General features: G+C 45.4%; 6 protein-coding genes across 6 annotated transcripts; 5 read left to right on the top strand and 1 right to left on the bottom strand.

Annotated features, from left to right (window-relative positions):
* Window positions 1–8734: 8734 nt before the first annotated feature.
* LOC102447656 (olfactory receptor 5T7-like) lies at window positions 8735–9709 on the top strand. Its single transcript, XM_006116945.3, has one exon. It carries the CDS (start codon window positions 8735–8737, stop codon window positions 9707–9709), a length of 975 nt encoding a protein of 324 aa, XP_006117007.3.
* An 11509-nt stretch (window positions 9710–21218) lies between these two features.
* Window positions 21219–22210, top strand: LOC142829325 (olfactory receptor 5T17-like). The gene has a single exon (XM_075928807.2). The coding sequence runs from the start codon at window positions 21257–21259 to the stop codon at window positions 22208–22210; it is 954 nt and encodes a 317-aa protein (XP_075784922.2). The 5' UTR covers window positions 21219–21256.
* A 6866-nt stretch (window positions 22211–29076) lies between these two features.
* LOC142829018 (olfactory receptor 5F1-like) lies at window positions 29077–30142 on the top strand. The gene has a single exon (XM_075926070.2). It carries the CDS (start codon window positions 29083–29085, stop codon window positions 30016–30018), a length of 936 nt encoding a protein of 311 aa, XP_075782185.2. The 5' UTR covers window positions 29077–29082; the 3' UTR covers window positions 30019–30142.
* Window positions 30143–30940: 798 nt separating this feature from the next.
* LOC102446911 (olfactory receptor 5F1-like) lies at window positions 30941–37614 on the bottom strand. The gene is made up of 3 exons (XM_089778842.1): window positions 36702–37614; window positions 34811–34922; window positions 30941–30947 (listed from the first exon to the last, which is right to left on the bottom strand). The coding sequence occupies exons 1-3, from the start codon at window positions 37612–37614 to the stop codon at window positions 30941–30943; spliced, it is 1032 nt and encodes a 343-aa protein (XP_089634968.1).
* A 12603-nt stretch (window positions 37615–50217) lies between these two features.
* Window positions 50218–51389, top strand: LOC102446670 (olfactory receptor 5F1-like). Its single transcript, XM_006116941.4, has one exon. It carries the CDS (start codon window positions 50331–50333, stop codon window positions 51348–51350), a length of 1020 nt encoding a protein of 339 aa, XP_006117003.2. The 5' UTR covers window positions 50218–50330; the 3' UTR covers window positions 51351–51389.
* An 8974-nt stretch (window positions 51390–60363) lies between these two features.
* On the top strand, window positions 60364–61302 carry LOC102446431 (olfactory receptor 5F1-like). Its single transcript, XM_025181610.3, has one exon. The coding sequence runs from the start codon at window positions 60364–60366 to the stop codon at window positions 61300–61302; it is 939 nt and encodes a 312-aa protein (XP_025037395.1).
* The last annotated feature ends 9426 nt before the right edge of the window (window positions 61303–70728 follow it).

The following is a 70728-nucleotide window of genomic DNA, read 5'->3' as shown; positions in this document are numbered from 1 at the left end:
TTAACATTCACTATGTTTTAACAAAAAGGGGGCTATACTCAATTTGGTTTCAATAACATTGTCTGCTAGTTTTCATACCTTAAGCATTGATCTAGCGGTGCCAAAACAGAGCACTACTCCACATTTCTCCATTTCATCTCTTTTCTGTAAGCTTTACTGAGAAGCAATCCTGTTCCAGGTTCATCCTATTTTTCTGGCTCATCTTGGATCAGTTCCTTTCAACATTTGCTCAGTTATGTCAATTTTGAGATTCTGAGAACTGGCTTCGATTTGGCTCAGAGGGGTAGCCATGTTCGTCTGTAACGTTAAAAACGAGTAGCCCTGTGGCACCTTACAGCAGGGGTGGGGAGCCTTTTTTGGGTTGGGGGCCGCTGACCCACAGAAAAATCAGTCAGAGGACTCACCCAAGTGAGAAGCAACCCCCCCCCCCCACAAAAAAAACCCAAAACCAAAAATTCCTCTCTGACATGGCCCCCTCCCCACATTTCCCTCGCAGACCAGAGCTTTGGGGGACCCAGGCTAGTAGATTTTGTATGTGTGGAGGGATGGTGGGGAGGGGGACTAGAACAGGCTTCCCATTACTGGGGGGAGCCTCAAGCCTCACGGACTGGACCCAAGCAAGCTGGGGGCTGCATCTGTTCCTCCTCCCCCGGGCCTGGAACTTTCATGGGCAAAACCCACTTCTTCAGATGAGCTTGAGAGGAGGGAAACCTTCACAATTTATAACAGATGAAGAAGGGAGGGGGAAAAAAAGTACCTGTCAATTGTAGTGCCGGTGCTAATGAGGCTAACTGAGTTGGCTGGAAGTGTCCTATATTAGCTTTGGATGTCATTTGGGTGTTGAATGTAAGAAAAGTTGGTTTTATAATGGGCCATCCCGTTCAAGTCTTCGTTCAAGCCAGGGGAAATAGTGCCAAATTTGCATATGAAGATCAATTCCGCATTCTCTCCCTGTAGTTGGCTTGCGACATTCCTTTGTAGAAGAATGGCTACATTTAAATCCATTCATGAGTGCCTAGGCAGGCTAAAATGTTCCCAGACAGGTTCCTGTGTGTCATCCTTACCCTACACCTAACCCTTGGAGCGCGTACACGTCGCTCCTCCAGGAAGAGGATGAGGAAGAAGCCACCAGTCAGTCCTCTGGACACAGTGCAGTGGCAGTTCTGGCACCGTGAGACAAGCTCAGAGCGGTGGGACCGCAGTGTGCACAGAGATGAGATGGTCATCAGTGGCTGCAGAACTTCTGCATGCGGACAGCTGCATTCTTTAGAACTTTACAGATGGCTTTCCCCTCCCCTCCGGTGATAGACTACCTGAATGAGACCTGCTCTGACCATGGAGAAGTGCGTGGCAATTGCCCTATGGATGCTTGTTAGGCCAGACAATTACTGCTCAGTGGAAATCAATTCAGAGGGGGGACATCTACAATGGGGGCTGTTGTCATAGACATAGCCAAGGCGCTCAATACCGTTCTGCTAAGGAGGATTGTGACTCTGGGGAACATGGGCATCATAGTGGATGGCTTAGCTGTGATGGGGTTCCCTAACTGGGGGAACCTATCTTGGGCCCCAACTGCCTGGCCATGGAGTACATCAACCGCAAGGAGAACTTCTCCACAGAGCTGCAGGCACTGGTGGAGCATAAGGGCCGTTTCATTGAACGTGGGATGGACAGAAAAGGTGCATGACACACTCATCTTTAGGAATGCCTGCCTCTTCCAAAAGATGCACAGTGGCACTTTTTTCCCAGACAGGAAAATTACAGCCGGGGTAATGGACATACACACTGTGATCCTGGGTGACCCAGCCTACCCCTTGCCCATGAAGCCGTACACGGGCAGCCTGGACCCCAGCAAAGAGAGTTCAACAACAGGCTGAGCCAGTGCAGAATGGTGGTGGAATGTGGATTTGGACGTTTAAAGGGAAGGTTTGGACGTCTCCTGACTTGGTTGGACCTCAGGGAATGCAACATTCCCTTTGTAGTGGCAGCCTGTTGTGTGCTCCATAATCTGTGCGAGAACAAGGGGGAAATTTTCCTGGCAGGGGTGGGGGGCTGAGGCAGAGCTCCTGGACAGAGAGTTTGAGCAGTCGGACACCAGCTTGATAAGGAAAGCACAGCAAGGGGCAGCGCTCACCAGAGAAGCCTGGAAGGTCAGTTTTACGCAAGGCAGGTTTTGAGACTCTCCCCTCTGGATCTCAACAAGTTGCCCCTGCATTCGCTGTGTTTGCCTTTAATCCCAGTTGAAGCAATAAAGAGAACATTGTTCAAAGAATAGGAGTTTTTATTTAGGAAAAGAAAGCGGTGGGTACCCAAAGAGGGGAGGGGGACTCAGGAACATGGGTGGAACTGTCTGCTGGCTTCAAAGACCCTGGAGGTTCCAGCTGCCCTTCAGGTCTCTCCCTATGTCCTAGAGCCCAGCGGACCTTAGCGATCCTGGGAATGAATGCAACAGGGATGGGGGAGGAGGAACTGGGTGTGTCACTGGGGCAGGGAGGGTTCTGGGAGAAGGCTATTTCTAAGCATGAAGCCAGGTGCTCCATGTCAGCGGTCAGGGAGGCAAACATCATCTCGTGCTGTCTGGCCTGCTGCCCCCTGCAGCTCTTCTCTCCTGGAGCTCCGCGATCTGGTCCAGGTGCTCTGCTCACATCTCCTCCAAGAGGGTGTGCATGCAGTCCATCTGCTCCTGGAGCATCTCCTCCCTTGTGTGTTTTCACCTGCAGAGCTGAGCCAGGCAGGCAGATGCTGGAAGAGGGAGAGTTCACACCAAGCTGGCTGCTGTCCCAGCTGCAAAGAAAAGTTTCAAGGGCAGATATTACAGGAGATTCATTGCATTAAGACTAACCCTAATCTGTGAGCCTACACTGAAGGTCTCTCTGAAGACAATGAAGAAGTGTTCCATGCAAGGCCACATGTTTGCTTTAAAGCGGGCACTTCACAAGCAGGTGCCCAGACTTCTCAGAGGAGCATCAGGACACACTCTGTCCAGAGGAAGACAGGCATGGCAAGGGGCAGCCAGGGCAGGAGCCTGCAGGCAGGAGTGGGGAAGAAGGCAGCTTCCCACTATGTCCAGCACACGCCAGGTCTGGCATATGTGGCTTGCCAGGGACACTGTTTCTTTTCCTCCCTGCAGGGGGGGATGAGTGTCTGGAACATGCAGCTCCTGGGCAGAGTGCTACTTTGCCAGCCTGCAGGAGTGGGGGAGGAGATGTGTGTCCAGCACAAATGGCCTCCTGGGGAAAGAGCTAATAGGTTCCCCTTCCTCCTTCCTTTAGGTTGCCATGTGAGATATCAGTCTTCTCTGAATCACACTGGCTAGCTACTCTCCTCCTCTTCCTCCTCCTCCCCCTCTGCCACCATACTGTTCTGTCCTAACATTGGGCATGTCTTGGCCAGACTCCACGATCATACTGGGGAAACTGGCCGCCTCCTCCCTCCTCCCCCAAATTCCATCCAGCTGCTCGTAGAAGTGGCACGTGTGAGGCACTGCCCTGGAGCATCTGCTTGCCTCCTTCGCCTTGTGGTACAATTGCCTCAGCTCCTTGATCTTTACACCGCACTGCTGGGCATCCCTGGAATATTCTTTAGCCTCCAGGCAGCTTGCAATCTTTCCGTAAATTTCACCAATCCTCGGGCTGGTTCGGAGCTCAGATAGGATGGTCCAAGATCTCCTGAATGCTTCATGCTGGTGCTTTTCTCTGCCCCTGGGAACTGGCACCCATGGGAACAGAAGTACTCAAAGTCATCGCAGTGCTGGGGAGATCTCCACGTGTGGAGATCATCTCCACGTGTGGCACGGTGGGCTGCTCACTTGGAATGGGCTTGCAATGCTGGCCACACAGCAGATGCCATTCTGATTTACACGGGGCTTTTTGAGCTCACCAGGAGAGCAGTCGAGGTGCAAGTTGCGACCAGAGGGGTCAGAGCAGTGAAGTGTGGGAGGGCTCCTGACAGCCAATAGCCTCGACTTTCACCCAACGCTGCGTCTATACTGCCGGGAATTCGACCATGCAAGGTCAGGAATAGCGTTACTCCTCATGAAAAGCAGGAGTACTCAGATCGACTTCAGCGACCCTTACAGTCAACGCGACAGGCTTGGTAGAGTAGACGCATCACTTAGAAAATCAACCATCTGCAGCTAAATTCTATGTAAAGTCCTAGTGTAGACCAGGCCCAAATGAGGTGGCTCTGAGCATTCTCTCTCTTAGGAGCTTGGCTGATCGGTTCTTGCTGCCGTGCTCAGGGTCCGACTAACTGTTACGTGTGTGGATGGGAAGGAATTTTCTCCCAGATCCAGCTGGCAGGGATGCTGGAGGTCAGAAATCACCTTTTTCTGGAGGTGGCTTACTGGGATCTTCTAGATACCTCTCTCTGAATCAGTTCCCTGCAGTACCATGAGGTGAACTGAGGCGGCCACCTCAGGTGCCAGACTGTAGGGGAGCGCCACTAGGATCCAGAGTGTAAAAATTTTTTGGCCCAAGCGAGGAGGCATCATTTGAACTCCCCACCTCAGGTGCTAAAATGTTGTAGGCTGGCCCTGTCATTCCATGGTGCACCTCCTATGCTCTGCCTTCTGGCACATAATAACTAATGTGGCTGTAATACCTTTGTCTAAGTTGTGTTGTTGAGTTTCATATGTGGGTTCGGGGCACTGGTGCTCTGTGATATCTGGGAGGTCAGATTGGATTGTCCCTTCTGGCTTTAAACTCTGTGACTCAGTATCAATTAGAGTGGCTCCCTTGATTGCTATTTACACCAGCCAAGTATTTGTCCTTTAAAATAGAATTTTTTAACAACATTACTCCACATTGGGCTCTGAGAAGTTACCTTATTCTTGATCTGTGGCCATTCAAACCCTACAAAATGTGTTAGTTTCAGCTGACATAATGGGATTTACCTCAATTATATTTTGTGTTATATGGGAGCATGCATGTGTTGGCAATAGCTGGAGCTGGTCAGAAAATTGGCATTTTTCCACGGACAATTTCAATGGAAATAATTTTTTTTTTTTACATTTTCAATCAAAAAATGTTGCGCGTTTAGGGTTGAAAAGAAAACCTGCAATAGTTTTTGTGTTGAACAATGGATCCTTGACCGTTCTGTCTGCACACCTGGTGAAAACGAAACAAAAGAATGGTTGAAATGGGCCCCAAACTGAAAATACAAGTCCCACATTGAATAAAAAAATAATCTGAAAAAGTTTTGGCTTTAAAACTTAAAATATTCTCCCTTTTTAAAAAAAATCAAGGAACTACTTTTAGTGAACATTTTCACGGAGTCAAAAATACTTTTTCTTAACAATAAAATATGACGGGAAGAAATTGGCCTGCACTAGTTAAATCTTTTGTTCCTTGATGAGGAACACTTTTTCCAAAAAGAAAAAGAGACAATGAGATTGAATTATTTCAAATGTCACATCCTCTGAGCTAGGTGCTTATTGTTCTCCAGACACAGGGATCTCATGAGACCTTCTGACGAGTTTGGATAAAGCACAGAGCTCTGAGATATCTCAATTGCTTGGTCCAAAAAGGTTTCAGAACAAATTAAACCCTCCAGCAACACCATCCCCATCTTTTGTGCAGATTTATCCCTCCATTGCACAGGTAAGCTCTGGTTTTGTTAAAGAAACAGAATGTTGAAGTCTAGATTTTGGATTTGTTTTACCGTGTCTCGGGTTGCCGACTCTCAAGGATTGTCCTGGCATCTCCAGGAATTAAAGATTAAGCTTTATTAAAGAGTACGTCATGTGATGAAACCTCCAGGAATACATCCAACCAAAATCAACATGCTGAACTCTGGCCTAGTGGCTAGCATAAAGGATATGTCTCCAAAGATTTGGATTCTAAATGGAAATTATTAGGAAGTTTTCAGTGAAACACTTTTCCCATTGGAAAACGCCAATTTATCACAACCGATAATTTTCCTGGGAATGTATCTGTTTTGATACACTTTCTTTAGGGAAGGTTTCTAACACCAAGGTTAGCTTTTCTGATCAAAAGCAGATCAAGGAAGGAGGATCTCCCAAAGTTTATGGCACTCCCCTGGCAAATAAGACCTGAGCAGGGACTTGCCCTGGTTTCCCCATGTCTCTGAGGAGTGTCCTAATCACTGGGGTGGGCGTTTTCTCTGTTTTTGTGGGGGTAAGGGGAATGTTGAAACATGTTTGTCCCACGAAGCTGGGGGCAGAGGGGAACTGAAATCGCAGTATTTGTTCAGGATGTCTTTGCCACTAGCCGGCTTGCTGACCTTGCGTGATTCACTTTACCTCTCTGTGTCTTAGATTCCATCATCTGTAAAATGGAGACAAAGATGCTTATCTCCTGTGAAAAGCACTTTGAGACTTAGGAATGTAAATTACTTTCACCAGAACTGGGTCTTATTACCTGGGGAGGATGCAGGGGGAAGAGGGCACATACAGTCTGAAGAAAAGAATGATCTCCAGATCCTAGAAGAAAGGTGATAATAGTTGAGACCGTTCTAGTTAGATGAAAAAAAATCATCTCTCCATGCTCTGAAGTGATGGTAGAGCTTGGGTGTAAGCACTCACTCAGGCCATGTCTCCATTTACCTGAAGATTGACACTCTGGTGATCAATCTTCCAGGGTTCGATTCAGTGGGTCTAGTAAAGACCCACTAAATCAAATGCTGAGAGCACCCCCATTGACACAGGTAATCCTCGCAGTCGCAAGGAGTAAGGGAAGTCAATGGGAGTGTTTCTCCCATCAATCTCCCACTGTGGAGACAGCGCCTAGCTCAGCTTAAGATACACGGACTCCAGTTACGTTATTTACTTACATAGCTGGAGTTGCGTACCTTAAGCTGACCTTTCCCCCACAGGGTAGACCTGGCCTTACAGTCCTTATATCTTAATACCTAGAAGCTGAAGTTATAGAATTTATAGTGGAAGGCTCTTAACGGTGGAATTCACTCCTCCACTGACCTTAATAGGGATTAAATTTGTTGACCTTCTTCACCTTGTGAAAGGAAAGAGGGTGTTGGAAACCTTTCCTTAAACGTTAAGGCATATTTTATTATCTGAGGATGTGTCTACACGGTACTCTTACCTCAAAATAAGCTATGCAATTTGTGCTACGCAGATTGTGTATCTTATTTTGAGGTAATTTCAAAATAGCTTAATTTGAAATTTGGCACTGTCAAATAAAGTGCTATTCTGAAACATCCCTCGTGGAACGAGTCTTACAGGGATGTTGGAATAGCGATCCTGTTACATTTCAAAATAACAGGCATGCTCAAAAGACACAGAATAGCTATTTTGGGATACTTCCGGTACCCTAAAATAGTGCCACAGTGTAGACGTAGCTTGACTGAGCTCAGTCGTAGCTGAAATCTATCAAGTAATGTTGATATTTTTTCTAGCTAATTACATTCTTGTGGTCTGACAAAGACAGATTTTGATGGTCACAAAAATAAACAATGGACTAGATTCTGAATCCATCACTCAAACTGAGCATCAACCTATTTCAAGAGTGGCCACCAATATATTCAAGGAGAGTACTTTAGGAGGAAAGTTCTCCTCCACATGAGCAAAGGGGTAGGAATTTGTCCCAACATAAATAGTCTGTGAGATCATGTGTGGGACCGAAGTATCCTTCACCGGGAGATAATGCTTCTGGGTAAGGGAACTTTAAAGGCATAACAAGAACCAACCATTGGAACTTCAAGCCAAACACATTCAAATAAGGCTCATTTTTTAAACGATTAGGGCGATTAACCATTGGAACATAATACCCAGGAAAGTGGTGGACCCTCCATCCCCAAATCAAATCCATCATCTTCAAATCAAGACTGGACGCCTGCCCAGACAATACATTTTAGTCACAAAAAGGTCACTAGGTTCTACACAGGAGCAGCTGGACAGGGTTCTGGGGACTGTGTTATAAAGGATATCAAAAGAGATAATCTAATAGACCCTTCTGGTCATGAAAATGAATGTGTCTCTGTGTGTCTCTGGTTAATTAGGGTTTTCTTATGTATTTTTCTTCCTATCTGTGTCAGTGACTTAGCAACCAATTTGCAAACAGGGGGTCACATTTCCTGCTGAAGTGCACGGCAGGCAATGTTGTTTTGGCAGCAATGTTCAATCCAAGATGTCAAACTGCATAGTGAATGGTCAGATCAGTTAATAATAATACAAAAAGAGATGTCAACCTACCTGCCCTAAGTGACTTATGATAATGCTGGGGAGGTGCACCGCCACCCTGTGCTCCTGCCAAAATTTGAATTTCTGAATGGGGTGCCCCCACATGCCCTTCTCCATCCCTCTGGGTGGTCCTTCCTGCACCGCCAGCCCCCCCAGACACCCATCACCTATGCTACCTGCTGATTCAGAAATTAGATGTTCAGTTTAGGATCAGAGTTGATTTCATTTCAACAAGGGCTTACACATGACTATTCCATATCGGTTTCAATGATGTCTTTTAAGGGTCCACAAACCTTTTAACACCACTCTTATCCTTACTTACTAATACAAAGGAGACATGGGAAAAGCCAGCAATACCTGACTACATAAAATAGTACAAAAAGGCCATCCCTTACCAAGAGAATGCAGAAGAAACTCTAGTTACGGGCAAGAACATTCTGCGATACGAAGCTTCTTCGACATTCCCCAAAGCATGTGGTATTGGTCACTGTTAGAAACAAGTTATCAAACTAGATGAACCACTGTTCTGATCCAGTACGCTACTGTATTATGTCTCTCACTCCATGCAGGTACAACATGGCGGATGAAATGGACGAGGCAAACTCCACCACAGTGGTCTCTGAGTTCATTTTTGTAGGGTTCACGGATAACCCAACACTGCAGGTCATCATCTTTGTGCTGTTCTTAGCTATTTACATCAGCACCCTCGCAGGGAACTTTGGGATGATTGTGTTAATCGGAGTCAGTCCAAAACTGCACACCCCCATGTACTATTTCCTCAGTAATTTGTCCTTCCTGGACATCTGTTATTCCTCTGTGGTTGCGCCCAAGACACTGGCGAGCTTCTTAGAGGAGAAAAGAGCCATCTCTCTGGCTGGCTGTGCAGCACAGTTGTACTTTTTTATAGCCTTGGGGACCACAGAGTGTTTCCTGCTGGCCGTCATGGCCTATGACCGGTATCTGGCCATCTGTAACCCACTGCTGTATCCTGTTATCATGTCGCCTAGAGTCTGTGTCCCTCTGGTATTTGGGTCCTACATAACAGGACTACTGCATTCTATGGTACACACAGATTTCACCTTCCGTTTGTCCTTCTGTGGGTCTCACGAGATCAATCACTTCTACTGTGATATCACTCCTCTCTTAGCTCTCTCCTGCTCTGACACCCATCTCAATGAATTCCTGCTCTTTAGCCTCGTTGGACTGATTGAAGCCGTCACTCTTCTGACGGTCCTGATCTCTTATGTTTACGTCCTCAGCACCATCCTGGGCATCCACTCTGCAGAGGGGAAGCGCAAAGCTTTCAACACCTGCGCCTCTCACTTCACAGGGGTCACAATTTACCACGGGACGATTCTCTTCATGTATCTGCGGCCTACCTCTAGCTACTCCCTGGATACGGACAAGATCATTGCAGTGTTCTACACGGTGGTGATCCCCTTGCTAAACCCCCTCATCTACAGCTTGAGGAACAAGGACGTGAAGGATGCCTTGAGGGCTTCCTTTGGGAGGAAACTGTTAAGAAGTAGGACTGGGATTATGAATCAGTAGTTAGACAATGCCAAAGGCAATAACTTTCTCTTATTCTCAAATAAGATTTTCATGGAGAACAATGTGATCAGATATGATTGGTTTGGGCACCTAACTTCATAAGAATGTAAGAACAACTTAATGTTTGGTTCAATAAGGTCTAGGTTTTTTCTTTTTGAGAATATCATGTAATTGTTTCACCTTCACTGATGGGTTTTTTTATGTTAAAAGTGTTATTCTTTTTTATCTGAGCAGCTGGTCAGTTTGGGGCCATCCAGCTGGGAACAGAAATTTACAGTGGCTTATGCTATTTTCTTTGATGAAATTTTGTTTATTTACATGCAAGTTCAAAGTTGTGTGTCCCTGAACATAGTCAAAAAATGTTGTACAGTTCCTTTGCTATTCCAAAACTTCCTTTCCAGTCAGCACTCGGTACCAGAAGAGACTTTTATTCTCCTAGCTTTATCTCAGGGCTACAATATGTGTTTCTAGTCTGTGTTTACTTGGCTTTCCCTCTCTGCTTCTGTCCCTGTGTCTCTCTGCTTGTGCTGTGTCTATCCCCTGAGGGGGAAATCTCACTCCCCTGGGGTACAGAGCCCCCAGAAGGGTCCGAGGCCGGAGGTCAAATCAGTGAGGCAGGAGAGAAACCTAGAAGAGAAAACTTTATGATGCATGCATGCAGGCTGTCACTTCCAAGAGTGAAGCAGCAGCCATGAGAGACAGATTCAGGTATCCTATATACAGAATGCTTAGACAGTTCAGTTGCTGATTGTTCTTCTTTAATATATCAAAGTCTCAGCAGAAGTACTCTGAGACTTCTGTTCACCCCAGGAGTGCTAGAAGTAAGTTTTTACAGTACACAAAGCCACATGAGAACTTGAGTGGAGGAGTCTACAAGGCAAACTGTGACAAAGATAAGGGTTTACATGACAAATTGTGACAGACTAGGAGTATCCATGAACTTGAGATAGGAGGCATTGTAAGGGTCTTGATTAGAGTTAATTTGATTTCTCTCTGTTACAGGGAGAGAGGCCTGGAAAACTTTTTAACCCTTACAGCAGTTTTCTTTTAGAGAGTTTTGATTTCCTGCACAGTCCCCCCTTTAGACACAATTGGAGTTATTGGATTCCCCCCCCCCCCGCCCCACACACAGACTCACGTCTGATCTGTGTCATCACAGTACCCGAGTGTACCCGAGTTGTTAGAAGTCCTGAGGGCCCCTGGGTGTACCTTTGCATTGGAGATTATTATTGTTTCTTTCATTGAACCTGAATGAAGGATGTCTCGTAAATTCATTGCTTTAAGATGGGGTGGGGAACCCTTTTTGGGTCATGGGCCATTGACCCACAGAAAAATCAGTCAGGGGCCGCACACAAGTGAGAAGCAAAAAAACATCCCTCACTGACATGGCTCCCAACTGAGGAGAAAGAAACTCCCCATATTCCCCTTGCCCCCAGAGCCTAGAGGGGCCCAGCCTAGTAGATTTTTGTGTCCTCCAGGCCTGTGGTGGGGCAGCAAGGAGGCAGGAGCACCAGTGGGGAGGGCACTGACCTGAGGGGCCAGATCCAGGCAAGTCGGGGGCCACATCTGTCCCCCGGGCCTGAGGGTCTCCACCCCTGCTTTAGGAGGTTTTAATCTAATGAATTGAATGACCTAATATGTCAAAAGTTAACTATGTTATATTATATGAATTTGCAATTAGTATTTAGATTTGAAACTGGGATTCTAATTGTTCTCTGGTTTAATAATAAATTGGTAATTGTTCATTTCCTATTATCCATTGATAGCATATAACATTTTTAAAATAAAAAATAGAAAATAATAAAATTCAATAGAAAAATATTCTTTCATTTTGGCTCTGTATATACATTTTAGAAATGTCTGTCTGGGAGTCTGTTTTTTTCAAGGACTCCTCCTAATGGTAAGAGCTAGGACCACCAAATTTGGGATAAAGCTTCCTGTTCTCCTGACTTAAAGCAAGGTCATGGTTTGGTTGTGCCAGGAAAACTGGAAGTGCTTGGAATGGGATTGTTTTCCTTAACATGGAAAGGAATGGGGAAGAAAGAGGAGGGTTGCGATACTGAGAGTGGCCACTGGGGACATCAAGTCCAACCTGTGGCCCCTCCTCCCCCAGGACATGTCGAGGGGCTGGGAACCTTGCCCAGGAAGCCCCCCACCAATGCAACAAGATTCCAGGGGAGCCGGGAACTGCTGCACCCCCACTCTCCAGAGGAGATGCTGGGGCTGCCCAGGCATGCAGCCCACAGTGACCCCAGGAAGCTGCCCCCAGCACAGCAATTCAGCGTTGCCCCTCTGCACACACCCCGCTCCTGGTCTTGCCCCAGGGTGAAGCCAGTATCCAAGGTGCACCCCCCATTGCCCCAGGCCAGAACCAGGCAATGCTGGGTAAATCTGCTAGGCTTGTATATAAAATGAAAATAAAACACAGACTAGAAAAATAATGTAAAATCAATGTGACATTCAAATAAAAAATAACATGTAGGAAAGGACAGTTCAAGGAACCAGCCAACCAAAGAACTTGGCAGTTTGGGAGCTTCCAAGTCCCGCAGCCTGACTGGCCACTGGGGCAGTAGTCAACAAGCCAACAAGCCAGCTCTCTGTGTGGCGGTTTGGGGTGTCTAGCATACAGGCTGTCTGCTTCCAGACTAGCACTTGGTTTGCCACACCCATCCTTACATAAGAACATAAGAACGGCCACACTGGGTCAGACCAAAGGTCCATCTAGCCCAGTGTCCTGTTTGCCGACAGTGGCCAATGCCAGATGCCCCAGAGGGAGGGATCACAACAGGTAATCCACACGTGATCCCTCTCCTGTCACCCATTTCCAGAGGCTAGTCCTTCTCCTAATTGATTTGTCTAGGATGTCCGGTGTGCATTATATTTTCTAAATGTTCATTCCCCTGCCTGGCAATCTTTTCCATTTATAGGTGAAACAATACAAATGTTTTGAGAAAGTCCAGGCATGTGTATTTACCCTACTACACAATTCACTGTAGGGCATCATTGTCTCTTGTAGGCTCTCCTGCTTTTCCGAGGTCTGGACTCACAAGAATTGAGTGAATGTATTTCAGTTCCTTTTTTGACAGCACCTCCTGGCTGTGTCTACACTGGCATGAATTTCCGAAACTGCTTAAAACGGAATACTATTCCGTTTTCAGTTTTTCTGGAAAAGGAGCGTCTACATTGGCAGGCTGCTTTTCTGGAAAAGCCCTTTTTCCGGAAAAGTGTCTATGGCCAATGTAGACGCGCTTTTCCGGAAAAGAGCCCCGAGTGCCATTTTCACAAAGGGCTGTCTACACTGGCCCTTTTCCGGAATAGTGTTCCGGAATAAGGACTTATGCCCGAGCGGGAGCAGAATAGTTTTTCCGGAATAGCGGCTGATTTTGTACAGTAGAGCATCGTTGCTTTTCCGGAAATTCAAGGGCCAGTGTAGACAGCTCGCAGCTTATTCCGGAAAAGCGGCTGATTTTCCGGAATAAGTGGCCCAGTGTAGACACAGCCCCTGTGTTGTTTTGCATTATGCCAGCTGTTTTAATGGTGGGGATAAGGCAGGGTAGTACGAAACTGATCTGAATAAATTGGAGAAATGGTCCAAGGTAAATAGGATGAAATGCAGGAAGGACAAATGCAAAGTGCTCCACTTAGGAAGAAAAAAAAGTCCATTAGATACATACAGAATGGGAAATGACTGCCTAGGAAGGAGAATTGCGGAAAGAGATCAAGGGGTCATTGAAGACCATAAGCTAAATATGAGTCAACAGTATAACCCAGTGAGGCAAAAAAATAGCATCCTGGGATAGGGGAGTGTAGAAGCTGTAGAAACCATTTAATATTTAGCTAGAAGCCATTTTGTATAACAGAAACCATTTCAGCTTTTCTCTCAAGCACGTAGACCAGAGTGAACTTTCTGTCACCTCGTGAGAAGAGGCCTACAGGATGGGCTATTGGTATGTGTTAATTGGGTTGGTTGGGACAGGAGATGTACTTCCTCGCACCTGTCCGCCATCTTGTTGATAAGGCTTTGTTTTTCCAAGTTTAATTGAGGATTTCTGTAATTGGATGCCCTGACGTCAGACTGTTTGGCTAAGGGTATAAAGATACTAGGATTGATTGTATTAGCAGCCTCACTGGGCCCGGCTTTGCTGGGACCACGTTTGGCTCATGCTGAGCTTTATTAATTAATAAAGCTGTTTGTTAGCTGCCTAAACAGAAAGGAGCGGTTTTTTTGCTTCAACAGGGGGCAACAGGTTCTGCGGGCCCCTGGGCAAGGAGGTTGGTTTCATGCCCCTGGGAGGGGTAGGGCCTCAAGAGGAAGAGGCGGGACTGGGGCAGCGAGTCCTTAGCAGCACCTAGATCATGGTGCTGGTGGTGCATTCCCCAGGCCTGAGAGCCATGCGGAGTGGTGCGGTGGTAGTGATTTAAAGGGCTTAGAGCTCCAGCTGTTACCACTGTCACAGTAGCAGCGGCAGCAGCTCGGATCCCCAGACCACTTTGAATCACCAGGCCCCAGGGAAATTGTCCCTTCTGCCCTTGACTCCCCCGCTTGGTGGGCCTGTCTGGGATACAGGCGCATTACAAGCAAGACACGAGAAGTGATTCTTCCACTCCGTTCCGCATTGATTAGCCCTCAGCTGGAGTACTGTGGACACATTCCAGGAATATAATAATATATGGAGATATACCATCTCGTAGAACTGGAAGGGACCTTGAGAGGTCATCCAATCTAGTCCCCCGCCCTCATAGCAGGACCAAGTACCATAGAGCATAAAAAATTATTGAAGTGTAGAAAACATGAGGGAAGATTGAAATAAGCTGGTTTTGTTTTGTTTAGAAAAGAGAAGACTGAGAGGGGACACGGTAGCAGTTTTCAAGTATCTAAAAGGGTGTTATAAGGAGGAGGGAGAAAAATTATTTTCCTTAACCTCTGAGGAGAGGACAAGAAGCAATGAGTTTAAACTGCAGCAAGGGAAGCTTAGGTTGGACATTAGGAAAAACTTCCTACCTGTCAGGGTGGTTAAACACTGGAATAAATTACCTAGGGAGGTTGTGGAATCCCCATCACTTGAGATATTTAAGAGCAGGTTGGATAGACGTCTAGTAGAGATGATCTAGATGGTGCTTGGTCTTTCTATGAGAGCAGAAGACTGGACTTGATGATCTCTAGAGGTCCCTTTTAGTTCCATGACTCTGTGATAATATTTTGAAGCAAAATGCAGGACAATGTAGCACTTTAAAGACTAACAAGATGGTTTATTAGATGATGAGCTTTCGTGGGCCAGACCCACTTCCTCAGATCAAATAGTGGAAGAAAGTAGTCACAACCATATATACCAAAGGATACAATTAAAAAAAATGAACAAATATGAAAAGGACAAATCACATTGCAGAACAGGAGGGGAATGCAGGGGGGGGGGGAGGAAGGAAGGTAAGTATCTGTGAATTGATGATATTAGAGGTAGGGAGAGTGGGATGTTTGTGAGTTAATGGTATTAGAGGTGATAATTGGGGAAACTATCTTGGTAATGGGTGAGATAGTGCAAATGTTTGTTGAGTCCTTTTTGGAAAGTGTCGAATTTTAACATGAATGACAGTTCAGAGGATTCCCTTTCAAGTGCAGATGTAAAAGGTCTTTGTAGCAGAATGCAGGCGGTTAAGTCATTGAGAGAGTGTCCTTTCTGGTTAAAATGGCAAGAAACTGTTTTCTCTTTGGTTGTGACTACTTTCTTCCACTATTTGATCTGAGGAAGTGGGTCTGGCCCACGAAAGCTCATCATCTAATAAACCATCTTGTTAGTCTTTAAAGTGCTACATTGTCCTGCATTTTGCTTCAGCTACCCCAGACTAACACGGCTACATTTCTATCACTATTCTACATGATAATATTTTGTTACTCAAAAAGGGGGGAAGGTGTAGTAAGCAAGATTAAGACTGAATGAGTTAAAATGTACACAGTCACATCTGAGCTGCATTCTCATGCCTCATAAAGATACAGGGGGAGGTCTCACGATTGTGTTTGCACCACTGTTCTCAGATGCAAATGCTTGATCCCAGCACATTTCAGAGTCTGTGTTTCACAGCTGACTCTTCTGCCACTAATGCCCATTCCCTAACCTGCCCATAGGCATCTGAATAAGAATTTGATAAAACAGATGTAACTTCATAGCCAGCCATCTGTGACAAGACCTCCAGTAAACCAAAATTAACTAAGGCTGTTCTTAGCTAGCTTGTCCCTCTTCGGGGACTTGTGATGTCAGTCTAGAAGCCCCAAGATGCTCTCATAGTCTTACGTTACAACAGACGCATCTGAGTCATAACCTTTTCCAATTATATAAATACTTTATCCAAAGAACAACACAAACCAGTCAAAATATAAATGTATATAATCTAAGCCACATCCTCCTTCTCTTTCAAGTCCCAGGTGAATTGTGATTGCTTCTGAAGAGCTGTCTGAAATGCAGAGCTTGGTGATGTCTAAGTGGCTCATTCCCAGAAGGTTTTAGAACAAACAAAACCCATCAGCAGTACCTTATCTGCACATCAAATTTCCTTGGTCTCTGAAGAATTGCTTTCTGTGTCATGCAGGTAAGAATAGAACTTCAGCAGGACAGTGTGAGAGAAACCCATGCCAGAGCAGCCGACAGCCTGCTGGCATGGCAGCTCACAAAGAACTGAATTCAAGTCCCCATTCCAGAACCGGGATACCGAGCTAGGTCTTCTGCATCTCAGATAAGGATGAAACCATTCTGGTCCATAGATTCTAAAAGGGGAGTATGGGTACATTTATGTAGCCTTCCTCTGATTTGCCATCAGATTCTGGAATTTTCCTAAACCAATCTGATCGTTTGTTTTCCTCAGTTTTTTGGTTTGCTGGCTGAATGGAAAACTCAGTTACTTGTCCAGCTCTAGTTGAGAGAGCCTATCTATCCGGTATGGTTCAGGGTGCAGTGACAATGAATTTTCCATACTGTCTGGATCCACCAAAACTAGGCCTGGTCAGAGAACAAGAATTCTGTCTGGGAAAACATTTCAAGGTTTTGTAATATGCTTGCACTCTGATGCTGAATGACAAAGAGACTCTGTGTGTGTGTGTGTGTGTGCGTGCGTGCGTGTGTGTGTGTGTGTGAGAGAGAGAGAGAATATATATTTGAGAGAAAATATGATGCAGATCCGCTAATAGCTTGGGGGTTTGGGTGAGTTTTAGCCAATTTTTGAATACATTCTTTTCTGTGTTTTTTCCCCTTCCTTGGTGTCACTCCTGGCTTCATCTAGACTGCAAGCCTCTTTTGAAAGAGGCTTTTTCGAAAGATACTTTCAAAAAAACCTCTTTTGAAAAAGAGTGTCTAGACTACAACCAGTACTTTCGAAAAAGCAAGCCGCTTTTTCAAAAGAGAGCACTCAGGCAGTCTGGATGCTCTCTTTTGAAAAAGCACAATTTGCATTATATAGCGCCTTTTTTTCGAAAGAGCACTTTCGAAACAAGGCGTTCTTCCTCGTAAAACAAGGTTTTCCGCGGTCAAAAAAACTGCTGCGTTCTTTCGATTTACTTTTGAGAGAACATGGAAGCAGTCTAGATGCAGGGGAAGTATTTTCGAAAAAAGGCCACTTTTTTCGAAAAAATCCTGCAGTCTAGACACATCCTGAGAGAATATATATTTGAGAGAAAACATGATGCAGATCCGCTAATAGCTTGGGGTTTGGGTGAGTTTTAGCCAGTTTTTGAATACATTCTTTTTTTCTGTTTTTTCTCCTTCCTTGGTGTCACTCCTGTGTATAGGTAAGGCTTATTGGGTACTTACCTCTCTATATCCTGACATATTTGGATTTAAGTTTTCTTACATTTTTCTGGATTTCTTTTATTCTGGGATAATCACAACATCTCTGTAGTTTATTTTACTGATCCATATTCTGAAACATAACTCCATTTTATCATGTTTCCTTGGGAATTTCCTTGGTGGATGTTGGTTTATTTTTGTTTTGTTTTACTTTTAAATGTAAGTGCTATAACACAAAGATAATATTACAACGTAATATTACTAATGATTTAAAGAGGGGTTATTTTTAGAAAAAAAATCTTGTAGAGCCAGATTCACTGTTACTCTTTTGATTGCTCTGGAAGAACACTCAGCACCTAGACTATACACCCATTTCCTTCTTCCTAACCTCACCTTTTTATGCAGCATTTCCCCCCCCCCCCCCCAATTTCCCTTGCCTCTCTACTTTGTACTCTACACAGCTGCAACTTTTCCCCTCCATCCTGTAGCTTGCATTCTTTCCCTTGACTTCAATGGAGTTTTGAATCGGGCACTATATAGCTCCCAATAAGACATGTTGGTATGAGTAGAAATAATCTGAGTGATCTGTTAGGAAGGTGAAAATATCAGCCAGAGAGCATTTGAGATGCATGAAAGTGTTTGTGGAAGTTGTGATCTGACAGCTAGAGGATTTGAAGGCTTCAATATCTGAGATATAGGTGAGAGGATTATTCTAGGAGGGGTGGGTGAGATTTTGTGGCCTGCGCTGTGCAGGGGGTCAGACTAGATGATCATAATGGTCCCTTCTGACCTTGGAGTCTATGAGTCTGAGTTCTAATCCTGTCTCCTAAGAAATGCGTATTAATTTGTGGTGAGCTATTTTGCAGGATCTATCCGTGTCACTCTGCTAGTGTCTTGTGTTCCTGAAGTGTAAATGCACGTAAAAGCATTTCTTAGAGAAAAACTCCTTTTTAATAATCTGCTCATAATTTCAGATGTCGATTGCTTCATGTCAATCTGTTGCAATAACAGCAAGCATTCCATCATTTAACAGGGAGGATCATTAACCATTGGGGATTCTCCATTTATCAGTGTCTTCAACTCAAGTCTGGAACTCTTCATCAAACACAATTTATTAGGCTCTGAACTGGAGTAGCGGAGTGAATCTCTATGGCCTATGTGATACAGGATGTCAAATGAGAGGCTCTAATGGTCCTTTCTGGCCTTAAAATCTGTGAATCTCAATGCATACGGACTATATTTATTTATTTATTTGCCTCCCCCACCCCTCCCACAATGAAAGATGGTCCATCCAATGTTGCGGGTTCCCTTGACAATATTTCAAATGCACACTATTTTCAGGGTAAAGAACAGAGCAAACACGTACCTACAAGAACAATGAATTAAAATCCCACAAAAACCCTTCACAGAGATCCACACTGAGTCTGACTCAGACATATGGTTCATCTTGGAGCAAGGGAGACAAGACAGACATTCCAGCATGTCCTAAAGGTGATCTGAGACCAGGAAGGGAAAACGAAGAAAGAGCTTCTGTGTTTGTAAGGCAGAAGGACACGTGTGTGTGTGTGTGTGTGTGTGTGTGTGTGTGTGTGTGTGTGTGTAACTTTTAAACCGTAACTTTTTGTAAAGCCAAGTTTTGCCTTGGAGGGTGGGGGACTTGTCTCTAATGGACCCTCTGTTAGAAAACCAGATTCCTGACGTGGTTGTTTGTAAAGTCTGGTGCATGTCTTCTCTGCATGAGCAGGTGTCTTCTAGTCAGGGGATAGCTAACCTGCATTCACTAACTCAGGTCAATATAGAAGTGAGGATCTGATAACTAGACTTTTTACTCGGGTTAGCACCTTGACTTAACTCCAGGCTTCCTGATTGATTTAGCAGCTTGTGTTAATGTCTAACTAAAAGCTGAGTTGTCACATTTTCACTGCTATTTTAACCCTAGTTAAGACAACATGGTTTTGTGCAGTAGTGCCATCATACTCCGAGAATGTGTGTTCTCTGTGTTTTTCAGACTGTGTGGCGCAAGCAATGTTTATCCCTAGTCCTTGGATGCGTCTAGATTGGCATGATTTTCTGGAAATGCTTTTAATGGAAAAGTTTTCCGTTAAAAGCATTTGCGGAAAAGCGCGTCTAGATTGGCATGGACGCTTTTCCGCAAAAGCACTTTTTGCGGAAAATCTTCCGTGCCAATCTAGACACGCTTTTCTGCAAAAAAGCCCCAATCGCCATTTTCGCGATCGGGCTCTTTTGCGGAAAACAAATCTGAGCCGTCTACACTGGCCCTTTTGCGCAAAAGCGGGAGCAGAATAGTATTTCCGCAAGAAGCACTGATTTCTTACAGTAGGAAGGCAGTGATTTTGTGGAAATTCAAGCGGCCAGCGTAGACAGCTGGCAAGTTTTTCTGGAAAAGCGGCTGATTTTCCAGAAAAACTGGCCAGTCTAGACACAGCCCTTATGTTTAAAAAATGCAAAACAGCATGTGAAGGCAGGAAAAAGAGAATAAGGGATTTGTGTGCAGCCATCTTAGTCTTGCTAGCAAGAGAGCAAGAGTCAGGCTAATTCTGACTCTTGACCACGCCAGAGTTGTAATAAGATGCTGCCTTCGCCTCTCACCTCCATATGGAGATAAGGATGGAATGCTGACTCCAATGAGAACCTTGAAGATAAGGTAGCATTTGTCTAGCCATTGTTGCATTGTGTATAAGTTGCTTCATAACTGTTTGTATTCGAAGATCTGCTGGGGGGGGGGGTCTCTCCCCCTCCGTCTGAATCAGGCTTCCCTTGTAATATTGCTCGAATAAAACTGCCTCTGGCTACTTAAGAACCTCCATGAAATTATCTAGCTTCTCTTTAAACTTTATTATAGTCCTAGCCTTCACCGCCTCCTCTGGCAAGGAGTTCCACAGGTTGACTACACGCTGTGTGAAGAAGAACTTTCTTTTATTAGTTTTAAACCTGCTACCCATTAATTTCATTTGGTGTCCTCTAGTTCTTCTATTTAGGGAACTAATAAATAACTTTTCTTTATCGGCCCTCTTCACACCACTCATGATTTTATAGACCTCTATCATATCTCCCCTTAGTCTCCTCTTTTCTAAACTGAAACATTGTTGCTTCTTTACTTGTTGCTTACAAACGCAGAGTGAAGGCTTGCTTTCTTCCACAAGCTCTAGGATGTAGTGTAAACTGCTGTTACAGGCAGTCCCCAGGTTACGTACAAGATAGGGACTGTAGGTTTGTTCTTAAGTTGAATTTGTATTTAAGTCAGAACTGGTACATAGTGTAGGGGAAACTCTAGCCAAACATTTCTCCAGAGCTCAGTTTTATTCTCCCACACCTCACTTCCCTCAGTCCTTTATTCTCAAGCTGAGGTGTCTGCTGAGAAAAGCCGCTCCGCATCTCCCTGGTCTGCTGGGGAGGAGGCCAGCAGACCAGGAAGACGCGGAGCGGCTTTTCTCGCCGCGGAGGACGCGGGCGGCGGGACCGCAGCACGTCTCCCTGGTCTGCTGGGGGCGGGGCGCAGCTAGTGCTGGGTTGCCTCACCCCATTTGTAAGTAGGGATCCGATGTAAGTCGGATCCATGTAACCTGGGGACTGCCTGTACTGGGGTGTAGAAACATTTCCTAACTTGTCCGTTCATGCACATGGCTACCGGACATGGTAGAGATCAACACATCATTTATGTGGGTTGACTCTGCTCAGATAATTTTGCTGCCTATATAATCTCATCTAATGTCTGTCTCTTCTTGTCAAATCTAGGCAGCTCAATTTAGACAACATGGCTGGGGATAACCGCACCACAGAGGTCACCGAATTCATTTTTGTGGGATTAACAGAAAACCCAACACTTCAGAGCATCCTCTTCACGTTCTTTCTAGCTGTTTATAGCACCACGTTAGTGGGGAATCTCAGCATGATCGTGTTGATTAGCACCGAACCACGGCTTCGCACCCCCATGTACTATTTCCTCGGTAATTTGTCTTTCCTGGACATCTGTTATTCCTCTGTCACTGCACCTAAGACACTCGTGGGGTTCCTAGAGAAGAGAAAATCCATTTCTCTGGCTGGCTGTGCATCACAATTATATCTTTTTTTAGCCCTGGGCACTACAGAATGTTTCCTCCTGGCCGTGATGGCCTATGACCGGTATGTGGCCATCTGTAATCCACTGCTCTACATGATCATCATGTCCCCTCGAGTCTGTGTCTCACTAGTAGCCGGGTCGTACGTAATTGGCTTGTTGCATTCTATGGTCCACACGGGTTTCACATTCAATTTGTCCTTCTGTGGGTCTAAGGAGATAAATCATTTTTTCTGTAGTATTACATCGTTGTTATCGCTTTCATGCTCCGATACCCATCTAAATGAACTCCTGATATTTAACCTTGCCGGACTAATTGAAATCATAACTATTCTGTCCGTCTTGGTGTCTTATAGTTATATCCTCAGCACCATCTTCAGGATCCGCTCCACACACAGGAGGTGGAAAACCTTCAGCACCTGCACCTCCCACCTGACGGCTGTCACCATATTCCATGGGACAATTCTCTCCTTGCATTTCCGGCCCATATCCAGCTATTCCTTGGACCAAGAAAAAATGGTCTCCGTGTTCTATACGGTGGTGATCCCCATGCTAAACCCCCTCATCTATAGCCTCAGAAACCAAGATGTCAAGGATGCCCTGAAAGACTTAATGAAGAAAAAATTGTTTGCCAATAAATGTAATAATTAATGATGTTATCAAAACAATAAAGCATGCAAGACTTCAAATGAAGTACCGTATTTTAGAGAATACAACCCGCGGGTTATATTTGTTTTTACAAACCCCGCACTCCCCCTGTGGGATATACTCGGGTGCAGGGCATACAAGATTTTTTTTTTACTTACCTGGTGGGGAGCACTCCCCCGTCCCTTCTCCTGCTGCATAGCTGCCAGCCTCCAGCGTCCGAGCGGGGGAGCGCTCATCTCCCGATTCCTGCGGCTGCATAGGAACCGGGACTAATTCCCCCCCCCATCCCCCGCTCAGTTTGAAAAAAAGTCTTGTATACCCTGTGGGTTATACTCGTGCGTGGGGTATACAAGATTTTTTGTACTCAAACTGCAAAAACCGCGGAGTATATTCGGGGGCAGGGTATATACACTAAAAGATGGTAATGTGTCAAATTCTCACCTGTGTAATCTATTACATGGATTCTATGTATAACCTTTCTCTGAACAGTGTTGGTAGGATCCTTCTTCCTAGGGAAAGGAAGGCTGGATCCTTCTTCCTAGGAAATTCACTATGATTTGCTTAACTGAGGCACAATTCCAATCCAGTAATCTGACAATCTATATCCACTTTGACAGGCACCTTTGATAAGCAAGTCTGGCCCTATTTACAAGCAAATTTTATTGGGGGAAAGGAAAGAGACAGACCAGGTTGAACTTGAAAATTTACTTCAGAAATCACATATTCAGATAGTATCTAGTCCAGCGGTGGGCAACCAAAATGAGTAGGGGGCTGGAGCTTATGATTGTGAGAGCTGTGTGCTCCCTCTGCATCTCATCAAAGTGCTGCTACAGTTCAGTTAGCACATCCCACAAATTCTAGGTATGTAAGTGCAGTGAGCAAAACTATCCTATTCAGGGAGACCGTCTTGATTATGACAGTCTTGTGGCCCACTGAGATGAAGGAGGCCGCTCATGAGGCCCACTCACTAGCCTAGGTTGCCCTTCACTTACTTAGCAACTTTGATCTTTAATTCCACCCACAATGACAAGGCTATTTCAATGTGCAGGAATTAACACTCTCCCATTGAAGTTCTTCATTAGCATCACACATGGCTTATTTCTGTTTGATGACATAGTACATACAATATACACTATGGCTACGTCTACACTGGCATGATTTTCCGAAAATGCTTTTAACGGAAAAGTTTTCTGTTAAAAGCATTTTCGGAAAAGCATGTCTAGATTGGCAGGATGCTTTTCCGCAAAAGCACTTTTCGCGGAAAAGCGTCCGTGGCCAATCTAGACGTGGTTTTCCGCAAAAAAGCCCCAATGGCCATTTTTGCGATCGGGTCTTTTTTGCAGAAAACACTACTGTGCTGTTTACACTGGTCCTTTTGCGCAAAAGTCTTTCGGAAAAAGACTTTTGCCCGAACGGGAGCAGCATAGTATTTCCGCAAGAACACTGATGATCTTACATGAGATCGTCAGTGTTCTTGTGGAAATTCAAGCGGCCAGTGTAGACAGCTGGCAAGTTTTTCCGCAAAATCAGATGATTTTGCGGAAAAACTTGCCAGTCTAGACACAGCCTATATGCTAGTGATTACATTGTAACAAAATACAGATAAATTGAAAACAAACATGTGCAAAATCTCACCAGGTTTTTTCCCATGAAGCTTCAATATAAAACAGATTCTTAGACATGTAAGAGCTACTCTGAACTATGTTAAAACACAAGGAAGCTCGTCCGGTTTCCAGCCGTGAGTTTGTCTAATCTCAGCTGATGCGTAGACCTTGGCACTTGGTTTACAAAAATTAACCAACCTAAACTATTATAAATTATATTATTATACATATAATTTAAACTTATGTTTCTATTATTTTTAAACTTATGTTCCATATTTTCTTTTCAGATCATTTTCATATTATTGTTGTCCCTTTGTCTGAGTAATTAGTCAATATTAGGGGGTTTTCCAGATTGTGAAAAATACAACGTATTGCTCATTTTCCCCTTTCCATAGGCTCTTTGCCAGCCAATTTCAATTTTTTTATTCAATTTTTGTTCTAGATCAAAATAAAAACAAATGTCAAAATCTTGACATGGGCTGTGAAATGAAACGCCAGTCCCCTGCACATCTCTGTTCCTCTGCACCCCCCTCTCTCTGCCGCCATTGCAGAGCAGGTGGACAGGGAATGGGCAAACTTTCCTTCCCATGTGACCACTGGCTGCTTGGCACAGCTGAGCTGGAATGGAAGATGTTGTGTATTGCTCCTGGTGGACCTCCCAGAGCAGAGAATGTTTATGAGGAACATCCCCTCTGGGGTTACACTTGGTGGGCTGCAGCTTTCTTGCTCCCTCGCCCAAGGCTGTGGCTAAAGCCAATTCATCCCTTTGGGCCATGGGGACCCGCCTCTTCAAAATAATTACCTGTGTGTGAGAATTAGCACCCTAGGGTACTTCAGCAGTGGTGTGAGGACCAGAGCTTGGAGCTGTTTTAGGGAACTGGTCCTCAAAGGAGACAGAACTCCAAATAATTATCATGCTCTGGAAATCAAGGTCACCTTTCCCCAGTCAGGAGAGAGATATAAGCCCTGCTGCAGGTTTCACATGGTTGTGGACATAGGACAGGAAGAGGGTGGAGGCTGGTTTTGTGGTGTCTCTACAACATATCGGTCCCTGCTTATGACACAGAGGTACTTCAGTGTATGTGTATTTACAGAGCTGGATTTCCAAGTAGGCATAGTAGGCACATGCCTAGAGTCAGTGGTATTGGAGGAGTGCCTAAAAGTTAAATGTGGGTTCAAAGTTTCATTTTTTTATGGAAAACATGAAAGGAAGTGGTCGGCAGGGAGAGAGGGGCTGTGCTGTAAGTGCGAGTAAGGTGCAAATCTGGCCGTGTGGGTGTGTGCAGCGCAGGGATGGGGAACCCTTTTTGGATCAGGGGCCACTGACCCACAGAAAAATCAGTCGGGGGCTGCACACAAGTGAGAAGCCAAGTGAGAATTCTTTGACTGAGGAGAGTCTCCCCACATTCCCCTCACACACCAGAGCCTAAGGGGGCCCAGGTGAGTAGATTTTGTGTGCTCCAGCTTTGCAGGTGGGTGGCAGCAGGGACTGAAGCACCAATGCTGAGCCTCGGGAGATGGATCCAGGCAAGCCACGGGTCACACTTGGCCCTTGAAGTAGAGAAAGACAACAGAATCTGCCAAGGGCTTTGAGTAGAGGGGCCAAACATCCCAATTTTAGAGGGACACTCCCAGCTCTCCTGCAGGTGTCCCGGCTTTTTCTTAAAAATGGGTAAATTGTCCCTTATTTTCTGTCTCACTTGCCCCCCACCCCCATCAGTAGTGGCAGGATCTGCTGCTGGCTGGATCCCTGCTCACCAATGCCTGTCCCCTAGTGGTGAGTGAGGTGGTCCCAGTGGTTGAGGCTGTAGCGGGGGTGCAAGGCTGGTGGTGGGGTGAAGATGCAGCATGCAAGGCAGACTGCCCCCTGCTGGTCCATCAGCACAACTCCTGCTATGTGCTGCATCGCAATTCCAGCCGGCACTGGCTGTGAGCTGTGATGGCTGGTGAGTGCAAGCAGGCAACTGGTGGTGGCTGGTTATATGTCACCTCTGCTGCCCTCCCATTGTGCCTTTACATCCCCTCCTCTTGCTGTCTTCTGTCTGTTTTTCCCCTTTGGCGCCCCAGCCATGCTGCTCTGCCAGATCCCCCGGTGGCATGTGGCCCTCTCCCAGTGCTGTGTGGAGAACCAGCCCCTCATTGGAGCGCTCAGCTCACCAACAGCTCGGCCGGCCAGCTTCTTCCTTCCACCATTGCCTCTGGGGAAAGCCCCAGGAGAGCCCAAGACCCTTCAGACTGGGGGTCTGGCCAGGAGGACCTGAGCTCTGCATGTGCCCAAGCCTCACACACACCGGCACAGAGAAGCCACCCCTCAGTTAAGCTCTAGAGTGGCAGAAAGGGGGAGCAATTTCCTGTTCCCAACCCAAACCTGCAGGCTCCACAGCAGCCCCTGGGCATGGGCTTAGCAACCTAACGATGTGGAACCTAACGCCTGGGTGCCAGATGTGGCCCCTGGCGTGCCTGGATCTGGCCCCTGCAGCTGCATCATTGGGGAGCCTATACTGATGCTCTAGCCCCCGCTGTCTCCGCTGGAGGGCTGGAGTACACAAAATCTAGTAGTCTGGTTCCCCCCCCCCCCCCCACCGAGGCTCTGGTGTGTGAGGGGAATGTGGGAAGTGTTTCTTCTTCTCAGTCGGGATCACGTCAATGAGGCTATTGGTTTTTTTTTTGCTGCTCACTTGTGTGCAGCCCCCGACTGATGTTATCATGGGTCAGCAGCCCACAGTATCCTGAAAAGGTTCCCCACTCCTATTCTACGGGATCCTGTCCTAGTTAGCATCGAGTTACCTTGACTCAATTGAGGGACTTCCACATGATCGCGTAAGAAATTTGCCCAGTGAATTGAAGTGGAATCTTGCAGCCAAGCTAGAAGGAATGTAAGAGTCGGGATCTGGCATTTTACGATTCTCATTGGGCTGGCATTGGGATATGTATCATTCTGGAGGGTATGCTGAGGACATAGGAACACTCAGGTGGGGGAAATCAGCTTCTGTGGACCTACAGATCAGTTTTTACCAGCTGAGAATCTGTCCCTCCACCTCCAGAGCACTAGACCTCTTACCCCAGAAAATAAAGGGGAAAAAAGCTACTTTCACATCTTTTTTTCTGCTACTCAGGAAATCGCTGGAACAGGGCATAAGACAGTGTTTCTTAAACTGTGTTCTGTGGCACACGGGTGTGCCGTGAGGTGGTCTAAGGTGTGCCATGGAGAACAAAGTTCTCAACAACTTCTCCCTGACCTTTTTTTTTCCTCAACAAAAAATCCTTGTTGTTCCACATAAAAAAAAATTGTTTGGTGTTCCTTGGTCTTAAAAAGTTTAAGAAACACTGGCAAAAGTCCCTGTAGTGATCTGTGTAATAGCTTGGCAATGGATAGCCAAAGAGGGAGGTAGAGAGATCTGTTGAAGGGGTCTGTGTGTAACAGGTCTCCTGTGGTGCTACCTCTATAGAGACCACGAGTTTGTTACAGCTCTGAGCCAGAAATAGCAGATATTTATCTCAGGCTATAGGAGCTTGTGCTTGTAGCTTAGGAGATATCTAGTTCCACCCCCCAGCGTGTTGACCAAGAGAGTTGCTATTGGTCAAACCCCTGTGGATTGAACATAAGAATGGCCATACTGGGCCTGACCAAAGGAAGCCATTTAACAGGCATTTGCCAACCCCAGTTATATGCTGTCAGTTTCTGAATTTACTGACAAAATAACAAGTAGTCATGTGACACTTCAGAGACTAATAAATACATAGGATCATGAGCTTTTGTGGGTAAAGCCCACTTCATCAGATGAGTTAGAATGGAAATAACAGAATTCGAGGTACATATCACAGCAATAGCCGATACCTGTCAATTGTAAGACCCATGTTAATGAAGCTAATTAAGTAAGTCACATTCATAGCTTTTTGATGTGAAAATGTGAATATCAAATGCAAGGGAAATTGCCTTTTTGCTTACTGTGTTAGTCTACTGGACCTTAGTTTATATCAATGAAAAAATATTTCATTAGTGTGTTGCTGAAGGTTATAAAAATTACATCTCTTAAAAATCATCACCTTTTTTCTGGGCTGCTGTCAGGTACAGGGGCACCAGTGTCCTTGTACTGCATAGGGCCTCCTAAATCCTCAAGGCAGTCCCTGACTTTCTACTACGTTAGGAACACAAGAGAGGGAACACGGATTCCCGACTGTGCTATAGATTTCTTGTATGACCTCAGGCAACTGATCTCTCTCTCTCATGTCCCCATCTATAAAACAGGGAAGAATATAGGATTACCCTGTATTCTAATGCTTAGACATTTCTCAAAGCAGGCATGCAAACCTGGGTCAGATCCTCCTCCATCTGAGACGAAATTGAGGCAGTTCAAGAACTTGAGTGAATAATGGAGGAGCCCCTCAAAAAGCAAGACTTATGCTAGATGAATCTGGTCATCTGAAGAAGTGGGTTGTGCCCACAGAAGCTCATGATACTATCTATATATTTTTGGTTGGTCTCTAAGGGTATGTCTACACTACCCTCCTAGTTCGAACTAGGAGGGTAATGTAGGCATACCGCACTTGCAAATGAAGCCCGGGAAATTCAAATCCCGGGCTTCATTTGCAAGTGCGGTATGCCTACATTACCCCGCTAGTTCGAACTAGGAGGGTAGTGTAGACATACCCTAAGGTGCTACAGGACCATTGTTTAAGTTTTTTTTAGTTACAGACTAACACGGCTACGCCTCTGAATCTGGATGTGTATGACGCCGAAATTATTTCATTGGTTATATTTGGATTCTTTTTTAAGATTGGAGGTGCAGGCTCCAGACTATCAAACAGCTGTTACACTTTGTTAGCATAATCCTGGGGTCATGTAGGGTGTGTCACCACAACCAACGGCAGCGAATTTCCTGGCCTGGTTTCACAGATGTGGACTAGCAGAGCTCACTCTAAAAAATAGCTGTGAAGGCAGCATCCTCAAAGTGCAGCGATGTTGCAATGTGAGCTTCCCCCCAATCTCCTTCTGCTTCACAGCCTAAGATTCAGCACCAGCCAAGTCTTGAAAGCTCTGTCTCAACAGCTGTTTGTAGAGTGCCAACCCCACTAGCTCTCGGCTGGGAGATTTCTACTGTGGGTCTGTTTAAACATATGCTAATTCTTATCCACCATATGGCTGACCATTGGATGCTTTCAATGCCTCCTTCAGTTGTTTAGTGACGTCCATGCGGATCCAATGTGAAAACAAGGTCTGTGAAATGTACTTATGACATTTTACCTTATTTCTATGTACAGGAAGCCGCAATGCCTGGGGAAAATCTCACCGTGATGTCTGAATTTATCCTCCTGGGATTCACAGATTCTCCAGAGCTGCAGGTGCCCTTCTTCTTGGTGTTCCTCATCTACCTTATCACCATTGTGGGAAATCTCGGGATGATCGTGTTAGTTAAAGTGGACCCCCAACTCCACACCCCCATGTACTTTTTCCTCAGCAATTTGTCCTGGATAGATTTCTGCTATTCCTCTAATATCACCCCCAAAGCTTTGGGAAATTTCCTGTCAGAGAGGAAAGCCATCTCCTTTGCTGGCTGCTTTGTGCAGATGTATTTCTTTATCGCTTTGGCAAGTACTGAGTTCATCATTTTTGGGTTAATGGCCTTTGACCGCTATGTGGCCATCTGTAACCCGCTGCTCTATACAACCATCATGTCCCAGAGACTCTGCCTCAAAATGGTGGCAGGGGCCTATGCGGCAGGCTTCCTGAACTCAGTGATCCACACCTCCTTCATTAGTAGTTTATCGTTCTGTCACTCCAATGTCATTGACCATTTCTTCTGTGAGGTCCCTCCGCTCCTCAAGCTCTCCTGCTCTGACACCCACCTGAGTGAAACTTTTGTTTTCATTTGCGCTGGTGTAAACATGCTTGGTTCTCTCCTGGTGATCCTGAGCTCTTACACTTACATCCTCTCCACCATCCTGAGGACCCACTCCTCCGACGGCAGGTGCAAAGCCTTCTCCACCTGCACCTCCCATTTGACAGCTGTCACCCTCTTCTATGGGACCGGCCTGTTTATCTATTTACCGCCCAGTTCCAACTTCTCACAGGAGCAGAATAAAATAGTATCCATTTTTTATACCTTTTTCATTCCCATGCTGAACCCCTTGATTTACAGCCTGAGGAACAAGGAGGTGAAGGGTGCACTGAAGAGAGCTTTGGGGCAAAAAAAAAAAATGTATTAACTTAACAATTCAGGGACGCTTGAAAGGCTAGCAAATAATGGACAGTGATGATGGAATTTGCACTGTAATTATTTCAATGCAAATCTCAGGGTACGTCTACACTAGCCCCCTAGTTCAATCTAGGGAGGCTAATGAGGGTGACTGAAATTGCAAATGAAGCACGGGATTTAAATATCCCATGCTTCATTAGCACGTTCCCAGACGGTCGCCATTTTAGAAATTGACTAGCCCGAAGTAACTGCCCGCGTCTACATGCGGCAGTGAAGTGGAATTTCGAATTAAAGCCCTAAATCAAATTAGCTGGTAAACCTCATTTCAGGAGGAATAACAGCTAATTCGATTTAGGGCTTTAATTCGGAATCCCGTTTCACTGCCATTGCAAACTGTTCATTTGCAATTTTGGTCACCCTCATTAGCCTCCCTAGATTGAACTAGGGGGCTAGTTTAGACATACCCTCAGGGAAGTTTAGGAATAAAACAAGTAAATGAAAATTACCAGTCAAATCTTAGGGTGTGTCTACACAGCAGGGCTTAACTCGAAATAAGCTACGCAAATTGAGCTATGCCAATTGCATAGCTTATTTCGACATAGGGAGTGTCTACATAGCACTTATTTTGAAATAGAGCACTCTTCCTCCAACTTCCCTTATTCCTTGTCCAATGAGGGTTACAGGAGTACGAGTAAGAAGTCCTTCAGCTTGACAGTATTTTAACATTATTTTGAAATAAATGCCTGCTGTGTAGACATGCCCTTAAATATTAGGAAGTACTGGTTGGAACCTGTTCCATTCTTCAGAGAAAATGGTTATTTCATGGAAATGGAAATTTCCATGAGAGATAACATTTTTGGGTCAACTTTTGTAGTTTTCATTAGAAAATTGAAAAATTAAAAATGATTTTTAAAAAGATCTATTTTACATTTTCAGCAGCTGAAAAGCAAAAGAATATCAGGCAAGAATATCAAATAAAATTAGTTTTTCATCACTGACTTTTTCCATTTTGGGAAGCTTTGGTGTCTGGATAGAAATAAAAAAAATAATCAAATTAAATGAGATCAAAATTGTTTGTTTTTGGCAAAATATTTCCGGCGGGAGGGGGGGAAGACATTTTACAATGAGCTTTGATTGCAAGTTTCTAAGGGACCACTGTGATTATCTTCTGAAAAATACAGGGCCAGAAAATTTCACATAGTGATCCCTGCATCAAGTTGAATAACTTTCAATTGAGCTAAAGAGTATCTTTTAGAGAGACATCCAGATTTGAGTTAAAGATTTCAAGTGGTGGAGAAGACATTACAGCCCTTGGTAAGTTGTTCCAATGGTTAATGGCACTCTCAGTTAAAAATGTGTACCTTATTTCAAACTTGAGTTTGTTCAGCTTCAATTTCTTTCTAGGGTGAGGAAACAATTTTTACAGTGGGGGGTGCTGAAGCTCATTGAACTGCACTGTAAACCAGTTCAAGTCAGGGATGCTCCAGCACTCTTTGCCCTCCTAGCTCTAGCACCCATGAATTCCCGTCATTGGGTTTTATTCTGCTTTTGTTAGGGGTTCCCAAACTTTTTGGCACAGGGACGATTCACAAGCTTTTGGAGGACTGGTAATAGTCATTTGCATATTTGCATATTCATTAAGCAAATAATATATATTCAAATAAGTTGTTTCTGGTCCTCCCAAAGCCCCCAATGCCAACTTTAGCAAAGCTTTTAATACAGTCACCCACAATAGTCTTACCAGCAAGTTAAAGGAATATGGATTGGATAAATGGACAGTAAGACGGGCAGAAAGCTGGCTAGACCAGGGTTTCCCAAACTTTTTACTTTAGTTGGAACCCGTTTTTTTTTCAGTACTGTTTTTTGTAGCCCAAAAATATAAACACATATTTAAAAAAGAATGAAAAATGAATTAAATTTTCACTGTTTCACCTGGCTGCATCCTCTACCCAGCCCGGGCCAGGACTTGAGGGACCCGGCACTGCACAGGCACTCCAAGAAGCGGGGGCAGGAGCAGATTGAGGGTAGAGTATCTGGCTAGGAGGGAGGGTGCAAGGAGAGGTAGGGTTGCCAGGTGTCCGGTTTTGTACTGGACAGTCCGGTGTTTGAGGCTTCTGTCTGGGAAACAAATTGAGAAAATACTGAACATATAAAATGTCTGGTATTTTCTCATTAGTGGAAGTCCAATCCTAGTGAGATAAATAGAAAGGAACATAAACACTGTCAAATCAAGTGTAAAAATGTAATAAGAAAAGCAAAAAAAGATTTTGAGGAACAGCTAGCCAAAAACTCAAAAAGAAATAACAAAATGTTTTTTAAGTACATTAGAAACAGGAAGCCTGCTAAAAAACCTGTGGGTCCCCTAGATGATCGAGCTATAAAAGGAGCAATCAAGGACGATAAAGCCATTGCGGAGAAACTAAATGATTTCTTTGCTTCAGTCTTCACGGCTGAGGACGTTGGAGAGATTCCTGAATCTGCACCGTCCTTTGTGGGTGATGAATCTGAGGAACTGTCCCGGGTTGAAGTGTCATTAGAGGAGGTTTTGGAACAAATAGAAAAACTTAATGTTAACAAATCTCCGGGACTGGATGGCATTCATCCAAGGGTTCTAAAAGAACTCAAATGGGAAATTGCTGAGCTATTATCTGTGGTTTGTAACCTATCCTTTAAATCGGCTTCGGTACCTAATGACTGGAAGGTAGCCAACGTGACACCAATATTTAAAATGGGCTCTAGAGGTGATCCTGGCAATTACAGACCGGTAAGTCTAACTTCAGTACCGGGCAAATTAGTCGAAACAATAGTAAAGAATAAAATTGTGAAGCATGTAGAAGAACATAATTTATTGGACAAAAGTCAACATGGTTTCTGTAAAGGGAAATCCTGTCGTACTAGTCTGTTAGAGTTCTTTGAAGGGGTTAACAAACATGCGGACAAGGGGGATCCAGTAGATATAGTATACTTGGATTTTCAGAAAGCCTTTGACAAGGTCCCTCACCAAAGGCTCTTGTGTAAATTACATGGCCATGGGATAAGAGGGAAGGTCCTTTCTTGGATTGCGAACTGGTTAAAAGACAGGAAACAAAGGGTAGGAATAATGGTAAATTTTCAGATTGGAGAGGGGTAACTAGTGGTGTCCCCCAAGGGTCAGTCCTGGGACCAATCCTTTTCAACTTATTCATAAATGATCTGGAGAAAGGGGTAAGCAGTGAGGTAGTAAAGTTTGCAGATGATACAAAACTGTTTAGGATAGTCAGGACAGAAGCAGACTGTGAGGGACTCCAAGAAGATCTCACCAAAATGAGTGACTGGGCAACAAAATGGCAAATGAAATTTAATGTGGATAAGTGTAAAGTAATGCACATCGGGAAAAATAACCCCAACTATACGTACAGTATGATGGGGGCTAATTTGTCTACGACAAATCAGGAAAGAAATCTTGGAGTTATCGTGGACAATTCTCTGAAAACTTCCACACAGTGTGCAGCGGCGGTCAAAAAGGCAAATAGGATGCTAGGAATTATTAAGAAAGGGATAGAAAATAAGACCCAGAATATTTTACTGCCCCTGTATAAAACTACGGTACGCCCACATCTTGAATACTGTGTACAGATGTGGTCTCCTCACCTCAAAAAAGATATTTTGGCCTTGGAAAGGGTTCAGAAAAGGGCAACTAAAATGATTAGGGGTTTGGAACGGGTCCCATACGAGGAGAGGTTAAAGCGACTGGGACTTTTCAGTTTAGAAAAGAGGCGACTGAGGGGGGATATGATAGAGGTCTATAAAATCATGAGTGGTGTGGAGAGGGCCGATAAAGAAAAGTTATTTATTAGTTCTCTAAATAGAAGAGCTAGAGGACACCAAATGAAATTAATGGGTAGCAGGTTTAAAACTAATAAAAGAAAGTTCTTCTTCACACAGCGTGTAGTCAACCTGTGGAACTCCTTGCCAGAGGAGGCTGTGAAGGCTAGGACTATAATAGAGTTTAAAGAGAAGCTAGATAATTTCATGGAGGTTAGGTCCATAAAAGGCTATTAGCCAGGGGATAAAATGGTGTCATTGGCCTCTGTTTGTCAGAGGCTGGAGAGGGATGGCAGGAGACAAATCGCTTGATCATTGTCTTCGGTCCACCCCCTCTGGGGCACCTGGTGCTGGCCACTGTCGGTAAACAGGCTACTGGGCTAGATGGACCTTTGGTCTGACCCAGTACGGCCGTTCTTATGTTCTTATGTTTTATTATTATTCGGTATATCAGTTTGTAGTTGCGAACTGCCTGGATGCTAAATGTGCTCAGGCTGCGTGAGTGTGTCTACCAGCCAGACAGTTCCAACTACTTGAGCGGGGGTTGGGAGGGGCAAAATGGAATCCCTGGGGCTGGACTCACTTGTGCTTTGCTCCCCCCCACTGCCCCTCCAGCCAGCCCCACTTCCCCCAACCCCCTCCTGGCTGGCCGGTTCTCCCCCACTTCCCCTCCCGATCCCCCCCAGCCAGCCCCTCTACCCCCGTCCAGCCCTCCTTCCAGTGGCCAGTTCTCCTCATCCAGCCCTGCTTCCCCGTCCAGCCCTGCTACCCTGAACCTTGCACCCCCCGGCCAGCCCTGCTTCTGCCGGCCCCCTGATCTTCCCCAGCCAGACCCACTGCTCCCCCCGACCCTCTCACAGCCAGTTGGTTCTCCCCCCAATCTCCCCCAGCCATCCCCGCTGCCCCAGTCCAGCCCTGCTTCCGGCAGCCGGTTCTCCCCTTCTCCTCCTCCCCATCTCCCCCTGCCAAAACCCCTACCCCCAACCCTGCCCACCCACCAGCCAACCCTGCATCCGCTGGCTGGTCCCCCCCCCCCAATCTTCCTGGCCAGCCCCGCTGCCCCGCTGCCCCCAGTCAGGTGAGTTGAATGCAGAGAACATTGGTTTGAGACCCGCATTGGAAGAACAGAGCAAAAATGCAGCAATCGTGGGGATAAATACAGTGAAGCCTCCCAACAGTTTGTGGGCAAGAAAGTCCAGAAGGAAGACAAAGAGCTTCTAGAGGTTGAACTTCTCTGGTCCAGCACCCTCGGGACCTCACTGGTGCCAAAGCAAAGAATTTGCTGCATCATTGAAAGTCAATATTGTCTAGCAGCATTACCAACACATCCACTGCTTGCTGGACTCTTAGAAGACATTTGGGATAAATTAGAGCCAAATAACAGCACAGAGCACTGAAAGCCAGGACTGGTGGCTGGAAACAAATTTTATGGGACTCTGGGAAACATGGTCATACCCATACTAAGTGGACATCTGGCTATCTAAAATCATGCCAGACCACAAATGTTGCTGGACCAGAGAGTGCTGGAGTATAGGGGTTCAGCCTGTAGTACAACAGCACACAGTTCAGGGTTGGTAAGATAATGGAAGGGGAACAGACACAGATGTACTGATTGTAGGTAAAGAAACAGAGCACTTTGGTTAGAAGTAAATAATACATTTTATTGACAGGGAAGGAGACTAAAAGAATAAAAATGATCAAACACGGGTGAATCCAATTATTGGATCATAATCAACAGAGTTCCAGCTTCCCACATATAAATACCTTCCTTGTCAATACTTCTCACTTCCGTTCTAATGGAACCCCTTCTAGGGGAAAGGGAAAAGTGTAACCTCTAGTGTCTAGTTGATCCTTATGCTTTCTGCTGGCATGGCCACTGAATCCAATTAAGTGTCAGATGTGATGATGGTTGGACGAAAGCCTTTTTAAAAAATTATCTTCGCCCTTATCTTTATCCATTCCTCCTCTTGTTAGAGAGACTCAGTTCTGTGTTCCACACCCACCTCATCTCCTGATTTCTGGCTAGGAACAAACATTCGTGTATAGTCCCTTATTATTTTTGATGTGCTATCCCAAGCAAGAATAAAGGCACCATCATACTCCACCCATTCCAATTATTCATTTACTGCACTATCTGAGCACCTCCCACAATGTATTCATTTTCAGATCAGTGCTATAAGGTACACATGTGCTGATATTCCCGCTTCACAGATGAGTAAATAAAGATCCACAAAGACTGGAAGAAAAGTCCCATAGGAAACTTGTGGGAAATGAAATTGGATCTCAAGACACCCAGGCTACTCTTTTAAACCCTGTGCGCTCAGGACGTTGTGAAAACAAATCACAGATGGAGTCCCTCCCCAAGTGGGTTTGAAGTCTAGGAATTAGATTAGACATCACCACTAGGGTGTGGGGTAAGGGAAGTAGGGACAAAACAACAGTAGAGCTATGTGTCTTGATAGAGTGGATCAGTGGTCAGTCTCCAGCCAAGCCGGAACTTCCTTTTCATTTATCCTTCATGGCACAAATCCTCTCTCTCTAGCCCTGGCTGTTCCTCTGTGTGATTGCACAAGGTGGGAGTGCAGAATTCAGGGTGGCCAAGCTTATGATGGGATTGCATATCCTTTCATGAAGCTCAGATACGGGATAGGAGGAACCCAGGCAGCTATGAGAGGGGTAGGAGTAGTGGACCCAATGACAGAAGGGGTTGGGTGAGGGCTGGGAAAGCTACTGCGGATGACAATTCTAAACCCCACCACCACCACCATTGCTAGGGAACATCTGTTGGTGACATCTCATCACCTTGGTTGTGTATTATGCCCCAGAATTTGAGCATAATCATCCATTAAAGACCCATTAACAGTAACTGAGGAAACATTTTCCACCCCATCGCTCTCCTCAGGGCGTCCCTCACCTCCTTGTTCCTCAGGCTGTAGATTAGGGGGTTCAGCATGGGGATAACCACTGTATAGAACACGGAGGCCACCTGGTCTTGATCATGGGAGTAGCTGGAGCTGGGTCGTAAATATATAAAGATCATCGTGCCGTAGAACAAAACAACAGCCATCAGGTGGGAGGTGCAGGTAGAGAAGACCTTGCGCCTGCTCTCAGCAGAGCGGATCCTCAGGATGGTGGTGAGAATGCACGTGTAAGAGCTCAGGATTATCAGCAGGGTGCCCACCATGTTTAGCCCCGCACAAATGAAAATGACACTCTCATTGATATGGGTGTCGGAGCAAGAGAGCTTGAGGAGAGGGAGGCTTTCGCAGAAGAAATGATCAATGACGTTGGAGCGGCAGAAGGACAAAGTGCTTGTGAATACGGTGTGTACCATGGAATTCAAGAAACCCACCGTGTACGCACCCGCTGCCATCTTGAGACAGAATTTCTCAGTCATAACGGCTGTGTAGAGCAGGGGATTACAGATAGCCACATAGCGGTCGTAAGCCATTAATGCAAAGAGGATACACTCCGTAGTGGCCATAGCAATAAACACATACATTTGCACAAAGCATCCAGCGAAGGAAATGGCTTTTCTTGCTGACAGGAAATTCTCCAGAGCTTTGGGAGTGACAGACGAGGAATAGCAGAAGTCGGTGAAGGACAAGTTACTGAGGAAGAAGTACATTGGGGTGTGGAGTTGAGGATCCACTTTGACTAACACGATCATCCCAAGATTCCCCACCGCCGTGATTACATAAATCACCAAGAACACAATGAAAAGGGGGACTTGCAGCATTGGAAGGTTCATAAATCCTGAAAGCATGAACTCAGACACCACCGTGTGATTCTGAAGAGACATTATCTCTGCATTTGCGTGGGAATAAAGTAGGCAATGAGAAATAAAATCCTGCCGTTTCTGAGATTAACCCACAATGGATCTTCGTGGAAGTCCTAACCTAGATGCCAGAGATTACCAAACCTTCCACTTACCCATACTCCAGATAAGGCTGTATAACCAAAAGGAATTTGCTAGTTGTTCCAGAGAAGGGTAATAGTCACTTGACAGGCAGGTGAGCCTTCTCCTCCACTCTACAGAAATAAATATAAATAAAGGTGATAACAGAGCCTAGAATTTATGTAACAATGACTGCCAGATATAATTTTCAAAGCACTAAATTAGAAGCAGAACCAATACAGTGGGCCAAAAAACTCAAAAACCCTCTGCTGTCCTTATTTGTGCCCACATCTCAGTCTGCTATCGGGGTGGAAAAGAGACTTTTCTTGTTTGTTTAGCACAACATTTATAAGCCAATACTTTTAGCCAAGAAGGTCTGAGATGGTGGTAATTGCATTTACCTTTTTACATTATCATTTCAGGAGCTTGTTTTGGAGAAAAAAAAATCTTGTTCATCACTAGTGCTGGAAGAAATGGAATGTTCAGTACTACAGCAAAAGTACTTTTTATCCAAACACTTACATTCATTTCAGGACCAAACAGGAAGACTTCATCAGTGACTGGTTGTTTACTACAGGTTAAACAGCTATAGTCCAGCATTCTCTGATCCGACAACATCTGTGGTCTGGCATGATTTTAGATACCCACTTATGGTGGGGCGTGGCCAATTTTCTCATAGTCCCATAAAGTGTTTACAGCCACCAGTCCTGGTTCTCAGTGTTCGGGAGTGTCATTTAGCTCTAATTTATGCTTACATGTCTCCTAAGAGTCCAGCAAGCTGTGGAAGTGTTGGTAATGCTGCTAGAGAATATTGACTTCCCGTGGTCCAGCAAATTCTCTGGTTCAGCACCGGTCAGGTCCCCAGGATGCCAGACTAGAGAGATTCAAGCTGTACATGAAACAGAAATGATAACTAGTCACCATGTGAATTTTGGATACCAGACACTAACCATAGAAAAGATTAAATGTGGCAAAAAAGATTGTTCATGGTAATTTGACCACACAAGGGCTATGACTAGACTACACCTCTCTATCTACAGAGAGCTGTAGATTAGGCATGTCAAAATTGCTAATGAAGCAGGGATTTAAATATCCCACACTTCATTAGCATAAACCTAGCCTCTGCTTTTTTTCTAAATGGAAAGTTCTTGCGCAAGAGCGCGACCACACTCCCATGTGCTTTTGCACAAAGAGATGTGGACACTCTCTTGAGTAAAAAGCCCTCTCTTCTGATGATCTACTGTTAACTTTCTTGCACAAGAATGGGCTTATAGTGTGGACGTTCTGCAAGTTTTTGCGCAAGAATGGCCGTTCTTACCTAAGAAGCCTGCAGTGTAGATATACCCCAGTTTATTGTGGGAGATGAAAATAAAATTTTAAAAGCCAGGCAACAGGAGCAACTTTCAGGTGTCTGCATCCGTGCTGATGTCTGAAGCTACTCTAGACTAAATATTCTGAGAATTATTCAGCAACGGTGTGATCCAAAGCGTAGAGAGATAAATGAGTCTCCGATATTTGAAATGGTAATACAGCTGTTGGGGAACATTTTAACTTGCTCAGGCACTCACTAATGGATCTAAAGGTTACAAAGCAATTTCAAAAACCGGAGAGAGAAGCTGCAGAACTTGCCTTCATTTGCAAATTTAACACTTTTAATCAAGGTTTGAACAAAGACCTGAACTGGATAGGCCACTACATTCAATGTCCTAATGACATCAAAAGCTAAGTACCAGGCACTTACAGCCCACTCTATGAGCCTTATTTAGCACGGACACTCTAATAGACAGGATCTTTTCCTTCTCTTTCCCACCCTATTCCCCCTTTTTCTGCTATTTATTTGTATCTCTGGATTCCATGCTCCATTCATCTGAAGAAGTGGGTTGTGCTCATGAAAGCTCATGGTATTACCTAAATGTTTTGTTAGACTTTAAGGAGATGCTAGACTATTCATTGTTTTTTAAAAGTTTTTCCAGTTACAGACTTAACTCGGCTACCCCTCTGAAGCTAAAAAACCACCTCTGTCTAATTAATGATCTGAGGAAACCTCTTGTTTAAACTTTGAAATTGCTTAATTTTTTTATTGACATATTATTATTGCACTAGAACAAATAAAAAAGGGAGAAAGTATGGAGTAGGTGAGCTCTTCTGGGGTTCTTCAGAAACACTTTTTGGACACATTGTAGGATCGCCAAAGTCAGCTGCAAGACTGGCCAACCAGATAGCTGTCAGTGTTCCTCTCAAAGGCGATGCCAGACTTTGGTAATTATTGATGTTGGGGATGTTTAGTAACCTGTGGCAAACACGTGTAAGTGCATGAGCTTGAAGTGAAATCATCCTTGTAGTTTACTTGCTTTGCCAGTCATCTATTCATCAGATGGCCATGTCCTCATTGATTTATTCCCTGCCACCAGTTCACCAACAGTAATGTTGTAAAGAGATTTAGAGTTTTAGAATCACAGTATCAATATGAACTTGAGTTTCCTACTTTTCAGGGGAGCTCCTTAAGCACTGGATTATGAGATATAATGATGTCTGGCTTTCTTAGTCTCTGATCTTGAAGCAGTTCTGCATTGTAAAAACGGTTTAAATAAACATTAGTGTAGAATCTTGGCTTTGGGTTTTCTATATTCCAAATGATACTCTAACCACCATGTTCTATTTTCTCTCTGCCTCTCTCTCTCTCACCCAATGATGATTCATGTATTCTATGAAAAGAGGAAAAGCTTAGAATTGAACTACTGCCTAAGACATAACACTATCATCCAGGATATAGGGCCCCTCATGCAAAACAGACAAACCAAGCGTAGGTTTTTGCTTCGTATCAAAGTGAGGAACTGAACCAAGGTCTCCAGCATTCTAGGAGAATCACCACAGTGAAGGTGAAAAAGAAGGTACTGCCTTCACCATCTCTTTTTCCATTTTGTCCATGGCTCCTAAATCCGGAATGGAATAAAATAGCTAGCACCATAACTCTCTCTCAAATTCACAAATAGTTTCAGGTCAACTAAATTACATTTTCTGGTGAATAAACTATTAGCCTGAAGAAATTCTCCACAACTCTAATATTTTGTACAAGACAGTACCTGACCCAGAGAGTTATTTCTATCTGTTTCATAGCAAAATTAATGTGGTACAGCATTGTAACAGCTACAGAGTGCAAGCTCTGTCTGAGATAATAGGTCTGTTCTTACCAGTTTGGCCAAGGAGAAGGTCAGTTGGAAGAGATGATACCTTCTGAGATCCCCCGTTTTGTGTGTCACTTACAGTGATGTGGACCTTGCCTTCTGGGTTTGGGTTCTCAGAGTTTATGGTTATTGGGTCTTTTTCCAACTCCAGGCTCACCCAGTCTTCTTGTGGAAACAAAGGAACTATTTCTATGTTAGTGGCTTTAAATTATTCAGAAGCTCATGTTCACCTCAGATGGGATTTACTGACCTTTGGGATCCAGTCCTTGAGGATTATCAAGGCTCAACAGTTAGGATATTGTCTGGTTTCGCAATGGGGCCATCAATATTGCCCAGAGATTTAGTTCTGAACACCTGTGATCTCAGATATTCCACAGTAAATAGGCTAATGAGGGGCCACACAAGAATGGCATGATCCAAAGACTATTAGGGTACGTCTACACTGTGCAGCTATTTTGGGATACCAGAAGTATCCCAAAATAGCTACCTCACATCTTAACAAGCTGCCCGTTATTTGGAAATATTTTTCGAAATAACAGGCGTGCTATTTCAGCATCCCTGTAACCCTCTTTCTATGAGGGTTAAGGGATGTTGTGAAATAGCGCATTCTTTCGAAATTTGGTGCTGTGTAGACATGCCAAATTTCAAAATAAGCTATGCAATTTGCGTAGTGCAATTCGCGTATCTTATTTCGAGTTTAGGGTGCAATGTAGATGCACCCTTATGTCTTTCCACTGAATTTACTGGAATTTGGATCAGGCCATAACATGAATAAACATGTTTTCCTGGCAATGCGAGATTGAAAAGTTTTGATTTATTTCATTGGGCTGGAGGCAGTAGCATCGAGAAGCAGTGGCAGATGGTAGTGTCCTTGTTTTGGTGGTGAATTAGACATTGTGTCTTCCCACGGTTTGCTGTTTGGGGGCCCAGGTAAAATGTGATGATGGTGCCAGTCCATTTATCAAGGGCTCATGTTCTCAATATAGTGACTTGCCATAGGGCGCAACATAAGAATGGCCAGACAGTAGGATACCCAAGGTCCATCTAGCCCGGTATCCTGCCTGCCAAGTGGCTAGCACAGCTGCTTCAGTGGAAGATGTAAATGTATATGACCAGATACCTGGATGGGCCACACTGGAAATGCCATGCTCAGGGCAGACTGCATGGCATAGGGCAGACAGTCCCCCAAATGGTGCTTTATTATATAATTAAATTCATTAAGCTAGTAAAAAAAACATCTTCTATAATACCACGATGGTTAACAAGAAGCCAAACAGTCTCCTTTAGGCAATCCAGCCCTTGGCTTCCAGCTAGACAGACAAGTCTAATATAATGAGAAGCTACTGAAAACCTGATTCACTGTATGGAGGTTCACCAGTCCCAAAGGGCCAGATGCCTACTCCACAAGTCCACACAAGTCCCAGATCTTACACATTAATCCTGCTGATGCCAATCTTTTAGTATCTAAAACTAAATGTTTAATAATTAAAGGGCGGGGGTAAGAGTTGCAAGTGGTTAAAGTTTAAATATATATCCATGCAAGTGTGTGTAAAGTCCTTTGCTTGGATTCATAGCAGAGACAGAAGCTGCAGGTTTGTAAAAGTCTTTCTGAAGTCAACATAAAGAGCTATAGTCCAATAGGTAGTCCAGATGTAGAATCTGTTCAAGGCCTTCTGCGCATTTTCCAGTGTATTCCAAATAATTATGAAACTCTCTGTCCTATGACTTATACTTCCCCCGTTCAAAGTTTAAGCAGGCTGAAGAGGGCAGGCTCTGGCCCTGGGCTTCTCTTTTATAGCTCTCCTAGCAGGCCGACATGCCTCCGCACAGAAATTGTCACAGCAGGTGCTTCCCTTGAGAAAGAATAGTCCATGCAAATCTTTACTTTGAAGCTAATCTTGTATTTCCTGTGTATTCACAGGTAAACTGGCAACATTCATTCCCCTAAGGTTTTTAGCTGGTACTTCATGGTCTGCTGAGGACCATGTATATAACATTAATTAGTTTCCTGCAATACCTTATGTCTTTGTTCTTGAGGTTCACTGGACACAGTTGCACACATCATTAAGGTGATTAAGACATGAAAGGGAATTAGCATCTACAAGCAAGTTTGGTTAAATTTTCAAACTTCTATCAGGATACAGGCAAACACAGACCAATGAACTTAGCATCTACTCTTTGATTCTCATCAATACAAATTAATGAATTGTGGATTTGTGGCCTAATTAACATTTCTTTTATAGCTGCATATAAGTGGATCATCTTGATTACTATTATCATAGAATCATAGAATACTAGAACTGGAAAAGACCCCGAGAGGTCATCAAGACCCGTTCCCTGCACTCATGGCAGGATCTAACGCCATCTAGATCATCTCTGACAGATGTCTGCCTAACCTACTCTTAAATATCTCTAATGATGGAGATACCACGCTTTCCCTAGGCAATTTATTCCAGGGCTTAGCCACCCTGACAGGAAGTTTTTCCTAATGTTCATCCTAACCCTCCCTTGCTGCAATTTAATCCCATTGCTTTTTATCATCAGATATTAAGGAGAATTTTTTTTTCTCTCTTTTAGGTACTTGAAAGCTGTTATCACGTCCCCTCTCGACCTTCTTTTTTCCAAACTAAACAAACCCAATTCTTTCAATCTTCCCTGATAGCTCATGTTTTCTAGTCCTTTAATCATTTTTTGTTGCTCTTCTCTGGACCTTCTCCAATTTCCCCACATGTTTCCCGGAGTGTGATGCCCAAAACTGGACACAATACTCCATTTGAGGCTTAATCAAGTGCAGAGTAGAGCGGAAGAATGACTTCTCATGTCTTACTCACAACACTCCTGTTAATACATCCAGGAATCATATTTGCTTTTTTTGCAGCAGTGTCATACTGTTGACTCATATTTTGCATGTGGTCCACTATAACCCCTAGATCCCTTTCTGCAGGACTCCTTCCTAGACCATCGCTTCCCATTTTGTACGTGTGATTATAATACCTCCTGCTAAGTTGTTATGGGTCCGACACAGATGGCCTAGTCTGCTAGAGTCACAATGTAAAAATCATACAAGAGACAGATGTGGCTAAGCTTCTCTCTCAGATTAAGTCTCATGATTTTGAGTACTTAAAGATCATGGGTGGTGGGTGAACCTAGGGCTGGGGGAGGCAACCCCTAAACCCCACCTCTTCCACTGCCATCACTGTTACTGATTCACATCCATCAGCCTCATGTTACCACCAGGGCGGTTGACAGACTTAGGCTGGGCCCCTGAGACAGGTGAGGAGGACCCGCTTCAGGATCTCAGACGGGGCGGGGCCTTGCCTGGAAGGGGTGGGGCTGTGGCTAGCCTTTCCTTCGCCAGCTCTTCAGCACTGCCTGGAGTATGCTCATCCAGAGGCTCTGGAGCATGGCCTGTGAGGCTCCGGGGGTGATTTAATGGGCCCAGGGCTTCAGCCCCTGTCACTGTCACAGCATCAGTGATGTCCGGAGCCCTGGGGCAGTTGTCCCCATACCCCACCCCCTATTGGCAGGTCTGAGTATCACAATAACTACTGGTGCAAGTACACATGTAAACAGGACTGGCTGACGTTTGCCATACTGACTGCATGGCCCATGATTTCTCAAGCTCTTTCTAGAGATGGAAGAGCCATAGGTGAAGGAGCCAGTTGGCTGGGGGGGCTCGGCTGCAGGAGGAAGCAGGATGTGCACCCAGATAGGCTTCTAGAGCTTTCCCGCAGGTGGCCGCCCTAAGCAGGAGTCAGGCAGGCAAATGAAAGGGGCCAGCAGGGGGCACTCTCCCCTCACCATCCATGCCTGCCTGAGCTCCGAGACCCCCCCCCCTCAGGTGCCATTTTAGGGAGGGCAGGGCATTCCCCCCCCAGATTCATACCAGGACCCAGTTTCCTGTTCGCCTTCCCATCAGGGGGTGAGGAGAAAGTGCATAGTTGGCTACATTCCTCAATCCAGCTGGGGAGGGCAGGGGATTTGAGTAACAAGAAGGAGAAAAGCAAGCAGAGTCCTGGTATGAATTTTGGGGTGTTTCAGCCCCCTGCCCTCCCTACACAACAGGTCCCTGCCCTGAGCCTTCTTGTTTCAGCAGACCCTGAAGTTACTAGTAAAGAAGAGCACAGGCTCTGGTTGGTGGTGAAGGCTGCGTTTATTCCTGAGAAGGCCAGATCCTGATATTCTAGCTGCTTGGTTGTGGGCAAAGTAAAACCAGAGGGAAAATATTAAAAAGTCACCCCCCCCCCCGCCCCAACACTTGGTTTTGTCTACATTTTCCAGCCAAAAGGTTTATTTTTAAAAGATAATGTCAATAATGAACCATCTGGGCAAGAAATTGAAATGTGGAGATGCATAACGGAGCCATCATGCTCCATGGGCACTGTAACTCGCGCTCTGGTCTGAAAAAATAGGACAATGACTGGGATGATTTAGTTGGGGTTGGTCCTGCTTTGGGCAGGGGGCTGTCTTACATGACCCCCTGAGGTCTCGTCCAGCCCTAGTATTCTGTGATTCTAGGACAGTGTTCCTCAACCAGTGGTATGCATACCCTTAGGGGTACTCGAGAGAAGTCTGGGGGTTTCGTCAACACAACTGAAATTTGGACAAAACTGAAGTTTTAAGTTTTACAGCGCTTTATTATTTTTGTACTTTTTACACCCCAAAATTTCATCACTTGCCTGTCTACAATTAAGTTGTTTAAACAAATGTGTGGCAATGGTAGAAAAAAATTGTGTGTGTCTGAAAACTGTAGGTACTGGGGGTACTTCTCTTTTTTTTTAAAAAAGGGGTACTTTATTAAAAAAAAAAAAATGTTGAGAAACATGTTCTAGGACATTTCTAAAGCCATTTGGCAAACTTGACCTCAACCGGCAAATACCTCTGAGTGACCAAAAACTGCCTCTTTTTTTGTCAGATGAACCACGGGACTGAACATTCACTCGGCAGCTTTATTTTCAGCATTATACCAGCAGCTTTGCCAATAAGCCCCTCCCCCTGAAATGCTGAGAGTTCTTCTAGGAGTCAGTGGGAAGGTCAGCATTCGGAGCGGATTCAGTCCTCAGCCTCTGGCGGGACTTTATCCTGTGAGACTGGGAAAGGCCAGTGTCTTCATTTTTATTGACGGGGAACTGAAACTAAGTCACTTGCCCAAGGTCATATGGGAAATCTGTGGCACCACAGGGGACTATGAGGAGGTTTTCTGACTCCTAAGCTAGTGCCCTACCCACTGGCCTGTGCTTCCTCTTATTGCTCATACACCTCAAGTAATGGGTGATTTTCCTTGGTGGCCACAGAAGCCTCTAGAAAGTAGGCAGAGGCCACCAACACGTTGATTACCCATGGGCTACTCAAGACTCAGAAGACCATGACGGACAGCAAAAATATGCCGAGGGAACAGGAGTGAAGAGTCGCTGCTTCTGGATGCTGCTGCTTCATGTCGGATGGAATAAACAGACACGTTTTAAAATCCCTCAGTCGCAAGTAGAACAGCCCCCTCTTACGGAGCAAGTCCCGGTCAGAAGAGTTACACTGGAGCAGCTCAAACCCCAAGCGATTTCAGTGCCGTCTCTGTGCAATGAATTCGATCCAGCAGGGAAATCAGCAAACCATTGTTTGTCCTCTGCGCCACCTTCCTCTGGGATTAAACCACTGTGAGGTCAATGCTTAAATGGGGCTCCTGACCGAGTTGGTTTCTACAATACAGGATTAGCTCTTTTGCTTCCTTCAGAAACATGGGCCAGGCTGGGGCTTGGAGGTGAGCTATTATCCAGCTACACTGAGCATTTGCTCTCATAAAACAGACCCTATGGATCCAAATTTCAGTCTAGACAGGGCTTGGTCCTGCAGTGAGGGTAGGGGACTGGACTTGATCTCTCGAGGTCCCTTCCAGTTCTAGTGTTCTAGAGGAGGATGTGCCCAGAACTTCTACTTAGTATCCTTCCTCCCAGGCCAGCCTGGTAAAAACTGCATGAGCATCTCAGGCATCCCACAGCCTTTACAAGGTGGCTTCACATTGATTTGCTCCAAGAATTCATTTGCGGAGCCAGGTGCAATGGAACAGTCATGCATCCTGGGCTGCGATGCAGTGTCCACGCTATGTTCTGCCACTAACATGAGGGGAAGCCAAGCTCTGAAGCTCACCCTGACTGCCCCTCCGTGTGCATTTCCATGATGTGCCTGTCTCCAAACAAAGCAAATTCAAGGCAAGTCTGAGTTCCACAAGACCATCCAGCAAAATCCTTGGGAAGAGACACAGTAAGTGTCTATGGCAGCTCTTGAGAGGTTGTGTTGTTCCAAAAACGCTATTGGTTCCCTCTCAGCAAATGGTTTAAAGTAAGCAGTGGAGGCGACACACAGCTGAGAGAACATTGGCTCTGCACCTTTTCTCAGGATAAAGGTGGGTAAGGATCACCACATTTTGTTTTCTTCAGTGAGCAGCCATTTTCCTTTTCTTGCTCTCCCATGTCTGGTTGTGGGGCATTGTACTTTTTCTTCCTGCTATACCTTTATCCCTTCTCTTGTGACTGTTCTGTAACTGTTCTGTCTTCGTCATTTTCAATTTGAAAATTTGGTGGCCATGCCCAGTAGGCAGATCGCTCTTTAAGGATGTGTCTACACAGCACTCGTAGGTCAAAATAAGCTACACAAATTTGTGTTATGCGGATTACGTAGCTTATTTCGAGTGTATTTCAAGGCAGCTTATTTTGGAATTTGGCACTGCACCAAACTTCAGAATAACTCGCTATTCTGAAATGCCCCTTAACCCTTCTGCAATGAGGTTTACCGGGACATTGGAATACGCCTCCTGCTATTTCAAAATCCCTCAGCAACTTGGGCAAGGCTGGGGCTTGGAGGTGAGCTAGTATCCAGCTACGCTCAGTATCCGCTCTCATAATTCAGACCTTGTGGATCCATAACTCAGTCTAGATGGTGCTTGACCCTGCGTTGAGAGCAGGGGACTGGACCTCAAAGACTATTTTGAAATAACAGGCTTCTTCAACAGATGCAGAATAGCTATTTCAGGATAGTTCCAGTGTCACGCAGTGTAGACGTGCCCTAAGAGACCCATTGGGGGTAGATAGGTGTGAGTTGCGTCTTGGTCATTGTTGCTAGGCAGAATTAGCTCTCCACACCTAGAAGGTTCTGGAATAGGGTATGGTAGTTCTGGGCTACTCCAATAGGTCCCATGAAGGCAAGTGGTGACCACAGCTGCTTTGCTAAAGGCCACGTGCCCAGGGTGAGCTGGACAAGCTAGGAGCAGAAAGCAGGCCGTTTTCCCGGACTCTGATGCATTTTGCCGCAAGCTTATTTTTAACCTTTCCACTTCACTGAGTGGGGGGTTAATCAGTTAGCTCAGTGATTCTCAGCCAGTGATACCATTACCCTTAGGGGTATTTGAGAGGAGTCTCGTGGGGGGACTTCAACACAACTGAACTTTGGAGAAAACCGAATATTTGTTTTAGGTCAGTGTTTCCCAAACTATGGGCCACGGCCAATACCGGGCCTCAGCGTGGCTGCCGGGGTACTCCGGGCTTCTGGAGCGCCCATGCAGTGCCAGGTCCCCCTAGTCCTGAACTGAGCTGGGCGGAGGATGCAGCCGGATGTTCCGGGCTCCCGGCGCAGAGGCGTAGTGAGAGGGGAGCAATGGTGGACGCATAACACCTTTGCTATGCCTCTTACGCTAGGGGGTGCCAGGCTGGGTTGCTGGGGGCAGGGAAGGGAGGAGGTGTGGGGTGCTGGGCTCATGTGGGCTGCAGGAGGAGGGAGGTGCCGGGAACCCGGCGCAAGACTCAAGCGGTGGGAGGGGCAGGAAATCAGAGCTGGGCTCAGCAGTTCTGCAGGGTTTGGGGAGAGGTGCAAGGAAATGGGGCTCAGCTGTGCTGTGGGGGAGGCATGCAGGGAACCAGTGTGGGGCTCAACTGGGCTGAGGCAGATGGGGGAAGGCATAGGGAACAGAAGGGCAGCTCAGCTGGACTGTGAGGGGCTGCAGGGAACTGGTGCTGCACGCCCTTTGATTGTGGGGGATGGTTTTGGGGGAGGTGCAGAGAACCAGTGGAAGTGGGCAGCTCAGTTGGGTTGCAGGGGATAGAGGTGCAAAGAAGCCTAGTGGGGAGGGAGGGAACCAGGAGCCCTGAAATGACCTCCCCTGGTCCAAAAAATCCCTCCTCTGGGACCAGTCAGGTTTGGGAAACCCTGGTCTAGCCGGCTTTCTATCAATTTTACAGTCCATGTATCCAATCCATATTCCCTTAACTTGCTGGCAAGAATATTGTGGGTGACCACATCAAAAGCTTTACTAAAGCTGGCACTGGGGGACGTTGGGAGGACCAGAAACAACTTATTTGCATATTCATTATTTGCTTAATGAATATGCAAATATGAAAATGAATGTTACCAGTCCTCTAAAAGCTTGTGAATGGATTTACTGGTCCTAGTGTCAAAAAGTTTGGGAACCCCTGTTTCAAGTTTTACAGCGCTTTATTGTTTTTGTACTTTTTAAACCCAAAAATTTGATCGCCCGCTCAGCGACAATTAACTTGTTTAAACAACTGTGTTGCAATGGTAGAAAACAATTTTGTGTATCTGAAAACTGTAGGTACTGGGGGTACTAATAACTTTTTTTTTAAAGGAGTACTTCCTTAAAAAAAATTGAGAAACACTGAGTTAGCTAACAGTGATTTCAGCAGAGGAAGAATCTGTGTGGATTCCAAGTGAAGGTTCCTACAGGCAAGTAGAAGGAAGAGGTTGCTTTTGACTCAGCAGGCTGTAAAGATTTGGAAACGAAAGTGAACTCCACCTCAGCTTTTGGGAACTCTGAGTTTCTCCTCACTGTGTTTCCATGGGGACTTGCCCGTTTAGAGTTCATTTGTTTCCTTTACATAGAAATGTAAAGATAATGTATGTGGTTTATCAAATTGCCATGTATTTGCAAAATGAAATGATCACTTGTTATGCCTCATTATGAGAATCTTTTTATAAAGTTGTTAATCCAAATCATTCCTTTGGGTACTTGCATGTGGGGAGATAGATCCTGTGCAGTTCTTGCTGCAAAACCTTAAAAATTGAATTTAGGGACTCCAGTTTCTTTTATATAATATTAAGGCAGGTTGGGAGATGCTGGATAAGGACAATTTAGCAAATTCTAGCTCACCCGAGGGTGAGAACAGAAACACAATGTTTTCAAAACAGTTTGAGATGTAGAGGCTACAAACATGATTGACATTCCAGGTGCTATTGTGGTCCAGAAAGCTCCTGTTTTATTCTTAAGATCTATGTTTTATGTATGTTGTTTCTGTAGATTGCACGGAAAGGATCTAACGGACGTGCCTCTCAACTGGCGATGACACTTTTCTTTGCCAACCATCGAGTTATCTGCTGTGCAAATGGCAACGTTGCCTTCACCGACGCCTACCACTGTGTAAGGACTTCCAGGAGATGGGACAGGGCCTTCCTTGCAAACACTACAGAATCCATTGTGAAGATCAGATTTGTTCTTCTACCTCAGCACTGAATAGAATGGCTGGTGACAACTACACGTCAGCGTCAGAATTCATCCTCCTGGCATTCACTGACGCGCCAGAGCTGCTGGTTCCCATTTTTATATTCTTCCTCGCGATCTATAGTGTCACCGTGGTGGGGAATCTCGGGATGATCACGTTAATCAGCCTTGACCCCCAGCTCCACACCCCCATGTACTTTTTCCTCAGCAACTTGGCTTTTGTGGATTTCTGCTGCTCCTCTACGATCGCTCCCAAAGCCATGGAGACCTTCCTTGCGGAGAGGAAAGCCATTTCCTTTGCTGGATGCTTAGTGCAGTTGTATGTCTTTATAGCTGCGGTCTCTGCTGAGTGCATGCTCTTGGCGATAATGGCCTATGACCGTTATGTGGCCATCTGCAATCCTCTACTCTATGTGACTCTCATGTCCCAGAAATTCTGTCGCAAGATGGCAGCCGGGGCTTACGCACTAGCTTGCTTAAACTCCCTGATGCACACCACCTTAATAAGTCGTTTATTTTTCTGCCACTCCAACGTCATTGACCACTTTTTCTGTGATAGTCCCCCACTCTTCAAGCTCTCCTGCTCTGACACACTCCTCAATGAAACGCTCATTTTCATTACTGCCGGAGTGAATGGATTAGGCTCCACCCTGATCATTCTCATCTCTTACATATACATACTCTCTGCCATCCTGAGGCTCCCCTCCAGCCAGAGCAGATACAAAGCCTTCTCTACTTGCACCTCCCACCTGATGGCCGTCACTATTTTCTATGCGACCGGCCTATTTATCTATTTACAGCCCAGTTCCAACTTCACAGACAATCAGAACAAAGTGATTTCTGCATGTTACACTCTAGTCATCCCCATGCTGAACCCACTGATCTATAGCTTGAGGAACAAGGAAGTGAAGGCCGCTCTCAGAAGAGTGATGAGCAGAAAATTATCTTCTCAATAACTCACTCTGTTAATTTGATGGGGCATGAAGTAAAGGTTCAAGAAAGATTCCAACAGCAAATTGTGCAGTCTTGACTGTCAACTGAATGAGCCTCTTCAGCCAGCGACGTGATACCTGTGTAAGGAAACTTTATCAGTCCCCTCAAACGAGACTGAGAGAGCCTCTCAATTACCAGGGTGGTGAGGATTAAGAGCCTGTTCTGTGAAAGGATTTGAGATTTCAAAATTGGGGTTCATTCTGAAGGGGAGCAAAAGCTGAAAATCTTGACATTTTCCATAAGTTCAGATTTTCTGACAATTTGTGGTTGAATCAACTGTTTGTTTTTCAGTTACAATTTTTTTCATTTTGTATTGTGTTATAATGTAGGTATAAACAAACACGTGTGTATTTAAAACTCATTGTAATTTTACAATGTAAAAATGAAACAATTATATGTTAAGAAAGATGGAAATTCAAGGTCCTGACACTGTTTGAAGTATTTTTTTCTGTTTTCTCCTAAAATAAAATTCTGGGAAAATCCACCTCATTTTGCAATGTGTTTGGACTTCCACAAAAAACTCATATTCCAATGTACTATGAGTCCTTCAAGGTTTCTTCAACCATTTAATGTATGAGTCCTCACAACAACCTATAGAGATAAGCAAATATTCTCTCCATAGCACACACCCTTTGTGGGGTGTGGACTAGCTACTTCAGGTTGGAACACCTAGAACCACCACTCTCTGCTCTGGCAGTATCCGGGGTCCAGCAGAACTGTGAATGTTCCTCGACCAGAGAGTCCCGGGAGCCTATTAGCAGAAGGGCTAGGAGCACAGGCCAGAGCCAGGACTGGAGACAGAGCCAGAACCAGAGCATCTAGCAACCTGCAGCAGCGCAGGGCCGGGGCTGTGGCCCAAGCCCCTGGCAGCCCAACCAGGGCTAAGAGCTGGCAGCAGCATAGCAGCATCCCAGCCAGAGTGACAATGGGAGTGGGAGGTGGGGACAACTGGGATGGTAGCAGAGCAGGGAGCACTTAGGGGCAGTGGGGTGAGGAGCCAATGGCAGGGGACCTGCCTTGGTCCGGCAAATTCCCATGTTCAGGACAGGTCAGGTCCCAAGGTTGCCGGACCACGCAGGTCCAAACTGTTCAAGACGCTGTCGCATATAGTGCCTAAAGATGTTATCTCTGCAGCCCAGCCTGAGGTGACACGTCCAGTCAGTATAGGCAAAGCTGAAATCCCACATTATTATTGTGTTTTCTCTTTCTGTAGCCTAATCACCCCGAGCATTTCACAGTCACTGTCGCCATCCTGGTCAGGTGATCAGTCGTCTATTCCTTCTGCCATATTCTTATTCAAGCCTGGAATTTCTATCCGTACAGAGTCTCTGAATACATTCGTGTTTCGTTTTAGATTTGTACTAAATGTGACTTTTCCCCCTTCACATACAGTGCCATGCCTCTGCCACCTCAACCTGCTCTTTCATTCCTACATAATTTGCATCCTTGTATTTCTGTGTCCCATTGATCATCATCAGTCCAGCAAGTTTCTGTGATGCCAACTATATCAATAGGCTCATTGAATACTAGACACTCAAATTCATCCGTTTTCATATTTAGATTTCCAGCATTTCTATATAACCACTTATAAAATTTGTCACTATTTGCCACCATGTGATGTAATTGAACGGGACTTTTTTCATCTGATTATTTCTATTCAGTTCCTAAATGTATTATGTCAGCATTTATCCTCTCCTCTTTCCCAGGATATATAGTATTCCTCTGAATAAATCCTCCACAATGGAAATCTCATGTATCCCTCTGCACCTCTTTACTGTTACCCAGCCTTTAGTTTGAACACTAACTTAGGAGCTCTGTTGTTGTACATCCCGGCAATCTAGTGCCATTTGTGGGGGAGATGGGAAAATGGGGGAAGTTGCTTTGCTTAGGGTGGGGTTGGTAGGATTATTAGAGTGGAGAATATGGAGTACATAGGGGAGAAGACAAACTGGAAGGAAGAGGGGGGAAGGTATATTGAGAGAGCATGAGTGTTTAGAGCTCTGGTCATGGTGATGGGGCAGTAAGTGGCCAAGAGAAGGAAACTGATGGGGAGGAATCCATGGAAGATCTCTTGACAATATTGGGTTCGTATTCCCCTCCCTTCACTGATCCACTATTGAGGGCAAAATAATTCCCCTGTGGACTATTTTGGGATGGTCCAATTATTAATATTGAATTTCTCTCAGCATTGTCAACTATCAACATGTTATCACAAGTCTCAGTGGGGTAGCCGTATTAGTCTGTACATTTAATAAGACAAAGAGTAGTCCTGTAGCACCATAGAGACTATTCAAAATGTATATAGAGTATCATGAGCATTCATGGGCAAAACTATTGTGAGGTTCCCCCTCTTTTTCCCCACTCTCATCTGAAGAAGTGGATTTTGCCTGTGAATGCTCATGATACTAAATATAGAATCATAGAACAGCAGAACTGGAAGGGACCTCAAGAGGTCATCAAGTCCAATCCCCTACCCTCACGGCAGGACCAAGCACCATCTAGACCATCCCTGATAGCTGTAATCCAATCTGCTCTCAAATATCTCCAGAGATTCTACAATATCCCCACGTAATTTTTTTCCAGTGTGTAGCCACCCTGACAATTAGGAAGTATTTCCTGATGTCCCACCTAAATCTCCTTTGCTGCAGTTTAAGCCCATTGCTTCTTGTCCTATTATCAGAGGCCAAGGAGAAAAAATTTTCTCCCTCCTCCTTGTAACACTCTTGTAGGTACTTGAAAACCACTATCATGTCCCGTGTCAGTCTCCTCATTCCTAAACTAAACAACCCCAATTCCTTCAGCCTTCCCTCATAGCTCATGTTTTCTAGACCTTTAATCATTCTTGTTGCTCTTCTCTGGACCTTCTCCAATTTCTCCACATCTTTCTTCAAATGTGGTGCCCAGAGCTGGACACAATACTCCAACTGAGGCCTAATCAGTGTGGAGTAGAGCGGAAGAATGACTTGCTCACAACACTCCTCTTAATGCATCCCACAATCCCACATCCCTGAGCAATTCAGAGTCAGAAGAAAAAAATCTACTTCTTCATAAAACTTTCATTTATTGCTGTTTGATTTATTCTTGACAAGTTTTCACATCCTATGTTAAATTCAGGTGTTCAAACTCTTATTGCAAATTAAACTGCATTTTCATGAACAAAATAACAATAAGATAAGAATTCTTCAAGGGTGTATCTAGACTACAGGGTTTTTTTTAAAAAAAGTGGCTTTTTTAAAAAAAAACTCCCCTTCGTCTAGACTGCCTCCACATTCTTTTGAAAGTAAATAGAAAGAATACAGCAGTTTTTTTGATCACAGAAAACCTTGTTTTACGAGAAAGAATGCCTTTTTTGAAAGTGCTCTTTTGAAATAAGGAGCTATGTAATGCAAACTGTGCTTTTTCAAAAGAGAGCATCCAGACTGCCTGGACGCTCTCTTTTGAAAAAGCAGCTTGATTTTTTAAAGTACTGGTTATAGTCTAGATGCTCTTTTTCGAAAAAGTACCTTTCGGAAAAGCCTCTTTCGAAAGAGGCTTGCAGTCTAGACGTGGTCCAATATTTATTCTTTGATCAAGCCACATTGCATCCAACTAAGTGAGTACATTGTTACAGGGACTTGTTTATTTTATCCAGAATGTGTTTCTCTAGTATATAAATCTGAACATTTTTACAGAGCCCACCATCCGGGCAATGCAAGTTCAACTCTTCCATGTGCGTTATGGAGAATGTAAGTCTCATTGGAGTCAGATGGGCAGAAATCTGATTAAAAATTATCATAGAAAATAAGATTTAAATAAATTGCAAAGTTACAATCAATTATTATTTTTAAATTAAATATCTTCCAATAATGGTGTTAATTGGGGTCTGAAAATCTATGTTGTGGCGCCTTTGTGTGACAAAACGATTGCGACTGTTAGTAGTATGCAAATGTGAGCCATACATTTAACATGGATCTGTGGCTGAAATCAGTCTCACTGAAGAGAAAGGATACTGATGAGCTGAGTGAAGCATGCGCAAGAGGAATGTCTAATCAAACAGACATAAGTAACAAAAAGTGAGAAAATAGTTTGCTGACTACCAGAATTGCATCTAGAATTGGCTTTGATGGGGGTCTGCGAATGGTTTGGAGGGTGATTGGGGGCCCGTGCTAGTGAAAAGGTTGGGAACCACTGCTCTAGAACATGAACTGGGAGAGATGGGCATCTTAAAATGGCATGCATAAAAGGCAGCATGCTTGGCAGACCTCAGACTAAGCTAGCCAATGGGAGAAGCCGATAAGAGGGATGTGTCCAAAGACCCGCCCCTTGCAAGTCAGTGGCAAAGGCATCCTTGAGCTATGTCCTGAGATGTCCTCATCTGTGGCCTACCCACTGTGTCCAGCCTACCTCCCTCGCAGGTGAGACTGTAGAAACTGCAAAAGGCAGTGATCCAAAGGACAGACATGGCATGGGCAGACACACTTTGAGGTGCCCCAGTCTATGTTCCATTGAAGAACCACAGCCCTGAGAACAGAGACCGGCTCTATAAAGGAGAGTCAATGGACACTCGGGTGTAAGGCACTTTGGTGAGACCCAGCAGGCCTGTATCTGAGCAATTCACAGGCTTTCATGTATTTACCCTCACAACACCCATGTGGGACAGGGAAGAGCCACAGTCTTCATTTTTAAAGATGGGAAACTGAAGCTAAGTGACTTGCCCAAGATCACATGGGAAATCTGTGGCACGGGATGGGTCTGTATGCAGGTTTCCTGGCTCCTAAGCTAGTGCCCTGCCCACTGGCTGTGCTTCCTCTTATTGCCCATACAGCTCAAATAATGCATGATTTTCCTAAGTGGCCACAGTAGCCTCTAGAAAATAGGCAGAGGCCATTGACACGTTGATTACATAGGGGCAACCCAAGAATCAGAAGCCCATGACAGATGGCACAAATATGCCGAGGAAATAGGAGCAAAGAGTCGCTGCTTCTGGATGCTCCTGCTTCGAGTTGGATGGAATAAAGAGACAAGTTTTAAATCCCTCAGTTGCAAGCAGAACAGCCCCCTCTTACGGAGCGAGTCCCAGTCAGAAGAGTTACACCAAAGCTGCTCAAACCCCAAGGCTGTGTCTACACTGGCAAGTAATTCCGGAAAATCAGCCGCTTTTCCGGAAAAACTTGCCAGCTGTCTACACTGGCTGCTTGAATTTCCGGAAAAGCACTGACGATCTCATGTAAAATCATCAGTGCTTTTCCGGAAAAACTATGCTGCTCCCATTCGGACAAAAGTATTTTTCTGGAAAACTGTTCCGGAAAAGGGCCAAGTGTAGACAGCACAGTAGTGTTTTCCGCAAAAAAGCCCTGATCGCGAAAATGACGATCGGGGCTTTTTTGCGGAAAAACGCGTCTAGATTGGCCACGGACCCCAAGGCTGTGTCTACACTGGCAAGTAATTCCAGAAAATCAGCCGCTTTTCCAGAAAAACTTGCCAGCTGTCTACACTGGCCGCTTGAATTTCCGGAAAAGCACTGACGATCTCATGTAAAATCATCAGTGCTTTTCCGGAAAAACTATGCTGCTCCCATTCGGACAAAAGTTTTTTTCTGGAAAACTGTTGCGGAAAAGGGCCAGTGTAGACAGCACAGTAGTGTTTTCCGCAAAAAAGCCCTGATCGCGAAAATGACGATCGGGGCTTTTTTGCGGAAAAGCGCGTCTAGATTGGCCATGGACGCTTTTCCGGAAAAGCGTCCTGCAATTCTAGACGTGCTTTTCCGAAAATGCTTTTAACGGAAAACTTTTCCGTTAAAAGCATTTTCGGAAAATCATGCCAGTGTAGACGTAGCCCAAGCGATTTCAGTGCCGTCTCTGTGCAATGAATTCAATCCAGCAGGGAAATCAGCAAACCATTGTTTGCTCCCTGCACCACCTTCCTCTGGGATTAAACCATGGTGAGGTGAACACTCAAATGGGGCTCCTGACTGATTTGGTTTCTGCAATACAAGATTAGCTCTTTTGCTTCCCTCACAACATGGGCCAGGCTGGGGCTTGGAGGTGGGCTAGTATCCAGCTACGCTGAGCATCTGCTCTCATAATACAGACCCTATGGATCCATATCTCAGTATGGACGGTGCTTGGTCCTGCCGCAAGGGCAGGGGACTGGACTGGATGACCTCTCGAGGTCCCTTCCAGTTCTAGTGTTCTGTGACTCTATGCTTCGTACAGAAGGGTGTTTCAGAAGATGATGTGTCCAGAACTACTACTAAGTGCCCTTCCTCCCGAGTCAGCCTGGTAAGAACCCCACGAGTATGTCAAGCAGCCTTTTCAACACGGCTTCTCATTGATAAGCTCCAGGAATTCATTTGGGGAACCAGATACTATGGAAGAGACATGCACTTTGTGCGGCGATGCAGCCACCACACTATGTTATGCCGCTAACATGAGAGGAAGCCAAGCGCTGAAGCTCACCCTGACTGCCCCTCCGTGTGCATTTCCATGACGTGCCTGTTTCCAAAGAAAGCAAATTCGAGGCAAGTCTGAGTTCCACAAGACCATCCAGAAACATCTTTGGGAAGAGTCACAGTAAGCGTCTAGGGCAGCTGTTGAGAGGTTGTGTTGTTCTAAAATACTATTGGCCCCCCTCTCAGAAAATGGTTTAAAGTAAGCAGTGGAGCCGACACTCAGCTGAGAGAACATTGGCTCTGCACCTTTTCTCAGGATAAAGTTGGGTAAGGATCACCAAATTTTGTTTTCTTCAGAAAGCAGCCATTTTCTTTTTCTTGCTCTCCCATGTCTGGTTGTGGGGCATTGTACCTTTCTGTTCTTTTTTCTTCTGCTCTACCTTTATTCCTCCTCTACCCTCCCATTTTCTTTTGACTGTTCTGTCACTGTCCTGTCTTCAGTCATGCTCAATTTAAAAATTTGGTGGCCATGCCCAGTAGGGTGATCTCTCTTTAAGGGTGTGTCTACACAGCACCCTCGGCTTGAAATAAGCTACACAATTTGCACTATGCAAATCGCATCGCTTATTTTGAGTATATTTCAAAATAGCTTATTTTGAAATTGGTGCTCTCTACACAGTTCAAATTTTGAAATAACTCTCTATTCCAAAATGCCCCTTAACCTGCGGGGAAGGAGGGTTACCAGGACGTCAGAATAAGCTGCCTGTTATTTCAAAATCTCTTAGCAACTTGGGCTAGGCAGGGGCTTGGAGGTGAGCTAGTATAAAGCTATGCTGAGCATCTGCTCTCATAATTCAGACCCGGTGGATCCATAACTCAGTCTAGATGGTGCTTGGTCCTGCCATAAGGGCAGAGGACTAGACCTCAAAAGCTATTTTGAGATAACAGGCTTCGTCAACAGATGCAGAATAGCTATTTGGTATACTTCCAGTATCCCGAAATAGCTCTGCAGTGTAGAATTACCCTAAGGCTGTGCCTAGACTGGCAAGCTGCTTTTGCGGAAAAACTTGCCAGCTGTCTACACTGGCCGCTTGAATTTCCGCAAGAACACTGACGATCTCATGTAAGATTGTCAGTGTTCTTGCGGAAATACTATGCTGCTCCCGTTCGGGCAAAAGTCTTTCCGAAATACTTTTGCGCAAAAGGGCCAGTGTATACAGCACAGTAGTGTTTTCTGCAAAAAAGCCCCGATCGCGAAAATGGCGATCCGGGCTTTTTTGCAGAAAACCGCGTCTAGATTGGCCATGGATGCTTTTCCACAAAAAGTGCTTTTGTGGAAAAGCATCATGCCAATCTAGACATGCTTTTCCAAAAATGCTTTTAACGGAAAACTTTTCTGTTAAAAGCATTTTCGGAAAATCATGCCAGTGTAGACGTAGAGATCCATTGGGGGCATATAGGTGTGAGTTGCTTCTTGGTCATTGTTGCTAGGCAGAATTAGCTCTCCACACCCAGAAGGTTCTGGAATGGGGTATGGTAGTTTTGGGGTGCTCCAATAGGTCCCATGAGGGCAAGTGGTCACCACAGCTGCTTTGCTAAAGGCCATGTGCCCAGGGTGAGCTAGACAAGCTGAGACCAGAAGCAGAAAGCAGACTCTGAAGCATTTTGCAGCAAGCTTATTTTTAATCTATCCACTTAACTGAGTGGGGGGTTAATCAGTTAGCTGACGGGCTAACAGTGATTTCAGGAGACAAAGAATCTGTGTGGATTCCAAGTGAAGATTCCTACACGCAAGTAGTAGAAGGAAGAGGTTGCTTTTGACTCAGCAGGCTGTAAAGATCTGGAGACGAAAGACCCCAAAATGAGATTCAAGTGAACTCAACCTAAGCTTTTGGGAACTCTGAGTTTCTCCTCACTGTGTTTCCATGGGTACTTGACCGTTTAAAGTTCATTTGTTTCCTTTACGTATAAATGTGTAAATAAGGTACGTGGTTTATCAAATAGCCAGGTTATTTTCAAAATGAAATGATCATTTGTTATGCCTCTTTATCAGAAACGTTGTATAAAGTTGTTAATTCAAATCATTGCTTTGGGGACTTGAATGTGGGGAGATCGATCCGGTGCAGTTCTTGCTGCAAATCCTTAGAAACTAAATTTAGGGACTCCAGTTTCTTTTATATGAAAGGAGGGAGAGGGGACGGATGCCAGAGAAGGACAATTTAGCAAACTCTAGTCCACCCGAAGGTGACAACAGAAACACAAACAATTATTTCAAAACACTTTGAAATGTAGAGGCTACAAACCTTATTGAAATGTCAAGTGCTATCGTGGTCCAGTAAGCTCCTGTCTCAATCTTAAGATCTATGTTTTATGTATGTTGTTTCTGTAGATGGGAGAGGAAGGCTCTAATGGACGTTCCTCTCAACTGGTTGTGACACTTTCCTTGGCTGACCCATTACTTATCTCCTGTGCAAATGATGATGATGCTTTCACCGACACTTGCCACTGCATAGAACTTCCAGGTGGTGGAACAGGGCATCTCTAGCAAACGCTACAGCATCCATTGTGAAAATCAGATTATATTTTCTGACCAAGAGCAAAATAAAATGGCTGGAGACAACCACACGATAGCATCAGAATTCATCCTCCTGGCATTCGCTGACTCGCCAGCTCTACTGGTTCCCATCTTTACACTCTTCCTTGCGATCTATAGTATCACCGTGATGGGGAATCTCGGGATGATCATGTTAATCAGACTTGACCCGCAACTTCACACCCCAATGTACTTTTTCCTCAGCAACTTGGCTTTTGTGGATTTCTGCTGCTCCTCTACGATCGCTCCCAAAGCCATGGAGACCTTCCTTGCGGAGAGGAAAGCCATTTCCTTTGCTGGATGCCTAGTGCAGTTGTATGTCTTTTTTACAATGGCTATTGCTGAGTGCATGCTCTTGGCGATAATGGCCTATGACCGTTATGTGGCCATCTGCAATCCTCTACTCTATGTGACTGTCATGTCCCGGAAATTCTGTTGCAAGATGGCAGCCGGGGCTTACGCACTAGCTTGCTTAAACTCCCTGATGCACACCACCTTAATAAGTCGTTTATCTTTCTGCCACTCCAACGTCATCGATCACTTTTTCTGCGATAGTCCTCCACTCCTCAAGCTCTCCTGCTCTGACACCCTCCTCAATGAAATGCTCATTTTCATTACTGCTGGACTGAATGGATTAGGTTCCACCCTCTTCATTCTCATCTCTTACATATACATCCTCTCTGCCATCCTGAGGCTCCCCTCCAGCCAGGGCAGATACAAAGCCTTCTCCACCTGCACCTCCCACCTGACGGCCGTCACTATTTTCTATGCAACCGGCCTATTTATCTATTTACAGCCCAGTTCCAACTTCACAGACAATCAGAACAAAGTGATTTCTGCATGTTACACTCTAGTCATCCCCATGCTGAACCCTTTGATCTATAGCTTGAGGAACAAGGAAGTGAAGGCCGCTCTCAGAAGAGTGATGGGCAGAAAATTGTCTTCTCAATAACTCACTCTGTTAATTTGATGGGGCATGAAGTAAAGGTTCAAGAAAGATTCCAACAGCAAATTGTGCAGTCTTGGCTGTCAACTGAATGAGCCTCTTCAGCCAGTGACATGATACCTGTGTAAGGAAACTTAATCAGTCCCCTCAAACGAGAATGAGAGAGCCTCACAATTACCAGAATGTAGAGGACTGAAAGCCTGTTCTGTGAAAAGGTTTGAGATTTCAAAATTGGGCTTCATTCTGAAGTGGAGCAAAAGCTGAAAATGTTGACAATATCCATAAGTTCAGATTTATGACAAATTTGTCGTTGAACCAAATATGGGGTTTTTTTCAGTTACAAATTTTTCATTTTGTATATTATTCTGTAGCTATACACACACACACACACACACACACACACACTTAAAAATCAGTATAATTTTACAATGTAAAAATGAAACAATTATATTTTTTGGGAGATGGAAAAAATCAGGGTTCTGACGTAGTTTGAAGTATTATTTTTTTCTGTTTTCTCCCAGAATAAAATTTTGGCAAAATCCATCTCATTTTGCAGTGTGTTTGGACTTTCACAAAAACCTCATATTCCAATGTACTATGAGTCCTTCAAGGTTTCTTTAACCATTTAATGTATGAGTCCTCACAACAACCTATAGAGATAGGAAAATATTCTCTCCATAGCACACACCCTTTGTGGGTTCCCTTTGCGGGGTGTGGACTAGCTGCTACACACTGGAACACCCCAAACCAGCATTCTCTGCTCTGGCAGTATCTGGGGTCCAGCCGGACCATGATTGTTCCTCAACCAGAGAGCCCAAGGAGCCTATTAGCAGGAGCCCAAGGAGTCCATCTAGCAGCACGGGCCAGAGCCAGGGCTGGAGCCGGAGCCAGAACCAGAGACCCTGGCAGCTCGCAGCAGCGCAGGGCTGGAGCTGGAGCCCAAGCCCCTGGCAGTTTATGGTAGCACAGGACGGGGGGCTGAAGTCTCAGACCACAGCAACACAGAGTCAGGGCTGCAGCCCAAGCCCCTGGTAGCCCAACCTGGGCCAAGGGGTGGCAGCAGCATATCAGCATTCCAGCCACAGTGGTGGTGGGGAGGAAAGGGGGGAGCTGGGATGGTAGCAGAGCAGGGAGCACTTAGGGGCAGTGGGCTGAGGAGCCGGTGGCAGGGGACCACCCCTGGTCTGGGAAATTCCCACATTCAGGACAGGTCAGGTCCCAAGGTTGCTGGACCACGCAGGTTCAAGCTGTACAAGACACTGTCACATATGGTGCCTAGAAATGTTATCTCTGCAGCCCAGCCTGAGGTGACATGTGTCCAGTCAGCACAGGCAGTCCCCGGGTTACGTACAAGATAGGGACTGTAGGTTTGTTCTTAAGTTGAATTTGTACGTAAGTCGGAACTGGCGTCCAGATTCAGCCGCTGCTGAAACTGACCAGCGGCTGACTACAGGAAGCCCGAGGCAGAGTTTCTCTCCCCTGGGCTTCCTGGAATCAGCCGCTGATCAGTTTCAACAGCAGCTGAATCTGGACGCCTGGGACAGAGCAGCTGGGGCGCTGCCGGGTCCAACCCGGCAGCACCCCAGCTGCTCTAACCCAGGTGTCTCCAAGTCAGCTGCTGCTGAAACTGATCAGCGGCTGATTCCAGGAAGCCTGGGGCAGAGCAACTAAGTTAGTTCAAATTAGTGCTGTAGTGTAGACGTACCCTGAGAATGGTTATCCAGCCTGTTATGCACCCACCTCATAGTAGCCCCATCTAGGTTGTATTTGCCTAGTTTACTGATAAGAAAACTTTGATAGGTAACCATGATCGCACGCGAAGCTCCATTAATTTGCATACATTCATGCATACAATAAACCTATTAGTAATTCCTTCAGACATATAAAATATAAAATTCTAACTGCTAGAGAAGAAACAGGTGACCCAGGTGCAGATGGGGTACGGAACCACCTTATTGGCCACACTCGTTTACCTCGGACATTCAACACAATGTCAACTGGCAACAAATTGGCATTAGTCAGACCCTTTTATCTATTTTAATATGTTAATTCACACATCTATCACTACTTTTCCTAAACCCTTATTTAATAATTTTAACTTCCATAAAATAATATAAATAAGCAATTAATACAGATATACCCACTCCTAATTACTATTTATATAATTTCTAATTAAATCAATACTTTTCTATACTACAAACTTTCTAAATCAACGGGTTACAGAGATTACAAGGAATTTGACTCTGAAGATGTGTTATACCGTGCCAATGAGGCATAACAAAATAGAGCAACTCCATACTTATCTGGTCTCCTAGGCTACAAGAACGAAGAGAAAGAACATGTGTATACATCAGGAAGGATAATACTGGTTTTTACTGGACCCTTAATCTATCTTCCCAAACTACAAAAACAAAAGGAAAAGCATATTTAAAGGGTAATGCTGTGGCTGACCTCATAACAATTAATGTAGAGCCATTTCAGGCCAGTTCATTCTTATATATCCCAACACTAACAGCAACCACATTTTCATCTTGGCCAAAGGACATCAAAATGGTATCTCTTAGGACCAGCCTGCTTTTCATAAAGCTGCTCCTCTATGCGAAGGCTGGGAATTTTGCACCGTGCCTGAAATGACATCAAATCTTGGTTAACTGGATACTTGTTCATGACATTATTGTGATGAAGATACACAACCTATAGCCTCAGATTAATTGCCCTGGGCAGTACAGAGTCAGAAGAAAAATTCTACCTCTTGATAAGATTTTCATTTATTGCTGTTTGATTTATTCTATCTTGACAAGTTTTTACAACCTATGTTAAGTTCAGGTCTTCAGACTCTTATTGCAAATTAAACTGCATTTTCATGAACAAAATATTGATATAGATAAGAATTCTTCAATATTTATTCTTTGATCAAGCCACATTACATCCAACTAATCAATGCGTACATTGTTACAGGGATTTATTTATTTTATCCAGAATGTGTTTTTCTATTATACGAATCTGAATGTTTTTACACCATCCGGGCAATGCAAGTTCAACTCTTCCATGTGCATTATGGAGAATGTAATTCTCACTGGAGTCAGAGGAGCAGAAATCTGATTAAAAGGCCTTAAAGGTTAGACTCTCATCCCATTGAAGGAAGTAACAAAATTTCTATTGAGTTCAACTGATGGAGGATTGGAAATCAAAGACTTGCAGAAGTCTGGAAGCAGGATAAGGAGGAATATGGAGATGGAGTTGGAGAAAAAGGAGGATTTTCATCAGTTAGAACAGCCTCCAGCATGCTGAAAGGCAACTGGCTATGTCTAGTTTGGAAAAGAGGACATTAGCGGTACCTCTACAGTACACTGTTATTTTGAAATAACAAGCGTTATTTCAAAATAACAATGTGAGCGTCTACACAACCATTCCGTTATTTCAAAATAATTTTAAAAACAGACTAATGGCTTATTTCGAAATAAGCGTGAAGTGTAGATATACCCTAAGGAGGACGTGACATAGAGTCTTCATATACTTGAAAGGCTGCTCTAAAAAGTCAGAGAAAAGTCTCCTCTCTTGCCCCAGAGGGCAGGACAAGAGACAATGGGTTCAAACTCCAGCAGATTTAGATGAAATCTCAGGATAAAGTTCCTGGCTGTAAGAACAATAGGACAACGGAACAGACTGAGTAGTGGCAGGGGTGTAGAAGTTCCCTCACTGGAGGCTTTCAAAAGGAGGTGAGATAGCCATCTGTCTTGGATGCTTTACACCCAACAAATTCTGCACCTTGTCAGGGGATTATCCAAGATGACCCTTGCGGTTCCTTCTAACCGTCTGGTTCTATGATTCTAACGGGAAATGAGGCAAAAGAGAGAACAATCTCTGATGATCCTAGAAAAGAAGGGGTGCTGAGGGACTAAGAGCAGCTCGAAGACAAGAGAAGATGGGCTGGAGTGGTAGACAGCTCGCAGAAAGTTGCCAGCAAGAGAGACACCGACCAGGCCAAGCCCAGGACAAGGAGGTGTTTGATATGGGAGGTGGTCTGAGAATGAATGGGCAGGTGAACAGCAAGCAGGGAGAAACTATTGGATGCACCATGAAGGCCGTAGCTGAGGCCTCACACTAAGACGAATCTGGATCAGGTTATACATAAGTGGGAATGAGGAGGAAGCCTGTAACATTTTTCATTCCCTGACTGAGGGCGGAATAGTGGAACTCTCCTCCCAATTTCTATTTGTGTGCTCCTTCACCTGCCAGAGGAAAGGGGACTACGGGCAGAGAAAGAGGCAGAGAGTGTTAAGCCAACACATATACACAGAGTGGCACCCCCACATATACACAGTCTGGCCCCTGAGGCAGTCGCCTTAGTTCACCTCATGGTAAGGCCAGCCCTACTGCTGAGGGACTCATGCTAGGCATGGCCACCTTTCACTTTGAGGTGGCTAGGAAGTCACTGGAAGAACAGCGCAATCCAGAAAGCATGAGGCAGGTACCTTATATAATGACATGGACACCTAAGAATGGGGTGCACAAAAGCCAGCATGCTAGGCAGACAGCTGCCTCAGATAGCCAATGGGAGTTGCAGGGAAGAGGGGTGTGTCCCAAGACCTGTCCCTTTCAGAGGGTAGGTTCCTAAATCCAAGTTCCAGGGACCTGCCTGTCTCAGGTTGTGATCCACAGCTGGGCACGTCTCTCCTGGGGCCAGGCAGGTTAGGTGCCTAACTCATAGCTTGTGAGAGTGAAGTGGGCACCTCCCTTTCTCGCTACAAAACTGCCCAATGATGAGACTCCTCACGGAGAATGTGGAAACCTAGATTCACCCCGCCCCGCTTTGTGCCGGAGGGACAGGCAAGATGTGAGCAGGGGTTGGTGCCTTCACCACCACAGGTGCCATGTTTGTAAAATGGTTGGTACAAGCCAGAGGGAAAAGCTCCTAGCAGGGGTGTAACAGGCAGAGCCCTCTGTACTGATGAGCTGGGGGGAAGCCCCCCGGGTAGCAGAAAAATGCCTTACAGAACTCCATACCTCCATTGTACCTGGTAGAAAGGGTCACTGACATTTGCCTGGCTGCACTTCCGTCAGGGTGTGACAGGGGCCATATTTCAGTGGCTTTCCCACCTGGTGGTTGGGGTCATGGCAAGCTGTTACGGAGGGGTAGCTGGGCCATATTTCAGTGGCATAACTTTCTCTGCGGCTTCGGGGTTCTGCTATGCCCCCTCTGATTTAGTCCTGACAGTTCCAGGAGAGAAGCAGCAGAGTTCTCACTGCTTGGGGTTCTGAACCCCTTAGGCAACCGCACCTGTGGCTACCCTGTTAATCCACCTTACCTCCTGTGCACAAGAGACTGTAGCGGCTCCAAAGAGCAGTGATTCGAAGAACAGACACAAGACAGACTTCAAATTGCCCCAGTCTGTGTCCTGCTGAAGTGCCCAGAGAAGAGACCAGGTTTATACAGAAGAGGAGAGTCCATGGGCCACGGAGGTATAAAACTTGGCCAAGAGCCTTTCTAGCGAAGGCACTTTGGTGAGACCCAGCAGGGTGGTATCTGAGCACTTCATGGGCTTTCATGTATTTACCCTTACAACACCCATGTGAGACAGGGAAGGGCTAGTGTCTTAATTTTTACAGACAGGGAACTGAGGCTAAGAGACTTGCCCAAGATCCGATGGGAAATCTGTGGCAAAGCAGGGATCCGTATGGAGATTTCCTAAGCTAGCGCCCTACCCATTGGACTGCACTTCCTCTTATGGCCCATACAGCTTAAATAATGGCTGATGCCTTGAAGGGACAGGCTTGATTCCTTGAAATAATGGCTGATATTCCTTGAAGCCACTCTGACGGGGCTGTCCCGCCCCATTCCCTCAGAGAGGGAGTTTCCAACGGTGCCTTTGAAAAAACCTCCCCCAGGAGACCAGGGAGACGCAGAGCAAAGCCGCAGCGAGAAAGTACGCTCCGCGTCTCCCTGGTCCACTGGGGGTTCCCCCCAGCGGACCAGGGAGACGCGGAGTGCTTCCAGGTGCTGCCGTGCATGCTCCAGTGGCCATGTGGCAGGTTTAAAACCCGAGCTGGTGTGCTTGGGGGAGGGGGCGGAGAAAGTCGACGCAGAGGCAGCGGAATTCATCGACGCTGTTGGGAGCCAGAGAGGGCTGACGGCTGTGGGGGACGCGGTGGAAGGAGAGCCCAGTCCGGATTGGCGAGGGCTGGTGGTAGCCCCCGGACAGCCCTGGTGGATACGGCCAGCGACTAGGCTGCCCTCTGTGGAGACATTTTGCTGTTCCCCAGCAGAGCCCCTGCCAAGGAGTGGACAGACTGAAGGGCTGGTAGGCACTGAAAGGGGGATGGCCGCCTGGTGAAGTGCTCCATCGGAGAATCGGGGGAAGCCAGCCTGCCTGTTGGTCCTGGAGGACCCCTTGCGAACGACGCTGACGGTGGTTTGTCGACTTTCGGAGTTAACCCCAACGCGGTAGTGTCAACGCCTGATGGGTCTCGGCCCCAACGGGAAAGAAGACAACGTGGGCCGGTAAGACCAGTTGTTGGCACTCCGGGTAGAGTGCACTGCAGAAGCATTTAGTCGGGGTAGGAAGAGGCCCAGAGCCAGGAGTGAACATAACCCTGAGACTGTTGGTGAGTTGCGGTTCTGTCCCCACCGGCCGGGTAAGGGACAATCCCCTGCCGTTTGGGCCCTGTGTCGGGACCCAGTGGAGAGGGAGGGCCTGGGTCCCCCTACAGCACCCCGTAAGGGGCTGTAGCCGGGACCGGATTAGCCTAGCTGCAAGACCCGAGACTGTGAAACCTTCCAGAGATAATACAGCTTCGAGCAGACTACAGGCCAAAGAGCCAACCCCAAAAGGGGCCTAAAGACTAGAGACCCGTGGGTACAGGGACAGTCTGAGTCACCCTGTGGGTTGTGACCCGCCTTGATGAGGGCCTCTGGCCCAGTCGTCTGTGCAGGTTGCTACCGCCTGTGAGGTGGGGCTAGAGTAAGCATGGGACGGGGTGCTCCCTGCAGCTGCGAGGCGGATTCACCGTCCCACAAACCCTTGGGCTTTCCTGGGCCATTGACACACTCAAAAGTAGGCAGAGACCCTCGACACGTTGATTATAAATGGGCCACTGAAGAGCCAGGAGGCCATGACTGAAGGCACAAAGATTCCCAAGGAAACAGGAGCGAAGAGTCGCTGCGTCTGGAGGCTGCTGCTTTGCGTCAGCTGGAACAAACAGACATGTTTGAAAATCCCTAAGTCCCAAGCAAAACACTCTCTCCCTCCCCCATGTATGGAGTGAGTTCTGTCTGGGCCCACAGGTGATGTAAGTGAAGTCTCTGCACAGTGAAACCAGGGAAACCAGGCCAATTTGCCTTGTTTGCTCTCTGCCACGTTCCTCTGGGATCACTCTGAGGTAAATGCTCGAACGGGAGCCCTTAAGCAGGCGTCTGTTGGTTTCTGCAGTAGCGTCAGCTCTTTTGTTTCTCCCAGCAACCCAGACCAGGCTGGGGCTCGGATGGGACCTTAGTCTCCAGCTACTCTGAGCATCAACAGTCAACGCCAACCCAGAACTGAACCACAAAGAAGGGAGTTTCGGGAGACTTCCCCCTTGCTGGGCCAAACTGGTAAGAGTGGCATGAGCATCTCAGGCACCTGTCACTCCCCGGGGTCCAGACTATGCCGCTTCCTATTTATTTGTTCACATAATTTATATGGGGTGCAGGGGCAATGGCACTGAGGTTCGATCTGGGGCTGCTTTGCCACATCAGTGCTGTGTTATGTGGCCAGCGTGCCTCCATGGCTCGAGGAGAAGCTAAGTGCTGTCTCTCACTACCACTGCACCTGGGTGTGCGTTCCCAGGACAGGCATGTCTGCAAACAAGCCAAATGTGAGTGCCACAAAACCATCTGACCGCCTCCTGGGAGACCTGCACAGTAACTGTCCAGGGCAGTTCCGAGAGTTCATCTTCTAGCCAAAAATGTTATTGATTTAGCACCGAGCAACTGATTGGCAATAATTAACGAGCAGATGCTCAGCTGCGGGACATTGCCCCAGAACCTTTCACAAGGACAATCTTACTCCTGTAACACTTTATATATGAGCTTCCGTGGGCATACCCCACTTCCGCACATGAGCAGAGTGGATAGAAAAAGGGGGGACCCTCATAATTTATAACAGAAAATGAAGGGGGGGGGGGGCGTTCCTGTTAATTGTAGTGCTGGTGCTAATGAAGTTAATTGAGTGGGCTGGAACTGTCTCTTCCTTCGCTTTTGATGTCATCTGGGTGTTGACTGTAAAGGAAGCAGGTTTTATAATGGCTCATCTAGCTCAGGTCTTTTAAAGTGACATAAGAACATAAGAGCAGCCAGACTGAGCAAGACCAAATGTCCATCTAGCCCAGTGTCCTGTCTGCCGACAGTGGCCAATGCCAGGTGCCCCGGAGTGAATACAATGAGGAACCATCAAGTGATCCCCCATTCCCAGCCTGTGACAAACAGAGGCGAGGGACATCATTCCTACCCATCCTGGCTAATAGCCACTGATGGACCTAACCTCCATGAATGTATCTAGCTCTTTTTTGAACCCTGGTAAAGTCCTAGTCTTCACAAGTCTCAGTTCATCCACAAATGCAATTCACATGCTAACGGACTTAATCATGATATGAGCTGGTGGGGACTCTACCTACTCAATAACCACTGAAGGTGCTTACAGCTCTCTGAATGGTATCCTTCCTGTTTTAGGAATCTATTGATAGACTTTGATTTTTATCTGCTATCTAAGTACGCATTTTCCAGATACTTAATGATGCTCTGTCTCCCACTCGCCTCCCTTTTTCTTTCTCTTCTCCTCTCCTATTTATTTCAAGTTTTCATAGTCCCAACTCATAACTCCGGTCATCTGAAGAAGTGGGCAGTGCCCCCGAAAGCTCATGATCCCATCTACATGTTTCATTAGTCTATAAAGTGCTTCCAGACCATTTGTTGTTTTTTCCCTTAACCAGTTATTTAATCTTCCTTGCTGTTGCACATTAGGTTCTTGGGCATTGTTCCTATCTTTTTTTCTTATCTTGATCCCTTATCTTCGTTCCACTAATTTTTTGACAAGTCTGTCTTCAGCCACCATCAGTTTTAAACTCTGCTGTCAGAAACGCACCACATAAAGAATTTCAGTAATGTTTGGAAATGGTAGATCCCAGAGCTTCGTGAAAGGTAAATACTATTGCAAGCCAGAAGGCTCCCAGTTTAATGTTTAAGATCTTTGTTTTCTCTGTGCTGTTTCTGTAGATTGGAGGGGCAGGCTTATACAGACCTGCTTGCCAACTGGCTGTGACACTTCTTGAGAGGAACCAGTTATCTGCTTTGCAAATGACGATGATGCTTTTGCTGACTCCTGCCACTGCGTAAGGACTTCCAGGCGGTGGGACAGGGTCTCTCTTGTAAACGCTACAGAATCCATTGCGAAGATC

Source organism: Pelodiscus sinensis, chromosome 5 (genome assembly GCF_052426305.1).
Source record: "Pelodiscus sinensis isolate ZL-2025 chromosome 5, ASM5242630v1, whole genome shotgun sequence".
Classification (NCBI taxonomy): Eukaryota; Metazoa; Chordata; order Testudines; family Trionychidae; genus Pelodiscus; species Pelodiscus sinensis.
The sequence above is the reverse complement of the archived record's forward strand: the minus strand, read 5'-3'. Positions and strand labels throughout refer to the sequence as shown.

Coding starts and splice junctions, on each gene's coding strand:
- LOC102446911 (XM_089778842.1), bottom strand. CDS start 37,614: ATGTCTCTTCAGAATCACACGGTGGTGTCTGAGTTCATGCTTTCAGGA. Junction 34,923..36,701: donor GGACGCCCTGAGGAGAGCGA/TGGGGTGGAAAA, acceptor TTCCAATGCGGG/TCTCAAACCAATGTTCTCTG.
- LOC102446431 (XM_025181610.3), top strand. CDS start 60,364: ATGGCTGGAGACAACCACACGATAGCATCAGAATTCATCCTCCTGGCA.
- LOC142829018 (XM_075926070.2), top strand. CDS start 29,083: ATGCCTGGGGAAAATCTCACCGTGATGTCTGAATTTATCCTCCTGGGA.
- LOC142829325 (XM_075928807.2), top strand. CDS start 21,257: ATGGCTGGGGATAACCGCACCACAGAGGTCACCGAATTCATTTTTGTG.
- LOC102447656 (XM_006116945.3), top strand. CDS start 8,735: ATGGCGGATGAAATGGACGAGGCAAACTCCACCACAGTGGTCTCTGAG.
- LOC102446670 (XM_006116941.4), top strand. CDS start 50,331: ATGGGACAGGGCCTTCCTTGCAAACACTACAGAATCCATTGTGAAGAT.